This window comes from Peromyscus maniculatus, chromosome 20 (assembly GCF_049852395.1).
Source record: "Peromyscus maniculatus bairdii isolate BWxNUB_F1_BW_parent chromosome 20, HU_Pman_BW_mat_3.1, whole genome shotgun sequence".
NCBI lineage: Eukaryota > Metazoa > Chordata > Mammalia > Rodentia > Cricetidae > Peromyscus > Peromyscus maniculatus.
Window position 1 is genome coordinate 68,744,236 of NC_134871.1, and position 68,371 is coordinate 68,812,606.

General features: G+C 51.6%; 4 protein-coding genes across 14 annotated transcripts; 3 read left to right on the forward strand and 1 right to left on the reverse strand.

The window, feature by feature from the left end:
* The first annotated feature begins 14,131 nt into the window (after positions 1-14,131).
* On the forward strand, positions 14,132-18,852 carry Prph (peripherin). 4 transcript variants are annotated; one of them, XM_006974393.3, is made up of 9 exons: positions 14,132-15,584; positions 15,931-15,991; positions 16,169-16,264; positions 16,733-16,900; positions 16,994-17,119; positions 17,248-17,468; positions 17,564-17,613; positions 17,797-17,876; positions 18,486-18,852. In XM_006974393.3, exons 1-9 carry the CDS (start codon positions 15,028-15,030, stop codon positions 18,552-18,554), a joined length of 1,428 nt encoding a protein of 475 aa, XP_006974455.1. In that variant the 5' UTR covers positions 14,132-15,027; the 3' UTR covers positions 18,555-18,852. The 4 variants fall into 4 exon arrangements, with proteins under 4 accessions (XP_006974455.1, XP_006974454.1, XP_006974453.1 ...); XM_006974394.4 differs by having other exon boundaries at positions 14,919-15,584; positions 18,489-18,671; XM_006974392.3 differs by having other exon boundaries at positions 14,910-15,584; positions 16,733-17,119; positions 18,489-18,671.
* Positions 18,853-30,810: 11,958 nt separating this feature from the next.
* Troap (trophinin associated protein) lies at positions 30,811-39,180 on the forward strand. Of its 6 annotated transcripts, none has more exons than XM_076556735.1 (14): positions 30,811-30,962; positions 31,207-31,355; positions 31,455-31,647; positions 32,812-32,969; positions 33,056-33,193; positions 33,353-33,435; positions 33,815-33,867; positions 34,343-34,446; positions 36,350-36,436; positions 36,856-36,927; positions 37,360-37,482; positions 37,628-38,276; positions 38,688-38,881; positions 39,004-39,180. In XM_076556735.1, exons 2-14 carry the CDS (start codon positions 31,212-31,214, stop codon positions 39,049-39,051), a joined length of 2,046 nt encoding a protein of 681 aa, XP_076412850.1. In that variant the 5' UTR covers positions 30,811-30,962; positions 31,207-31,211; the 3' UTR covers positions 39,052-39,180. The 6 variants fall into 6 exon arrangements, with proteins under 6 accessions (XP_076412850.1, XP_076412854.1, XP_076412849.1 ...); XM_076556739.1 differs by having other exon boundaries at positions 34,346-34,446; XM_076556734.1 differs by having other exon boundaries at positions 30,829-30,936; positions 33,812-33,867.
* Positions 39,181-39,811: 631 nt separating this feature from the next.
* On the reverse strand, positions 39,812-43,996 carry C1ql4 (complement C1q like 4). The gene is made up of 2 exons (XM_006974396.4): positions 42,801-43,996; positions 39,812-40,621 (listed from the first exon to the last, which is right to left on the reverse strand). Exons 1-2 carry the CDS (start codon positions 43,335-43,337, stop codon positions 40,442-40,444), a joined length of 717 nt encoding a protein of 238 aa, XP_006974458.1. The 5' UTR covers positions 43,338-43,996; the 3' UTR covers positions 39,812-40,441.
* A 10,381-nt stretch (positions 43,997-54,377) lies between these two features.
* Positions 54,378-59,722, forward strand: Dnajc22 (DnaJ heat shock protein family (Hsp40) member C22). Of its 3 annotated transcripts, XM_015993130.3 has the most exons (4): positions 54,378-54,540; positions 55,045-55,131; positions 55,589-56,541; positions 58,572-59,722. In XM_015993130.3, the coding sequence occupies exons 3-4, from the start codon at positions 55,702-55,704 to the stop codon at positions 58,755-58,757; spliced, it is 1,026 nt and encodes a 341-aa protein (XP_015848616.1). In that variant the 5' UTR covers positions 54,378-54,540; positions 55,045-55,131; positions 55,589-55,701; the 3' UTR covers positions 58,758-59,722. The 3 variants fall into 3 exon arrangements, with proteins under 3 accessions (XP_015848616.1, XP_006974459.1, XP_042120863.1); XM_006974397.4 differs by lacking the exon at positions 55,045-55,131; XM_042264929.2 differs by lacking the exon at positions 55,045-55,131 and having other exon boundaries at positions 54,390-54,511.
* The last annotated feature ends 8,649 nt before the right edge of the window (positions 59,723-68,371 follow it).

Genomic DNA, 68,371 nt, shown 5'->3' on the forward strand with positions numbered 1-68,371 from the left:
CTAAGTGAGGTTTACCCATTATTGACTGGTCAACATGGTCTCAGCTCCCATCTGCTACTAGGATGGTCCCATAAATTGTCTGCACTGTGAGACTGGAAGGTGCGTTCTGACACCAGAGCGTCAGGCTAGCCCTTTTCGTAGTGTGGCAGAAATGTAATTATTTGGGGTTCATTTGAATAGTCTGGTAGTCTAGAAACACATGTTCCTCTCTTTGTCTCTCTTGCCATCTGCGGAGAGGGTTTAGGTACTACAGCTGGCTGGCGAGCTCAGCCTGGTTAGAATTCAGGAACCAGTGGTGATGATAGGTTTTAAACTAAGCAATTGTAAGACAAAAGGAACTGGTTTTGGTGGGGCAGAGTTGCTGGCATGGCCACCTTTGCCCAGTGACCTACTCCAGTGGGACATGGTTACCAGACAGCTTTGTAGGACCATACCACGGCTTGCGTTAACTCCAGCCCTGTGAGGAAGCATGCCTTAAGAACATGCCAGGTCTGCTCATGTCTGCAGTCCTGCACTGGAGGCCGAATCCAAAGCCAACCCAGACTCCTGAGTTCAAAGCCACGTAAGTGGGATCCTAGCCTCACGGCCGCCACCCGCCCCCCAACATACACCCAAAGTATGACATATTGGCTTGTAACTCCAGCTCCAGGGAATCTGACTCCTTCTGGCCTCTGTGGGCACCTGCACACACACATAGAATCTTTAAAAATCCCTAACACGTTGTGCAAGGCATGTCTGTGGGCACAGCTTGGCAAGCTTGCTTTTTTTTTTTTTCCTTCAGCTCCAGCTCTCTCTCTGCCCGAGACATTTCTGCAGCATTCCTATGAGCTGCGTCTGTGGTGTGTGTGCTTGACAAAAGGCAAGACTGCTGAACCTCAGCTCTGAGGCTTGGGGGACAGGTGGGCGGGCTGGCTAGGATGACAACCAGATGTTTGCAATGGCCACAGTGTGGGCCTGGAGCAAATGGGAGAGTCGTGTGTGAGGAGCAGATCAATCAATTTCAGGCTAGCCTGACACCCCAGCCTACCTGAAAGGTTCAAGCCTGCATTTCCCATTAAAAGCACCCCAAGTGAGTACTCAAGGGCCCATAGTGGTCCCCTCAGCTTTCAGAAGGACCTGTTGGAACCTGCAGCCCCCACCCCCACCCCCCCCAGCAGCGACCCCTAGCCAGGAGTAGCCCTTGCAAATTCCCTCAGCAAGTTTTATCCATGAGCTGAGATGTGAGGAGCTGGGGAACTTCGAGCCGCCACTAGGCCGTGGGGTGAAGAAAGGTGAGGGAAAGATAGCTGAGGAAAAATATCTCCAAGGAGAGCCTGGGGAATTGAAGAGCAAAGTGTGCCAGGGGTCGGGGAGGAATCCGTCCTTGTAATGATAATTTCCCCCTCCTGGGTGGTGGGGGAGTGCATGGAAGCTAGCCTGCAGCAAGAACAAATATACCCCAAGGTCCGCCTGGCTGCTTTGTGGCTGACAGTCATATGATCTGCCCTTGAGCACAAACGGGAAGTCGGCTCTCAGAATCGCTTTGGAGGTCTGATGGGATAAATGGACAGAGCCGAAGAGGTGTGTGGGCTTCCGAGGTGGGCTGTGGCTCCCATCCTTGTCTGGACATGGGCTTTCATGCCTTCACCTGACCTGTGCCTGCTCTCTACTGCTTCCCCCTGAGGGGCAGGGGGGGCTGAAGCAAAGCTCCTCCAGTGTGAGGAGAAGCAGGAGGAAGGGTGGGCAGAGCCTGCCTGTGCACTCAAGTGTGCAGACGGCTGGTAATAAATGTCTGCGCACCAACAGAAATCTCTTAGAAAACTGAAAATCCAGCTCGGGGCCTGGAGAGAGGGCTCAGCAGTTAGGAGCACTGGCTGCTCCTGCAGAGGACCAGGGTGTGGTTCCCAGCACCCTCGTGGGTGGCAGCACACAATCGTCTGTAACTCCAGTGCCAGGGCTGTCTCCTGGCCACCATGGGTACCAGACACACACATGTAAGCCAACACTCATAATAAAATTAAATTCATAAATTCAGCCTGAAGAGACTAGTCTTCAGACCTCTGGCTTCTGGAATGTTCTGTGCGGCATCCTGAAGGGGTTGTGGGAAGAAAGGCTATATTCATAGCTTTAGCGGTTCCACATCTCAGTGTTCTTCACCTGAACTTCGAGGGGTTGTGACAGACAAAGCTTGGAGAGATTAAATAGTTAGCTTGAAGGCCGCAGAGCGACTGACACAACTTGAACTTGACCCCCAAATCCCAACTGATGTGGCTTCCGAGAAGCCCCTGGGAAAGTCATCCTTGTACCCAGTAGCTTTCCAGGTTCAGGGGGACAGTGCCACAGCCTGGAGTGCTGAATTGAACTTGGGTCATTGGTTGTCACCATACATCCCAGGAGTCCCAGGGAGCAGTACAGAGATCAAGATTAGCAAATCCAGGGCGTTTGGCACCCAGGGTGAATCCTCACCACTGAGCAGGATTTTTTTGATCTAGGTCTCTGAATCTCTGTGAGGAAATTCTCAGATTACAGGGAGATACGGTGTCCTTGTAGGGGCTGCTGACAGCCTCTTGGACTCCTGCGGATGGAATGACCCCTGTGCGCTGATGGGACACTCACGTCTGGAATATCGCCCCCTTAAGCATTGGCCCAGGCTGGCCAGTGCCTGTCAGCCAGGGTCACAAGGTGGGGCATCCTGGGATGACCTTGGCAGATGGTGTTTGGGAAATGTCCAGGAGACCTGGCGGCAGAAACTGAAGGCAAAGCCCTGTGTGCTTGTGGGGAGAAGGTCGGTCCCTTTTGCTGACATCTCAGCCTGTCATGAACCCTGTTCATTCTGAGAACCTTGTGTTCAGAGTTAGTCAACCCCGGTGCAGGCTTGGGGAAAATGGTTCACTCCTCCCCCACTGCTCAGAAGTCTGCAGCAGGAGAGAAATATTACAAGTCAACATTTGGCAGAACGGGTCATGTCTCCTTTGGGTGAGGCAGGAAATCTCCCACCTTACAGAACAGGATGCATCTCTTTAAAAATTATTTATGTGTAGGTGTGGGGGGTTGTGGGTCACCCTGCAGGGGTGCTGGGAACTGAACTTGGGTCCTCTAGGAGATCTTGGATGAGTCATAACCACTGTGCTATCCCTCTGGCCCTAGACGAAAGACTGATCCCACCACCGGTTTCTGTCTCCTTCCTTTCTCCCCACCCCCCACTGCCTCTCTCTCTCCCCCTTTTTCCTCGTTTACAGTGCTGGTTGTAAAACTCCGGGCCTCACATATGCAACGAGACAATAACTCTATCACTAGCTCCACCCCCTAGTCCTGGAATGTTTTTTTTTTTTCCTTTTTAACTTTAATTATGTGTACGTATGCGTTGCGTAAGTGTGTGGGCATGTGTGCCAACGACACAGGTGTGGCAGGTGGGGTCAGAGGGCAACCTGGCGGAGCTGACTCTCTCCTTCTGCCTTGCTGTAGGTTCCGGGAGCCACCTCACAGGCCTCCGGAAGATTCCTTTTTAAAACTGGTACAGACAACAAGCAGGGCGGCTAACAAACTTGGGTGACTGAAGCAGGAGGATTGCTGTGAACTTCAGGCCAGCCTGGACTAGAATAAAATCCTATCTAAAAGGAACTAAATAAACTTGAGGGCCAGAAGTGGTGCCACGAGGACTGGAGAGGTGGATCAGTGGTTAAGAGCAGTGGCTGCCCTTCCAGAGGTCCTGAGTTCAATTCCCAGCACCTACACGGTGACTCACAACCATCTGTAATGAGATCTGGTGCCCTCCTTCTGGCATTTTGGCATACATGAAGATAGAGCACCCATATCTAAAAATAAATAAAATTAATAAAAAAATTAAAAAAAGAAAAAAGAAGTGGTGCCATATCCCTGTAATCCAAGCACTCTGAAAACAGGGCAGGGAACTGCTGTACACAGCAAAGTCCAGGGCAGCAGGCCTGGTGGCGCACGCCTTTAATCCCAGCACTCAGGAGGCAGAGGCAGGTGGATCTCTGTGAGTTCCAGGCCAGCCTAGTCTAGAGAATGAGTTCCAAGGCAGCCAGGGCTACACAGAAATACTGTCTCGAAAAACAAAGAAAACCAAAACAGAACCCCAAACATTCTGCACTCTATAGTGGAATCCATTACAGAAGCGTTGTGTGTGAGGGAGAGTACACACTTGAGTGTGCATGCGTATAGTTCAGTATCACACTAGCCTAGGCTGGCCTTGAATTCATAGCAATCCTCCTGCCTCAGCCTCTGGAGTGCCTGGATTATAGGCCTGAGCCAACTGGCCTGGCTCCAGGGCATTGTTGACTACCAACACAACTGGTTCTGTTAAGGTCCCAGGCATTCTGAGCCAGAGGCTCGGCCCACTACCCACCGGGGTAAACCTTTGTTTAAACTAATCAAGGTAATTTTAGTCCCCTCGCCAGGGATTGTTTAGGGAACCAGCAAGTGATGTCATTATGGAAATGAGAGATGAGGTAACGTCTGCGGGTGTGGGGGGAGGGGCCGAGGGAAAGATTCCTGCGCTTGGAGAGGAGTCAGGCTAAGAAGAGTTCTCTTTCTCACAACCTTTGGACAGTGTGTGAGTGTAAGGTACTTGTGCAAGCCGGCTGCTGCTGCTGCTGCTGCTGCTGCTGCTGCTGCTGCAACTATCTTGTGACCACGGGGAACAAACGGAAGCCCACATCTTAAACATGACACAGCAGAAAAATAAAAAGGAAATTGGTTCCTCATTGAACCTCTGACTTAGCTCGTCCTTACACTCTGCCTCTGGTTTCTTGTTGAGGGAGACGGGGGATGTTTGAGTTTGCCCTTCTCTTTCCGGCCAAAGGCATTCTAGCATAAAAACCCCACACAACTATTCATAGAAATTTTCACCTAGGTTTTTTTTTTTTTTTAAACATTTATATATTTGTTTATGTGTGGTTGGTGTGAAGGTCAGAGGTCAACTTGTGGGAACTGGTTTTGCTTCCATCAAATAGGTCTCAGAGACTAAACTCAGGTCAGATTATCTGACCAGTCTCTGTGTGTGTGTGTGTCTGTGTGTGTGTGTCTGTCTGTCTGTCTGTGTTTGGAGACTGTAGCTGGGGCATGTACCAACCACTCCCTAACACCCCCCCCCCACTCCAGGGGCTTAAGGCCCTTGTGAACATGTAAAACCTGTCTCACTTCTAACAGGAGAATACTGATCCCATTGTCCGCCTCCGTCCCTCACATTTGGCTGCCTTTGACCATGGTTCTGGTCAGGCGGACTGACCTGTTCCTTCCAGTCTTCCTGGGAGTCTTGGCCCAACTCAAACTGTAAATCAAAAGAACACAGAACATCAACAGGCCTCTGGAATGTGCCGCCTGCTTCCTCTCCCCTGGTACCAATGTACACACACACACACACACACACACACACACACACACACACACACACACACACGCCAGCTCTACCTACAAAGGTGCGCAGTAAACCAAGAAGACCTGGTCCAAAGGAACTGCCTCCTCCTCCCAAAGTGAGCCCCAGCCCAGGGTGCTCCCAAATCTTCCTGAGCTTCCCATTTCACTTCAGGTCTGACCCCACTGAGTTCTCCTTTAGACTAGAGGCGATGCAGGGGGATTGCAGGCCAGGTTCTGAGGGCCTAAGATAAGAACCGTCGGAGGCGTGTGCCTTGGTGTGGGGACTGTGGGCCTCAGGAGGGACAGGCTGATGGCTTCTTTGCATGTACATCTGTTTCCTCTATTCTGTCTTACCATCTCCCCTTCCCGTCCATGTCTCCACTTACTCCCGTTCCAACTCCATTTCTCTCTTCCCTCTCTTCCTCATCCACCTCTCCCTTTCCCATCTCCACCTTCTTCCCCTGAGGCCGAGGGCCAGCTCGTGTGCAGGACAGAGTGAATTCACCCTGCGAGAGAACACTGTACTCCGCTGACGTCAGCTGTCCGCTGCTGAGACCTCCCTGAGAAAATCAGCCTTGGCTCCTGGCTTCAGCAGTTTTGGCCAGCTGGCTCCGAGGCTTTTAGGCCTGAGACAAGGTAGATCTTCTTGTGGAAGGGTGTGGAAGTGGGCGAAGAGGTCTAGCTACTCACCTCATGGCAACCAGAAGCAAACCAAGAGAGAAGGGAAGCCAGGGACAAGATCTCCCCTCAAGGTACAAGTTCAGGAACCTACTTCCTGTAGATGCTCCGCTCCCTCCTCCCTTCTTAAGGATTTCCAAATTATGTGCATACGTGTGCCGGATGTGCATGTGAGTGCAGCTGTCCTTGGAGGCCAGAGGGAGCTTTACAGACAGCTGCAAGCTCCTCATCATGGCTGCTGGGCATCAAACTTAAGTTTTCTGCAAGATCTGTAAGTGCCCTGAATCATCTCTCTAGCCCCTAGGCCTTGCCTCCTAAAGTTTCAACTGCCTCCAGCTAGAGGCTAAAAGTTCCACACCGGAGACTCTGGGGAACATTCTGGATCCAAACTCTAACACACTGACAGTCAGACCCCTCTGCCTGGGAGATGTCTAGATTCCAGAATGGCCTCCAGCTGCCGGCAGAGACCTGCGACAGGCAGGAGCAGGTGAGGCGGTGTGGGGGGCCGCAGACCCTCAAAGCTGTCTGCTAAGCTCTACCTACAAAAACTGCTACAAACTGCTGACCACTGCAAATGCAGAAGAATCTCTGGAAACTGGCCCGGGGGCACAAGCCCCAAGCCCTGCCTCTTCTCAGGCACAGTCTGAGCTCTGCTTCCATTTCAACATCCCCACCAGGAAACAGGGCTGGGTGAGCTCCGAGTCCCCTCCCATTTCAGCCTGGAGTTGTAGGCAGAAGAGCTCAGAGGAGCTGTGTGAAGGGAGGGAGGGAGACTGCCAGGTGGACAGACCTACAGACAACCTGTACTTCTCTAGACAAGCCTACTGAATTCTTTTTCTTTCTTTTTGTTTTGTTTTTCGAGACAGGGTTTCTCTGTGTAACAGCCCAACAGCGCTGGCTGTCCTAGAACTCACTTTGTAGACAGGCTGGCCTCGAATTCACAGAGATCGGCCTGCCTCTGCCTCCTATGTGCTGGGATTAAAGGCGTGCACCACCACGCCCGGCTCCTACTGAAGTCTTAAGAGTTAAGAGTGTGGGGCAGTGCTGCACTCCTTGGAGTACTTAGCTGTGAGCTACTTTAAAAGCAGGGTAAGGGTAGTGGCAGAGTGAGTGCTCAGTCCGTACAAGACTCTAGGTTGGACAGCCAGCACCACACAACACTCAGAGACTGAGAGAGAAAGCTGTGGGGTAATGAAGAGAGGGAGGAAATGCATCAGAGGCCGGGTGTGCTGGTGCATGCCTATAATCCTAGCACTTCGGAGATGGAGAAAGGAGGATTATGAGTTCAAGATCAGCCTCAGCTACGTACTAACCTTGAGGCCAACCTGGGCTACATAAGATGGTGTCACACAAGAAAAAAGGCCTTTGGCTGGAAGCATAGCCTAGTGCTTTGCCTTAGGTTCTATCCTCAGTAACACAGACACACACACACATACACATACACAAACACACATACACACACATAAACACACTAACATACACACACATCACAAACACACACAGACAAACACACATACACACACATACACACAAACACACACACAAACACATACAAACACACACAAACACATACAAACAGACACACATACACACGCATAAACACACAAACACACACACCTCAAACACACACACATACACACACACACACACACACACAAACTTAACAATAATTTCCCAAGCCCGATAGCCTCTAAATCTTTCCTATCCATCTGTCTTAGGGTTTCTGGTGCTGAAACACCATGACCAAAAAACAAGTTAGGAGGAAAGGGTTTTATTTGGCTTACACTTCAGCATCATAGCCCATCAGTGAAGAAAGTCAGGACAGGAACTCACACAGGGCAGGAACCTGGAGGCAGGAGCTGCTGCAGAGTCTGTGGAGGGGGGCTGCTTACTGGCTTGCTTCCCTTGGCTTGCTCAGCCTGCTTTCTTGTAGAACCCAGGACCACCTGCCTGGGATGGCTCCACCCACCATGGGCTGGGCCCTCTCCCACTGGGCACTAATTGAGAAAATGCTTTTCAGCTGGATCTTAGGGAGACATTTTCTTAATGGAGGCTCCCTCCTTCCAGATAATTCTAGTTTGTGCCGGGTTGACATAAGATAGCCAGCACACACTCTAACATCACTGTTGCTCAGACCTCACCTGTGTTTCTCCAATCTCCTAACAGGTCAGGCACATCCTGACCTTAACCTTCAGGCTCTTCCCTCTGCCACGAGACAACTATTTTTTCTTTTTGGTTAATTTTGAGATCAGGTCTTGCTGTAACTCACTACATAGTCCAGGCTGGCCTGGAACTCATGGTCCTCCTGTCTTAGACTCCTGAGTACTGAGATTATATAGACACCAACATGTCTGGCTCAGTTTGGGATCACTGAATCCTGAACTGAATCCCAGGAAACAGCTGGGAAGAACATAGAGCATTATTGGATCAATTTGGTGAGTTTGAATATGAACTGCACAGATATATATATATATATATATATATATATATATATATATATATATATATATATATCATATACATACACATACACACATATATAATATATGTTATATAAATATATATTAATGCTAAATATCTTAAATGAAAGATGGGTATGGTAATGCACACATGTAATTTCAAAACTCGAGATACTTGCTCCAAGTGTGTAGGCAGTTTGAGCTATATACCAAGGCCTTTAAAAAAAGGTTTCACTGCCGGGCGGCGGTGATGCACATCTTTAATCCCAGCACTCAGGAGGCAGAGCCAGGCGGATCTCTGTGAGTTCGAGGCCAACCTGGTCTACAGAGCGAGATCCAGGACAGGCACCAAAACTACACAGAAAAGCTCTGTCTCAAAAAAACAAAACAAAACAAAAAAACAAAACAAACAAACAAAAAAAAAGGTTTCACTATGTAGCCCTGGTTGTCCCAGAGTTCTGAAACTTCCTATGTAGACCAGACTTGCCTTGAACCTTGAACTCATAGAGATCTACTTCCCAGATGCTGAGATTGAAGTTGTGTTTTAGTTCATCTACCCTGTCTTTGGTTTCTGGGGTAATAAGTAGTGGCTAGAGCCCAGGGAAGAACAGAGCCAGGGCTAAAAGCTCCTAAAACCAATACTGCTAAGACTCTTTTATACCTCCCTGGGTAATTCTCTTTTCTCTTCTGTGAAAGGGAGCACGAGGAATAATTTTGAAGCATCCTCAATCCCAGGATCCCAAAGGATCAACAACACTTACATACTCAGACCGTAGATGTGCCATTCTGCCTTCTGACCAGAAGGTGGCAGCAACACCTTTATTTTTCAGAACAGCTAAAAAGAAAAAAAAAAAAAAAAAAAAAAAGCCAGAGGAGAGGGAAGGAAAGAGGGGATGGGGGGGGGGGGAATTTCAAGTACCTTGTTTTGTTGGCCTAGGTCTGAAGGTAGACAACCCAAACACAAGGGGAAATCTGACATCTGCTCTCAGGATGAGAGTCTCGGGATGAGGGAGTCAGACCTAAACAACACTGGTTTCCTAGCTGCACTGGTTTCCTAGCTAGACGGCTTCGAGCAAGTCACTTCATCTGGTTATCTTCCTTTTATTTATTTGTTTGTTTGTTTGAGACAGGGTTTCTCTGTTTCTCTGTGTAGTGCCTGTCCTGGATCTCGCTCTGTAGCCAGGCTGGCCTCGAACTCACAGAGATCTGCCTGCCTCTGCCTCCAGAATGCTGGAATTAAAGGCGTGCACCACCACCACCACCACCCGGCTTTATTTAATTTTTTGAGATTTTTTAAATTTATTCTTTTTTAAAATGTATTTATTTGTATTTTATGTACATTGGTGTTTTGCCTATATGGATGTCTGGGTGAGGGTGCTGGATCCTCCAGAATAGGAGTTATAGACAGTTGTGAACTGCCATGATGTGGGTGCTGGGAATTGAACCTGAGTCCTCTGGAAGAGCATCCAGGGCTCCTAACCTCTGAGCCAGCTCTCCAGCCTCCTTTTTATTTATTCTTTATGTGTTAAGGTGTTTTGCCTGCATGTATGTCTGTGGACCACATGCATGTAGTGCCCACAGAAGCCAGAAGAGGGCGATGGATGCTCTGGAACCGGAGTTACATGTGCGCCTCTGTGTGGGTGCCGGGAATAGAACCCACTTTCTCCAGAAGAACAGCCAGTGCTCTTGACTGCTGAGCCATCCCATCAGCACCCGCCCTCCTTCCCCACACATTTTATTTTGTAAATAAAGTAAAGCTATCTGGGTAGGATACTGTGATAATGGGATGTGATCGAATGTGTCAAATGCTTGTCAAAAGCCAGGTGTGAGCCAAAAGCACACTAAGAGAAGCAGTGAGGTGGGCAGGATGACTTGGGATAGCCCCTAACTGGAGGGCTGGAGCCCTGGAGCAGAGATACCGGAGGGAAGAATTCAATCTCCGAGCAACTCTGTAGGTGAGAACCCTGTAGTCTGACTGGCGGAGACTCTCCCTTGGAAAGTGGGATCCTGGACCCCATTTCTACTCCAGGGCTCCTTGGTCCCAGATGCCAGAGCCCAGAACACCATCAGGACCTTCTAAGTCCTGCCTGTGCCCACCCACACAGACAAGACTACATCTGCGGACACATTGCCCCCCTGAGCTTAGGTCCTACCTAAGTGATGCGGGGAGGAGACCATGGGAGTCCTGGGACTTTCGTGACAGTTGATGGCACACTAACCCAAATGTAAAGAGAAGCAAACGCCTGGGGACTTGTGGAGAGGAAGCATGGGGTGGGTGGGGGTAACCACATTTCTAAGTTGACTTTGAATCTCTAAGCTCAACTATTCCACCCTTTTCAGCTGCTGCTGGGTCCTTAGATGTGAACCAAGGGCCTGACTAGTGAAGGATCATTGAGGACACTGGCCTATCTTGGGGACGTGGAATGAAGGTGTGCCCCAACCCTGGATCTGGACCAGAAAGGCCTCCAGCTAATACTCGGTTACAAGGAATTAGACGTATGCCATTGCTCCCCTGTCTGTCTGTCTGTCCTGTGGCAGAGGAAGGTGAGCAACATTGTTGAGCATCTACTGAGAGCCTCACCAGAGACTGTCACCAGCTCTGTTCTCCAGAGGAGAAAACGGAAGCTCTGAAGAGACAAGTAACTCACCTCGGGGCATGTGGTAAATATCCAAGTTGGTGGCTGATGCTCTTCTGCTGGGACCACTCCCTTCACCCTGCCTTAGCATCCCACATCCTCAGGACCACTCCCTTCACCCCACCTTAGCATCTCACATCCTCAGGACCACTCCCTTCACCCCACCTTAGCATCCCACATCCTCAGGACCACTCCCTTCACCCTGCCTTAGCATCCCACATCCTCAGGACCATTCCCTTCACCCCACCTTAGCATCCCACATCCTCAGGACCACTCCCTTCACCCCACCTTAGCATCCCACATCCTCAGGACCACTCCCTTCACCCTGCCTTAGCATCCCACATCCTCAGAAATATTTTGCAAGTCTGGCCATCCATGAAGACTGAGCTCCCAAATCACAGATCCGTGTATTCCGCTCCCAAATCACAGATCCGTGTATTCCGCTGTCCGGAGACAGCTCAGCACCCACAGCTCCACCAGCTCCTCTGTGCCCCTCCACTGTTTGGCCTTGCCAGGGTCCAGCCGGGGACCCCTTCGCTCATCTACTTCCCACCTTGCTTACACACTACCTCTCCTCACCTAAGAGAGGGTCCACAGCACATAACTGACTGACACTCTTGCTGGTAACCTACGCCTCAATACTCTTTTTTTTTTTTTTTGAAACTCCCTGCATGCATGTGGCCATTTCTCAATAATCCTGCAGGCCAACCTCGGAAGCAAAAGGAGCAGTAATAAAAACCCTGGCCAAGCACTAAGTGCTTTACATTTTATAGCTCATCGAATCCTCCCGATGATATGAACTAGATGCTATTATTAGCATTCCCGTTTATGGATAAAGAAATTAGGGTGACCCCCTCAAGAAACCCGAAAGCGTACTGCTCATTAGGTTGAACAGCCATGTCCTGAGCCCCAACACACAAAGGAAGGACAAGGCTGCCTTCCTCTCCAGCCATCAGTGAAGTGGTACTTGGCTCCGTCTACTTGGGGTCCAGCACTGCTCTTAGCCACCAGTGAGGCCAATCCAAAGGAAACCCAGATCCTCCTGGCCCCGGAGACGGGCAGCAAGACAGTAGTAAAAACAATGGAACCAACTTACTTTTTCGGCTTTCACAGTGTATGTGATAAGCACACACATATAGTTATTCATTTAGTCCAGTGGTTCTCAACCGGTGGGTCGTGACCCAACAGGGTCGTGTATCAGATATTTATGTTATGATCATAACAGGAGCAAAGTTAACAGTTATGACGTAGCCACGAAATAACTTTATGGTTGGGGGGGGGGGGTCACCACAACACGAGGAACCATATTAAAGGGTGGCAGCGTTAGGAAGGTTGATAAGCACTGGTTTTAGCTTCGAGGCTATCACCCCCGCTTTACCGAGAGGGAAGGAAGGCCAACACTGAGGCTGAATCTCCGTGGAATGGGTGGAAGGGACGCGGCTAGACTAATCGTACCTGTGACGTTTTATCAGCTGTCTTTCCCCTCCAAGAGCTCCCAGGCCTGGCGGCTTGCCAGTAGGCACGAAACCGTCTCCCCCCTTTTCTTTGCTGTGTCCCTCACACGGGCTGGCCCTTCCTCACTCCACCCTAGCAGAGCCCTCCTGAGAGGTTTTTCCTGAGCTGGGGGCTTAAGCAAGGGGCAGAGGTGGACAGAAACTTCACCCTGAGCTCCCGGGGTCAGGACCTCCCCTGTTCTGTCCAGCCCCTACCTCAGTTCTTCTGGTCTCCAAGGCACAGGCCTGCCACCAGCTCCCAATGCTGGTGCTGGTCCTCCGGTGGCCTTCCTCGCCCTCTCCATGTCTCCAGGGTTCATCATTTGCTCTTGGAGTCTGGGTTGGACGGAGCTCTGGACCAATGGCAACGATTGCTCAGAGCCCGGGACTGCAGCAAGAAGGGCCATGGTACCCAGGCTTCCAAACCTCACCTCTGACCTGCCGACCCCTTATCCCAGCCCAGATGGAACCTTACCCCTCTCCACCCCAGGAACTGGGGTGGGGCAGCCCCTGGTTTATTCACCCTGTCCTCTCTTCTTTCCAACATCCTTTTCTCATCCCCTTAGCAACCAAGCTAGATCCATCAAGGAGCAGGGCCTGGCAGCTGAGCTGGGAGAGACTAATAGCCCGGAAGGAAGGAGGGGCCTGGAGAGAAGAGGAAGGCAAGGCATGTAAGCCAGCGCTCAGGCTGGGCGTTGGCTCTGGCCCATCTCAGAGGACACACAGAGGGTGGGGGAGCTCTGCCCTGCAGTATGGAGGAGCTGGCCAGCAGGGAGCCGCCCTCCCTCTTTATCCCAGTCAGGTGTCCAGCCTAGAACCCCAAAACTGCTTCTCTCACACCCGTTTTGTCCTCATGACCCATCTGAGGTAGACCTGTCCTGCTGGAGAGTCCCAGAGTCCCCAGTGGCAGCAGACACATGGCTCCCAACAGACCTAAAAGGCCTCAGCATCCTTTCTCCTTCAGAGCATCCGAACTGCCTCTGTCCACTCCTGGACAGCCTGTGTCTGCATTCTGCAAGCCGCGTGACACACAAAGACCGACACCAGCCCTCCTGCTAACTGGTGTGTGTGTGTGTGTGTGTGTGTGTGTGTGTGTGTGTGTGTGTGTGTGTGTGAAGGGGTGCAGTTGTGTATTTGTGTAATGTCTATACACGCAGGCATCTGGGGCAGGCTGCACACATACATGTTTGTAGGATCTACAAGGTGGCTCAGTGGTTAAAAGGCATCTGAGTGTGGACTTGTCCAAGGAGATCTCTCTCTGTCTCTCTGTTTCTCTCTGTCTCTCTGTCTCTCTCTCTCTCTCTCTCTGTCTCTCAGGGCATAGTGGGTGAGTATCCTTCCCATCTCACCTCCCTTTATCCACACCATTTCTGGGTACCTGAACTTCCTCCGCACTGGAGACTGGTGCCTGCCAGTCTCTTTGTCTCTCAGCCCTGGCAGCTGCTCCCCCTCTCCCCCTCCCCTCCCTACTTCAGGAATTCCTCTGGTTCCCGTAAGACCTGTGACTGAGCAGCAGTGGGAGCGGAGGGGGACAGAATCCGGTCAAGGCAGACAGACAGACGGACGGACAGCACACCACAGGTGCACTCCCCTCAGCCTCGGAGCTCACCCTCAAGCCCCTGTGAGGTGGCCACCTTGTGGAGGCAGGTGTTCAATCTAAGTTTGGGGGCTGTGTCTTTAAGGTGGAAACAGCAGCAGGCAACTTCTGCTGGACAAGGGCAGGGGGAGGGGAGCTGGTCAGTCCATTAGCTGCAGAGCTGGCGCCAACCACAGCCTTTACCGTGCCCTGGGGAGCAGGCGGAGAGAAGCCCTTCCCCAGGCCCCTCTGCCTCAGCCCTCCTGTCCCCTATTTCTCTTAGCTGTGGTCAAGGAGCAGGCGGGGAGGGGGGCAGCTGACAACAGGTGAAAAAGAACCCCAGTTTCAGGAGACGGGAGGAGGTACAAACTCCCCGGTTTAGGCCAGGCTAGCTCTCCCTCCACCTACCTCCTTCTCATAGCCAAAAGCTTGCCTTTAACCTCAGTTCCCTCCTATTCCCTAATTCTTACCTCCTCTTCTGAGGGGCCACCCCGGGTCAAGTCATGTCCTCCCACCCTAGGCTCCAGCGTTGGAGTCACGCTGGGACCTCTAGGCCACCTCCATCCTGCTTGTCACATCCCTGATCTCTGCCAGCAACAAGGGGGAATCAAGGAGGCAGGGTGCCAGCAACCGGGAGAGGGAAGGGGTGGTGTCGCCGCTCTGCAGGGTGGGGCATCCCCCTCCCCACACGGTCCGTCTGTAGTCAGGCCAGTGGGAGGAGCTGTCGTGCCCCCCCCAACACACCCCCCTGAGACCGCAGGGCTATAAAGCTGCCCCGCATCGGTCTGCGGCTCCTTCCCGCCCGGCCTAGCTCTGCCAAGCGCCGAATGCCATCCTCCGCCACCATGAGCCATCATCACTCGTCCGGCCTCCGGTCCAGCATCAGCTCCACCTCGTACCGCCGGACCTTCGGGCCGCCGCCCTCGCTGTCCCCCGGGGCTTACTCCTACTCCTCCAGCTCTCGCTTCTCCAGCAGCCGCCTGCTGGGCTCGGGGTCCCCGAGCTCCTCGGCGCGCCTGGGCAGCTTCCGTGCCCCTCGGGCGGGGGCCCTGCGCTTGCCCTCGGAGCGCCTCGACTTCTCCATGGCCGAGGCCCTCAACCAGGAGTTCCTGGCCACGCGGAGCAACGAGAAGCAGGAGCTCCAGGAGCTCAACGACCGCTTCGCCAACTTCATCGAGAAGGTGCGCTTCCTGGAGCAGCAGAACGCAGCCCTGCGCGGCGAGCTGAGCCAAGCCCGGGGCCAGGAGCCGGCGCGCGCCGACCAGCTGTGCCAGCAGGAGCTGCGGGAGCTGCGGCGCGAACTGGAGCTGCTGGGCCGGGAGCGCGACCGGGTGCAGGTGGAGCGCGACGCGCTGGCGGAGGACCTGGCGGCGCTCAAGCAGAGGTCAGAGGGCAGGGCTGGGCCCGCCAGGCGCCCCCTCCGCTCCTCCCTTTCTTCCCCAGGGAGCCGACAGCCCTAGGGCGTGGCCCGGCTGGCCAACCCCAGCCGGTGCCGCAGCATCCTGGCCGGCCCCCCTCCCGGCACTGCGCTCCCGAGCGCCTAGGAGAAGTGGCCAAGTATTAAGGGGACTTTTTTTTTTTTCCTGTTCCCAGCCCGTTAGACGGGCGGGCTGAATCCCTCGCTTTAGATCCAGGGCAGCTGCAGGAGCAGATGGGGGCGGGGTGCTGGATGGGACCCGAGGGCTGGGAGGTGATCCGGCAGTTCAGTGTCTCCCCACTCCGCCTGCCAGGTTAGAAGAAGAAGCCCGCAAGCGGGAGGACGCGGAACACAACCTGGTGCTCTTCCGTAAGGTGAGTGGGGGCCACGTCGAGTCCCACCACCCCATCTGCACCCCCAGCAGCGATTCTAGGGGGGGTGGCATCAGTGGGTTAGGGGAGGCATCTCCGTGTCTCCGAGGCAGGCTGGCCTTTCCTCTGCCTGAAGAACCCTCCTTTCTCTTGAACCCCCTCCCCTTCCCACGCACAAAGGATGTGGACGACGCCACCCTGTCCCGCCTAGAACTAGAGCGCAAGATTGAGTCTCTGATGGATGAAATTGAGTTCCTCAAGAAGCTACACGAAGAGGTGGGTGATGGGGGTGTCTGGGAAGGCTTGGGAGAGGCCTCGCTGCAGCGGCGGCGACAACCGGGATGCGGTGTGATGACAACCCCGCCCTTTGCCCGGGCTACAGGTGGGTTGACTCCCACCCATGCGCCACCTGTTGGCGGTCGGGGTAGCTACACCCTGAACCTGACGACGGGCCTCAGGGCATCCCCGGCTCAGGTCTCAGAATCCTGTGCGCGCTGCACTCCCTAGCGCCCCCTTCTGTTTATGCCAGTGCCTCCCCGCCCCACACACTTCAAAAAAAATTTTTTTTTTTTAAATTTTATTTATTTAATTATTTTGAGACACGGTCTCAAAGGCCAGACTGGTCTTGAACTAGTGAGTTTTCTGCCTCGGCCTCTCGAAAGCTGGGAGTGCGTGCGTGTACCTCCATGCCCGGCTAGGCATTCTTCTTTTCTATTCACAACCTCCACCCTTCCTGGCCGGTAGGAGCTTCGGGACCTGCAGGTGAGCATGGAGAGCCAGCAGGTGCAGCAGGTGGAGGTGGAGGCGACGGTGAAGCCGGAGCTGACGGCTGCGCTGAGGGACATCCGTATGCAGTATGAGAACATTGCCGCCAAGAATCTGCAGGAGGCAGAGGAGTGGTATAAGTCCAAAGTGCGAGAGCAGGGGAGGACTCTGGGGGGCCCTGGGGGTGGGAGGCACTGGGAAAGGCGCGCATCCCAGCCGGACCTGTCTACCACGCCGCAGTATGCCGACCTATCGGACGCCGCCAACCGCAACCACGAGGCCCTACGCCAGGCCAAGCAGGAGATGAACGAGTCCCGACGTCAGATCCAGAGCCTGACGTGCGAGGTGGACGGGCTGCGTGGCACGGTGAGCACTCTGCTGCTGCTGCTGCTGCTGCTGCTGCTGCTGCTGCTGCTGCTGCTGCTGCTGCCTGGACCGGTGGGTGGATGCTGAAGGACTTTCCGACGGGCCCCCTTCTTCTTCCCTTACCCCAGAACGAGGCGCTGCTCAGACAGCTGCGGGAGCTGGAGGAGCAGTTCGCCCTGGAGGCTGGAGGGTACCAAGCGGGCGCTGCGCGGCTGGAGGAAGAGCTTCGACAGCTGAAGGAAGAGATGGCCCGGCACCTGCGGGAGTACCAGGAGCTCCTCAATGTCAAGATGGCCCTGGATATCGAGATCGCCACCTACAGGAAGCTGCTGGAAGGGGAGGAGAGCCGGTGAGTGGCGCGGCTGCTGGGACAGGGCAGGCATGGTAGGGCACTGGGTCTAGCGAAGGGAATAACCAGGCTGTGTGTGTGTGCTTTGCCCGCAGGATCTCAGTGCCGGTGCATTCCTTTGCGTCCCTAAGTTTAAAGACGACTGGTGAGTCCTCTACACCTGGCTTCTAGCCTGCATCTCCTTTGTGCCTTCTGCTGATTGCTCTGCCCACTCTCATCCGGGATTGACTCCTATTCCTCGAGTAGTGAGGTTCCTGGCCTTCAGGGGTGGGAGTCTGAAAGGAGAGAATCCCAAACCTTCCCCTGTCCTCTCTCCTGCCTTGTCCAGTGCCTGAGGTGGAAGCTCCCCAGGACAGCCACAGCCGGAAGATGGTTCTGATCAGGACTATTGAGACCCGGGATGGGGAGGTAAGACAAATCCCTTCATCTGGGACCCACCATTTCTAATGTTTCTGAGCCCTGATCTGGCCTGACTGCATATCTTAGGGTGTTGAGGGTACATGGTTCCTGGGAGGGACGCCAGATAGGTGTGTGTGTGTGTGTGTATGTGTGTGTGTGTGTGTAGGCACACCTGTGCCATGTGCTCATGTGGCGATCAGAGGACATTTTCAGGAGTCATCTCTCCCTTTACTGTGAGTTTCAGGGATCAAACTCAGGTTATAAAGTTTGTGTGACAAGTTCCTGTATCTGCGGATCCAGGGAGGGACACCAGACAGAAGAGGAATGGATAGCCAGGTAGTGGTTGCACACACACACACACACACACACACACACACACACACACACACCTTTAGTCCCAGCCCTCAGGATGCCGAGGCAGCCCTGAGTTTGAGGCCAGCTTAGTCTACAGAGTGAGTTCCAGGACAGCCAGGGCTACACAGAGAAACCGTGACTTAAAAAAACCAAGAAAAAGTGAAGGAGGGGATAAACTGTAGCCCCATCGAGCTGTGACAGCGGGGGCACTAGATGATCCCAAGGAGGGTGGTGCTGAGTTATCCTTGTGTGCCTTGCCCCCAGCAGGTGGTGACAGAGTCCCAGAAGGAACAGCACAGTGAACTGGACAAGTCTTCTATTCACAGCTACTGAGCCTCATCGGATCTCGGACCCTGACCCCGGCCTCCTCTATAGCTCCAGGCCTAACACTAGTGCTCATCCAGCCCCTCTCCGCATGCAGCATGATCCCCTCCCAGCCAAGCTGCAGCCTGACAGCGTGGCTGGGCCTCTCCCTGCCCTGACACATAGATGTGACCCATAGCTTTCCTGTCCTTGTAAGAGGCAGATGAAGAAACCCAGGACAACAGGTCTGTTCAAGGATGCCCCCATGGCCAGTGGGGTGGGCCAGTGAGTCTCACTCTGAATCAAATAAAACTGCTACTGAGAGAAACTCTTGTATTTGTCTGGGGTCCTTTCTTCTCTGATTCATTTTCTTGGCGCTCATGACTCAGTGGGTCCTGTTGCGTTTTCTCAAACCTCCCTGTTCCTTCTCAACTTAAACAAACAAACAAAAATCTTTGTATGTAGCCCAGGCTAGCCTTGAACTAACTTTCAATCCTACCTCAATGTCTCAAGTGTTGAGATTAAAGATATGTGTGACTATGTCCATCTTATTGGATGTTTTAATTCTCTCTGTGTGTGTGTGTGGGGGGGGTGGCATTGTACAGTTTTGGCTTCTTTGTCAAAAATCAGGTGTTCATATGTGTGTGGATTAATGTCAGGGTCTTCAATTCGATTCCATTGGTCCACATGTCAGTTTTTATGCCAATACCAAGCTGTTTTTATTACTATAGCTCTATAGTAGAGCTTGAGGTCAGGAATGGTGATGCCTCCAGAGGTTGCTTTATTGTACAGGATTGTTTTAGCTATCCTGGGTCTTTTGTTTTTCCACATGAAGTTGAGTAGTGTGCTTTGCAGGTCTGAGAAGAATTGTGTTGGGATTTTGATGGGGATTGCATTGAATCTGTAGATTGCTTTTGGTAAGATTGCCATTTTTACTATGTTGATTCTACCTATCCATGAGCATGGGAGATCTTTCCATTTTCTGATATCTTCTTCAATTTGTTTCTTTAAGGACTTAAAGTTCTTGTCATACAGACCTTTCACTTGCTTGGTTAAAGTTACTCCAAGGTATTTTATATTATTTGTGGCTATTGTAAAGGGTGATATTTCTCTGATTTCTTTCTTGGCTCATTTATTATTTGTATATAAGAGGGCTACTGATTTATTTGAGTTAATGTTGTATCCTGCCACATTACTGAAGGTGTTTATCAGCTGTAGGAGTTCCCTGGTAGAATTTTTGGGGTGCTTTTAATTCCATCACTTGGGAAGCAGAGATAGATGGATATCTTTGAGTTCAAGACCAGACTGGTCTACAGAGTGAGTTCCAGGACAGCCAGGACTACACAGAGAAACCCTGTCTTGAAAAACCAATAATAAGGCCAGGTGGTGGTGGCACATGCCTTTAATCCCAGCACATGGGAGGCAGAGGCAGGTGGGTCTCTGTGAGTTTGAGGCCAGCCTGGTCTACATAGTGAGATCCAGGACAGGCACCAAAACTACACAGAGAAACCCTGTCTTGAAACAAACAAACAAACAAAAAACCAACATGATCAAGTCACATTCAAAAGTGGAAGACAACTTCTTGTAGGTTCTCTAACCAGATCAAAGAACTATGAGTGTGGGAACAGGCAATGTGAGCCAGGTGTGACAGTGCACACTTGTAACCCCGGCCCCAGGTGACTGAGGCAAGAGACTCACTAACGGGTTCAAGGCATTTGATATGCTACACAGATTAGCCTGGGAGGCATAGTGACAATTTATCTCAAATAATGATAATAATAATAATAATAATAATAATAATAATAGTAATAATAATAATAATGACTGGTTAGTAGTCCACAGTTTAGATAGCAATTCTTGGCTTCATTCTGATAAGAGGTAAGTTTGATGAGTAATGTAGTATTTACATAATCTCAATGTTCCCCAGTCCCCTATTCTTACTAATTAACAAAGTAAAGAGTAATTTACAGGGTGGGGGAGGGGCTGAGATGGCTGGAAGGCTAAGAGCAATGACTGCTTTTCTGGAGGAACTTGGTTTGGTTCCCAGTACCCACATGGTAGCTCATAGCCTTCTTCTGGCCTCCGAGGTAACCAGGCACACAGATATTCATGCACATAAAATAAAAATAAATAAATAAATCTGCTGGGCAGTGGTGGTGCATTCGGAGGCAGGTGGATCTCTGTGAGTCTGAGGCCAGCCTGATTTACTGTTGGTGTTTTTGCTCTTTTGGTGGGCCTGCCACCCTGCTCCCAAATAAGTCACATACAGAGGCTTAATTATAAATGCCAGGCCTTAGCTTGGCTTGTTTCTTGCCAGGTTTTCTTAAATTAATCTCTCTGTCTTTTGCCTCTGGATTTTTACATTTCTCTATTTTTGTATACCTTTCTTTCTTACTCTGTTGCTGGCTGTGTATCTGGGTGGCTGGACCCTGGTGTCCTCCTCCTTCTCTCACTCCTAGATCTCACCTCTCCCAAGTTTCTCCTTCTATTAATTCTCTCTGCCTGCCAGCTCTGACTGTCCTTTCTCCTGCCTCACTATCGACGACTGTTCAACTCTTTATTAGACCATCAGGTGTTTTAGACAGGCACAGTAACACAGCTTCACAGAGATAAACAAAAGCAACATAAAAGAATGCAACACATCTTTACATCATTGAATAAATGTTTCACAGCGTACACAAAAGTAACACATCTTAAAATAATATCCCCTAACAATCTATAGAGTGAATTCCAGGACAGCCAAGACTCTTATATAGAGAAACCTTGTCTTGGAAAACCGAAAACAACAACAAAAAATATTTAGAAAGAGAGCAATTTATAGGACAGAAATCTGGCAGACAATGTTTCAATCAGGTCAAGTTAGAATGGGAACCACCTAACAGGAGGCATCAGGAAGAAGTCATGTGGGCCACCACTGCCTGGCCGGTGTTTGTTCTTAATGTTAATAAAGTAAACAATTCTGTATAATAATAGAAAGTCAGGTGGTAGTGGTGCATACCTTTAATCCCAGCAGGTGGATCTCTGTGAGTTTGAGGCCAGCCTGGGCTACACAGAGAAATCCTGTCTCAAAAAACCATAATAATAATAATAATAATAATAATAATAATAATAATAATAATATAAGAAAAAAGTCAGGTGGTGGGAGCACACACCTTTAATCCTAGCACTTGGAAGGCAGAGGCAGGTAGATCTCTGAGATGAAGAGCAGTCTGGTCTACAGAGTAAGTTCCAGAACAACCCGGTCTACACAGAGAAACCCTGTCTTAAAGCCTTCCCCTCTAAAAAAAATAGTAAGAAAAACAACTCAACAAAATTAAGTAAAAATATTGGCGGCAATGTTACCATCAGAGAGGAAGAACAGATTTTGGTGACTAGAGTTAACAAAGTATGTGTTTCTTTTTGTTGTTGTTAAGACAGAGTCTGCTAGGTAGAGTCTGGCTGGCCGGAAACTCACAGAGATCTGCCTATGCTTCCAGAGTGCTGAGCTTCAAGGTGGGCACTGCCATGCCTACTCTTCAAAAACTTTTTAATGATGTCTTTATTTGCCTGCTTGCTTATGCACTATGTACATGCCTGATGCCTGGAAAGCGAGAAGAGGACATCAGAGTCCCTGGAACCAGACTGTTGCACAAATCCTAAATGTTCTTATAATAAAAACCCGGAGCCAGATAGTGGGGTAAATGATGAAAGATCAGAGGAAATAAGCCACAGCCACTTCTCACCTCGCCAACTCCACAGCCGATCTCCATCCTCAGACTGAATGCCTAGTCCTCAACTGAAAGGGCCTAGTTCCCGTCTTCTTGTGCCTTTTATGCCTATGTCCGCCCAGCCATTTCACTTCCTGTCTCAACCTTCCTAGTGCTGGGATTAATGGGGCGTGTGCTTCCCAGATACTGGGATTGAAGGTGTGTGCCACCACTGCCTGGCTCTGCTTCTCTCCTGCACTAGATCAATCTCAAGTAATCCAGGGTGGCCTTGAACTCACAGAGATCCAGAGGATCTCTGCCTTCTGAGTGCTAGGATTAAAGGCGTGCGCCACCGCCGCCACTCTTCTTATATATATGTTTTTACATTTATGTTTTGGAGGTCAAGGTGCCTGATATTGAGCATGACTACCTGAGTTCCATCGCAAAGACACACAATGGAAACAGAGAACTGATGCCTGAAAATTGTCCCCTGACCTCCAAACTTGTGACTTGCACACACACACACACACACACACACACACACACACACGCACGCACGCACGCACGCGCGCGCGCGCGCACACACACACACACACACACACACACGTAATAAGAAAAAAAGTTTAAAAATCCCAAAAGGGGCCTGATGAAGTGACTCAGCAGATAGAGGTGTTTCCAAGCCTGATGACCTAAGTTTGATCCCACACAGCTCCTCTGAGTTGTGCTCCATGTGTGGACACACCACACACTCATATGCACACACAATAATAAACCAATGTTTAGAAACAGTAACGGGAACCAGGCACAATGTTGCAATGGTGCATGCCTCTGCTTCCCCGGCCCCCCCCCCACACCCCGCCCGGGAGGCTGAGGCAGGGAGCTTTATTTCTAATAATTCATGTATGTTTTACATTTTTTATTACTTTAGTGTGTGCCTGTGTGACATCATGCACATCTCATGGTACATGCGCAGAAGTCAGAGGACAACTTCTAGGGTCTGTTCTCTCTTTACACTATATGGGATCCTAGGGCTCAAACTCAGGTCATCAGGCTTGGTGACAGGGGCCTTTACCTGATGTGTTAGTTTTCTACATACATTAGTTTGAAGGGACACTGGCCAGCTCGAACATGGCAAACAGCTTTGGCAGGCCCTGTCCTTCTCCCCATTCCCTCTGCCTTGCTAAAAACCATTAGATGACATTCCTGAAGCTGGCCACCAAGGTCTAGTCCCTTATTTGGCCACTTCCTCCTCCTGAGGCTATTACCAAGGTCCAGCTATCAAAGTATTGAAGTCCAGCAATCAAAAGCCCTCTTTTTACAGAGAAACCCTGTCTCGGGGGTGGGGGGGGGGAGCCCTCTTTGGCTGGGCGGTGCTGGCGCACGCCTTTAATCTCAGACTCAGGAGGCAGAGGCAGGTGGATCTCTGTGAGTTCCAGGCCAGCCTGGTCTACAGAGTGAATTCCAGGACAGGCTCCAAAAGCTACACAGAGAAACCCTGTCTTGGGGGGGGGGGGAAAGCCCTCTTTGGCTCACCTAATTAACATGCCCAACTTAAATTAAATAACTCATTCTAACATGAGGTTTCCCTTTTTCCCTTTATAAACCGCCATTTTCCTATGGGCTACGCTGGTCTCCTCTCTCTCCAGAGGCAGTCCTTTGTCCTCTGGGACAAATATCCCTGCCTCCTCTCCCTGTTCCTTTTCCCTAGTTCCTCATCCTCTGTCTCCTGTCTTTGTCTCTTATTCCTGCCCTCTGTCCCTCTGGGGCAAATAAATCTCCTTTGGGCTGAGAGCTTGGTCTTGGGGGTCCTGGGCCGATATGATCTCTTGGTTGGTGGTGTGGTAAAGTACAATGACCACAAGCAACTTAAGGAACAATTTATTTAGGCTGATGGTTCCTGAGGGCTGGATCTCCATCATGGCAGGGAAGGTATGGTGAGCAGAGCAGGAAGCTGAAAGATCACATCTCAATCACACACAGGAAGCAGAGAGAGAGAAAGGGAGCCATCTGTGAAGTGTGACTCTATGTAGTCTTAACAATAAAAACCTGGAGTCAGATATCAGGGTGAAACCTGAAATATCAGGGAAGCAGAGCAGCAGCCACTAGAGACTTCTTACCTCTAAGAAATCTTGGACTGAATGGGGTGCTCCTGTCTCTACAAATTCTCAGACTGAGTTTGGGAGATCCTGTCTCTATGAATCCTCAGACAGAATAGGGGGTGATCTTGTCCATCTTGTCTCTACCTGCTTTTTATATTCCTCTCTCTACCTCCTTAGTGCTGGGATCAAAGGTTTGAGCCTCCCAAATGCTGGGAATAAAGGTGTGTGCCACCACCACTGCCTGACCTCTATGGTTAACTAGTGGCTAGTTCCGCCTTCTGATCTCCAGGCAAGCTTATTTGTCAGAACACAAAACAAAACATCACACAACACATCTGTAAGGGGAGCAAGGCTACAGTTCTCAAAGCCCACTCCAGTGACATGCTTCCTCCAGCAAGGCTCCTGTCCTACAAGTTCCATAATCTCCCAAACAGCGCCACCAACTGGGGACCAAGTACTCAGATGCATAAGTTTATGGAAGACATTTCTCTTTCAAACTCCCATGTCCACTGAGCTAACTCACAGGCCTCAGGATGATCTTTAGTTCTAAGGCAGCCTTAGCTACAAAATTAGACTAAGTCTCAAAAAAATAAAAAATCCAAGAGGAAGGCTGGGCATGGTGGTGCCTGCCCTTTAATCCCAGCATTCAGGAGGCAGAGGCAGGAGGATCTCTGTGAGTGCCAGGTCTATATATAATGAGACTCTGTCTCAAACACACACACACACACACACACACACACACACACACACACACACACACTAAACTAAACTAAACTAAAACAGGACTACAGGACTTTGCCTTCTGTAAATTGAAAAGAGAGATTTTTACCAAGTGGGATGGTGTGTGTTATAGTCCTAGTGCCTGGGAGATGGAGGGAGGGAGATCAGTTTGAAATTATCCTTGGCTACATAGCAAGATCAACAAGTCTAGGATTTGTGAGATTTTTCTGTCTCCACATAAAACAAAAAAAGAGAGAAAAAAGAAAAAAAGGCTGGGGGTACAACTCAGTTGTCGGGGCGCTGCTTGCTTAGCATGTCAGCAGCCTTGGGTTTTGACCCTCAGCACCTGGCAGAATGGGGCGTGGTAGTCCATTTAGCAGTGCTTGGGAGGGAGAAGCAGGAAGATCAGAAGTTCCAGGTCATCTTGACTACTTAAAGATCAACACACAATGCTCAGTGCTCACATGGACTATAAGACATTCTACTCAAAAAAAGGGGGAGGGGGCTGGAGAGATGGCTCAGTGGTTAAGAGTACTGGCTGCTCTTCCAGAGGCCCTGAGTTCAATTCCCAGCAACCATATGGTGGCTCACAACCATCTGTAATGAGATCTGGTGCCCTCTTCTGGCCTTCAGGATACATGCAGGCAGAACACTGTAATAATAAATCTTTTTTAAAAATCCTTTTTAAAAAAGTTATGTGTGTGGGCTGCCGGAGAGATGGCTCAGTGGTTAAAAAACACTGACTGCTCTTCCAGAGGACCTGGGTTCTGTGGACTGGACACCAGGCATCCATGTGGTGCACAGACATACATGCAGGTCAAATATTCACTCACATACAATAAAATTAAATAAATACAACAAATATTTAAGAAAGGTCGTTCTCAAAAGAAGAAAAGTAAAAGAGCCAGGGATATAGCTCAAAGGCAGAGCCATCCTTTAGCGCTCTGGAGGCCGTAGGTCCTATTCCCAGCACAGCAAACAAAAACAGAAAACTCAAGAGAATGAATAGGTAAACCAAGAGCTCAGTAATATCACTGAACAGGGCTGGGTGTGGTGGCGCATGCCTTTAATCCCAGCACTCGGGAGGTGGAGGAAGGTGGATCTCTGTGAGCTCAAGGCCAGCCTGGTCTACAGAGTGAGTTCCAGGAAAGGCTCAAAAGCTACACAGAGAAACCCTGTCTCCAAAAACCAAAACAAAAAAAGATTACTGGATAGAAAATCAATTACATTCCTTCACAAACAAATGAAATAGTTACATTGTTTACAGTTAAAGTTGATAATGGGTTGGCGCTGGGGTGCAGCTCAGCCGATAGAGCTCTTCCCGGGCATTCACAAGGCCCTGGCTTTGATCTACAGCATTGCAAGACAAAAAGTGGAAAGAAAACTGACTGCACGTTGATAGGCATGGTCCCTCTGTACAGGACCCACCTGAGCGCTGGCACCTCCTACATTGCTGTGTGTGTGTGTGTGGGTGGGTGGGTGTGTGCGCGTGCATGCGCGCGCAGGTGCACATGTGTATACAGGTACCCAAAAAAGCCAGAAGAGCATGAGATCCCATGCAGCTGGAGTGACAGGTGGATGTGAGCAGCGAATGTGGTACTCAGAACCAAATTCAGGTTCTTTGGAAGCATAGCAAGTGCTCATAATTTGTTGATCCATTTCTCTAATATATATATAAAGTCTCACTACAACTTAGGTCTCCATTATTAGGTTAAGCTGGCTGACCAGCAAGGCCTAGAGATCTCCCTTTCCATGCCTGCTCAGCACTGGGATCAGAACATGAGTCACCACACGCAGCTTTTTATGTGGGTCCTGGGGAGGGAACTCAGGTCCTCTTGCTCACACTACAAGTACGTCACTTGGAATGAAATAGGACAGCAGTTCTCAACCTGTGGGTTGTGACCCCTTGGGGTAGCACATCAGATCTCCTGTATATCAGATATTTATAGTACGATTCATAACAGTAGCAAAATTAGTTATAAAGTAGCAATGAAATAATTTTATGGTTGGGGGGTCACCACAACATGAAGAACTCTATTAAAGGGTCACAGCATTAGGAAGGCTGAGAACCTCTGAAACAGAGGTTCATCTCATCACCTTCTATCAGGAAAGGCAGAGTTTAATACTCATTGTATTCTCATTGATGAATATATAATTAGCAGCTGAGCTACATGCATGCTCTGAGTTAATGAACACCACCCGGAGAACACAAAGCCGGTTTGCCAGACAGCTCAGAGGGTACAGAGAGCTGGTAACCAAGGTATCTTTCCCAGACTGTGTGTGGGAGGGCTCCGGGAAGCCTCCCTGAAGATGTAACAACGGACATTAATTTGGAGGCATAACTAGGCAAAATGAGAGCAAGAAAGCATTCCAGAGGCACTAGGGGAAGTATGACAGACCTGAGGACTTAGACAAGGTCATGGAATTAGTGTCAATGCAAAAACACAGGTCTCAAGCTCAAAGACAGTAAGAGGTAGTTTATTCTGGTTCCAAATTCTAGTGACTATGCATTTAGGTTACCCCAAGTTCCACTATTCCAAGGTGAAAGCATGGTGTTTTTATGACAATAGAACAAAGTAAGTTATAAATCAAGGCATTTTTTTTAATGCATTTTATTTCACTTTTGAGACAGGGTATTACTACTTAGCCTTGGCTGGCCTGGAATTTGCTGTGTAGACAAAGTTGGCCTCAAACTCACAGGGACCTGTAGGCCTCTGCATCCAGATTAAAGGTGTGTATTACCACATCCTTCCCTTCAAGACATTTTAAGAATACACTAGAGAGACGGCTCAGTGGTTAAGAGCACTTCTTACTTGCAGAGGACCTGGGTTTGACTTCCAGAACCCACACGGTGGCTTATAATCATTCCTAACTCCAGTTCCAGGGGCTCTGGTGTCTTCTGATTTCTGTGGGCATCAGACATGCATGTGGTGCACATACATGCAGGCAAAACACACAAATAAAGTAAATCTTAAGTAAAATAAAAATACATTGGTAGGAATACCAGAAAGGTGTGTTAGCCATGTAAGGGAGTCTCAACTATAGGTCTCCAATGGCATCTATTAGCATTTTTAGCTCTTTGATGGGTGGAGAACTGGGTTTTGTTAAATACATCCCACAAGTTTAATACATTCCTCCTGTAGTTTGGATGGTAGGTGGGCAAGGAATGGCTCTTTGTGGGGGCTAAATACAGCCTAAGAGAAATTGTAGTTAGCTTTTTGTTGTTGTTGTTTGTTTTGTTTTTTTGAGACAGGGTTTCTCTGTGTAGCTTTGGAGCCTGTCCTGGAACTCGCTCTGTAGACCAGGCTGGCCTTGAACTCATAGAAATCCACCTGGCTCTGCCTCCTGAGTGCTGGTGTTAAAGGCGTGCGCCACCACCGCCAGGCTGTAGTTAGCTTCTGAGCTCCAATATTCCAATGACTCCAGTCATTGAAGTTTTAATTAGCTTTCATGGACACAGCTTCTTTTCAAGGATTCTCCTCACAGAAGGCAGAGCGTAACGGGGCAGAGTGGCATGGCACAAAAGGTTAGGCACGGGTGTGCTAGTCACTGAGGCACAGCAGTTACCAGGTTTGCATTTTGGAAAAATTTCTCTAGCTACCATAAGAACGGATTCACATGGACAGAATGACACCCCCCCACCCCCCCCCACCCCCCCCACCCAGGGCTCAAGGAACTATTCAGAAAAGCAGGCAGAAAGACTGTAAGGGCCAGAGGGGACTGAAAACTCCAAGGCAATGGCTTCTTCCTGACACACACAGGAACTCACAGAGGCTGAGCCTCATGCACAGGGCCTGCACAGGTTCCAGCCAGACTGGGTTCCATCACTGAGAAGTGGGAGAGGACATGGGCTCCAATCCCTAAGTAAGAAGCTATCTCCAACTGACAACTTGCAAAGGAAAAATTAGTTTTCCCAAATGGAGTCTCACTGGGTATATTAACCACACTTAGGGGTGGGCCCCATGCCAACCCAAAACTAACTCAATGATATTTATGTGGATTTTTTTGTTTCATATTGCTTTGTTTGGTCATTTTTTGTCTTAATGGTCTTTTGTTTGCATATTATGGTTTCCAATTTTGTGATTTTATGGGTGTTGTGTGTGTGTGTGTGTGCTTCTGAAGCTTCTTTTCTTTTTTATTCTGGTGTGTTTGTTTTGTTTGCCTGTTTGTTTTCTTTCTTTCTTTTTTTTTTTTCAAGACAGGGTTTCTCTGTGCAGCTCTGGCTGTCCTGGAACTGCCCTGTCTCTGTAGGCTACTTGCCTCTGTCTCCTGAGCCCACCACTACCAGCCTGTTTGTTTTCTAGAGAAAGAAAGGGCGTGGAGTTGGATGGGTGGAGGATCTGGGAAGATTTTGGGGAAAGGAAACCATTATCAGAATATATTGCATAAAAATTTATTTTCAATAAACATATATTAAAATAAACAAAGACTAGAGGGGTTGGGCAAAGAGACTATTTGGAAGATAATTGCAATTCCCTACATAAATGTGGTGGACTAAGGTGGTGATAATGAAATAGCTGATATATAAATCTATATATGATATATATCATCTATATCTCAACATATATGTGTATATATTAAGACAGTCTAAGTCACTCAGGAGGTAGAGGCAGGTGGATCTCTGTAAGTCCCGTCTGGTCTACAGAGCGAGTTCCAGGACAGCCAGGAGAAACCTTGCCTCAGGGAAGAAAAAAAATAGTTTTTTTAATTCAGGGTCTCATTATTTAATCCTGGCTGGCCTAATACTCGCTTTTTAGCGAGTATACTTCCAATCTGACTTGATGACCTAGGAACTCAGAGATCCGCCTGCCTCTGCACACACCACTTTATATGGCTAAACAGCTGAATTCTAAAAAAAAAAAAAAAATGCTTAAAGGCAAAGTCTGTAGGCATAAAAAGAAATGGGGTATGGAAGGCGCAGTCCAGAAGCAGTTAACGAATAACGCCTATTTATGTTCCTATACACGAATAACTTGTGTATCGGCGTCCTTTAAACTTCAAACTGTTGTCTATGCAGGGCGCGTGCAATCCTAGCACAGGGGAGGCTGAGGCAGGAGGCTGCGAGTTTGAGACCCGTCTGGGATAGAGTGAGATTTTGTGAGTGTGTGCGGTTGGGGGTGAGACACTGTCTGCTTCCCAATCTCCATCCAGCAGCCTCACACCTGCATGCCAATGAGCAGCAGGGGAGCCCTCAGGTTAGGGAGAGGCGACCTGGAGGTGCGGAGACCCCCAGGCATAAGGGGAGCCCTTCAATGATGCTCCACCGGGCTCCGGCCACACTGCGCCTACCCACACCCCCCAAGCTGTGGGGTCCGGGTGGACAAACGATCCCTTGGCCCCTCGTTCCCGTGGGGCTCAGCACAGTCACCTCCGGCCCTCTCGCCCACTGGGGCAGCTCCTCATCTCCCGCAAAAGCCGCGCCCATGCTCCCTGGAACAGTCCCGGGCCTGCACGACTGCGTTCCCAGGGTGGTCCAGGGCCCTCGAGGGCCAGCCCTTCCCACAATCCCGCGGTCCTCCTTGGGTGCCGGCCCTCGCCTGGCTCCGGATCTCGCGAGAGGACGAGAATGCCCGTTGCAGCCCAGCTTCGGCTTCCCGGGCCTCGGAACCGCATCCTCCCTGGCTTTCCTCCAATCCTGCCGCTCGCGCTCCGCTCTCGGATTGGCCGAGGGAGCTGGTCAGTTTTTTTCCCAGCCAGAGAGCAGGGCGACAACTTCTCCGTCCCCGGCCCCGCCCCCGGCCCCTGCGGATTGGACGGCCGGGCGTGACGTCACGCGGCTCCGCGTCAGCGGGGACTAGCCAATCACAAGCTTGGCGTATTTTACAAACCGGGGAAGCAGCGGCGGCCGCAGCAGCAGCAGCAGCAGCAGAAACCCAGAAAATCGGCGAAAAAGCTGAGAAAGTGGAGGTGACCCCCGAGGGGCTCTTGGAGAGGTGCGGCACGGGATGGTAGAGGGGACGAGTCCCGTCGAGGTTCTCAGGGAGGACAGCAGTTTGGAGTCCTGGGGCGATCGCAGGCTGGGGGTGTCTGGAGGAGGCAGCCCCCAAGAGCGGCCTTGCTGCCGGTGCGGGCCTCCAGGCACATGGATTGGGACCAAGGTGGGAGAACCAGGGATAGCAGCCCCCACGCCTTGCTTTGGTCCTCAGTCCTGTCTGCCGTCTCCCGTCTCCATTACAGCCGCCATGACTACCCTCCACCCTAGGAAGGATCCCCTCCTCCGAGGTGTATCCCCCACCCCTAGCAAGATTCCAGTACTCTCTCAAAGATGCCCGGATTTTTCATCAGTCAAGTCGTGCTCTCTGGACCAGGAGAACCAAGATCCAAGGGTAAGAGGGGCTTGATGGGTGAAGGGAGTAATAACATGGAGGCAGCTCCCGTTAGCAATGCACCCCAGTGCTGAATCCCAGCTTCTTGTTTCCCCTCAGAGACTGGCTCAGAAGCCACCGCTCAGTACTCAACGTCCGCTCATCGACTCGGCAGGCCTCAGACCGAAAACCTCGCACCAGACAGAGAAATCACAAAGATTGGGGCGGACCACCCAACTCCGGAACCCTTTGGAAGAACTCAAGCCTAGCTCTGGGGAACCAAATGTGGGGCTTGTGCCTCACCCCCAGACAGGTACCTGTTGGCGGCCTGGGAATAGCCGACTTGGTTGAGTGAGAATGGGAAAGGCAGCGTGGGATTTTGGGGGGTTTGCACACCCTCTGGTTTCTTGCATACTGTAAGAGTCCTAGGCCCTGCCCTGAAAGCTCTTTGCTCTAAGAAGCCATCCCGTTACTTCAGCAAAATGTCATCTCTTGCCTGTCATGGTGGCATATGCCTTTAATCCCAGCACTTTAGGAGGCGGATGCAGGTGGTCTCCGTGAATTCCAGGCCAGCCTGGTCTACATAGTGAGTTTCAGGCCAGCTAGGGCTACACAGTGAAGCCTTTTCAGCAACCCAGTCACAGTCATTTGCTCAGTGTTGTGCTGATTCTTTATAATCTGTCCATATTTCAGCTTGAACGCCTTCCTTTTCAATAGCAGGTATGTTTTTAAAAGATTTATTTTCATTTTCTGTGAGTCAATGTGAGTGCAGCATCCGTGGAGATCAGAAGAGGGCATTAGATACCCTAGAGCTGAAGTTCTAGCCAGCTGTGATCTACCGTGTGGGTGCCAAAAACAGAACCCACGTCTCCCAGAAGAGCAGCCAGTACTCTTAACTGCTGAGCCACCTCTCCAGCCCCTAAAACAGGATTATTTTGAATTATGTATATGTGTGTGAGTATGTGTGAGAACAGGTGCCTGCAGAGGCTGGAGGCATTGGATTGCCCTGGAACTGGAGTTACAGGCCACCTGACGTAGGTGTTGGGAACCTATGCAAGAAGGGTGTGTGTGTGTGTGTGTGTGCTCCTAATCACAAGGCCATCTATCTCTCCAGCCCCCAGTGATATCTTCTATAAGACAAAAACTTGGTTCATCTTTTGCTCCAATGGTTAGAGTAATAGATTACATGAAATTCTTCAGACATTTGATGAGCTAGGTTCAATCGAAAGATCTCCTCCCCATCTCTCCCTCTCCCATCTCTCAAGGTCTTACATAGCCCAGGCTGGCTTTGAGCTCTGTGTGCTGGGGAGGCTGGCCTTGAACACCTGGTTCTCCTGCCTTGGTTCCCTAGATTCTGGAATTACAGGTGTGCGCCATGAGGCCTGGCTTGGATATGTTTTGCTCAGGGTTGCTAGGGTCCCCTGCCCCTCAGCCTCCCCTGCTCCTGTTCCTTCTAACCCTGTCTCTTCCCTTTCAGAGGCTACAGGGGCTATAGATTTTGTCGCTGACCCTGCAGCCCTGGCCACCATCCTGTCAGGTGAGGGGGTGAAGAGCTGTCCCCTGGGGCGCCAGTCCAGTCTGGCTCAGAGAGTACTAGTTCGAGGGAGCAAGGGAGGCACCACCCGGAGGGGCCAGGTAATGAGAAGGATGTGAGGCCAGGCTGGGGTGGACTTCGGTGGGGGATTCTGAGCTCTTGCTGATGGCCTCTCTTGGCACCCCAGATTGCTCGGTCTTCAGCATACCTGGCCCCCAGGACCCCCATCCATCAGCCAGATCCTGCCAGGGCCTCCTGCTTCTCAAGACTGGAGGGATCAGGACCCCGAGGCCGCACTTTGTGCCCACAGAGATTAGAGGCTCTGGTGAGTACCCTTGCGGGGCTGACACTTAGTCTTTCTAGAAACTTCTTCCTGGGACAGTACCTCAAGATGAAAATGGGTTCTGTGGGAGAGGTGGGATGGGGTTCGTGTCTAGTTCGATGCCCACTTTTCACTCTGCTTTCCTGTCTTGCTCTGGATCAGAATCCACCTTCAGGATCTTCCTTTCATTCCTCAACTCGCCCCAGTTTACAGGAACTAAGAAGAGAGACATGTGGTAACAGCAGGTAAGGAGAGGGTCTAGATTCCCTTTCAGCCCAGGAGGGGATGTGCAAGACATGTCAGGTCAGGCCCTGGAACAGGGGTCAGGCTTTCATAGCCAGGCCTTAATACGAAGGCACAGAGGGATAGGCATGTGAGATGCTGTTTCTTTTGGCTACAGCATGAACTGACAATAAATGGGTTTGAGTTGAACTCCTGACCCTTACCATGGCTAGTCGTCCAAGCTTGTCTGGGTATCCGAGTTCTGTAACGGCCGAGCCAGGGTGACATTGGTACCCCTAGAGGCTGTTGTGAGGATGCAGTGAGATGGTGTTTGTAAAGCACTTAGCCAAGGCCCAGCCTTGCTTGACTCTCAGGGATGGCTGTTGTACTTACCGTCAGCAGGACTTCAGCAAGCCAGCCCTCCAGACCGCTCCCGAAGACCCCCGTCCAGCCTGGTGAGTGTGTCTGGATCTAGAACAAAAAGGCAAGGGTGAGCCACTGGCTGCCCCAGCCACGAGACAATAAAAAGGTCGGCAGGCCTTAGGGAGCGAAAGCAGGGTGAGGCAGTGGAGAGGCGGGGAGACTGGGTCAGAGGAGGTGGGGGTTAGTGGTGGAGCGCTTGCCTGGCTGTCACACCCCAGAAACACACGCTCATGCACACAGAACAGGGGCCGAGACCGCCTGCATAGGTCAGAGGCGGGCCTAGCTGCCCCTGTCTCCGTTCCTGCCCTGTCCCTGCAAAGCGGAATTCCCGGTGTGTTCTGTCCCAGTCCCTTAGGAGCCATGGTCACTTCCAGCAACTCAGGGCATTTGGATTGATTGGTGTTTGCCAGGATATTGCTGGGCTCTGAGAGGGTGCTGAGTGGGTAGACTTTGATGTTCCAAACGCTACAGCAGATGTCCCGTCTCCTCCTCCTTTACCCCTCACAGCAGAACCTGAGGCTGCCCCTCGTTCCAGTGAAGGAGGAAGAGCCCTACTGGGTCTGGCCCAACGGGTGCCATTAAGAGAGACTGGAGAAAGGACGCACACCAGGGTGCGATGGGACCCTCCCGGGGTGGGGCTGGGCGTTCAGGAGATGCCCTGGACCGTGGGTAGAGTGGGCAGACCCGGGACTCAGGATGTTATCAGGTCTTCGTTTGCTGGGGTTGGGGCCTGGGGAGAGAGGTGACAGCCTGGCATGCATGTGTCACCATGGAGTCAATGCTGAGGCCTAGACACGTCCAGTTCTTACCAATCAAAAATATTAATTCCTGCCAGGTGGCGCACGCCCTTAATCCCAGCACTCGGGTGGCCGAGGCAGGCAGATCTCTGTGAGTTCGAGGCCAGCCTGGTCTATAGAGTGAGTTCCAGGAAAGCCAGGGCTACACAGAGAAACCTGTCTCGAAAAAACCCACAAAAGCAATTTCCTTCAATTATTTACTAACTGGCTTTTGAAGCAGCCATGGTTCTAGGTTCAGAATATACATATTCTGAAGAGGGAAGCAAAAAAATAAATAAACACAAATATAAAATATATAGGATGTCAGGAGGTGGTACCTCTCTCTAAAATTAAACACTTCAGTCACTGGAAGGATTTGGGAGGAGGAATTGGTGTCATAAATTGGTAGTTTAGAGCCGTACATGGTGGTACATGACTGTAACCCAGCTCTCTGGAGCCAGGAGCATTGCAAGTGAGAGGCCAGCCTGGGCTGCTCCACAGGGAATTCCAGGACAGCCTGGGCTATGCAGCAAGACCCTGTCTTTAAACTAAAAGATGGTGCCGGGCGGTGGTGGCGCACCCCTTTAGTCCCAGCACTTGGGAGGCAGAGCCAGGCGGATCTCTGAATTTAAGGCCAGCCTGGTCTGCAGAGTGAGTTCCAGGACAGGCACCAAAGCTACACAGAGAAACCCTGTCTCGAAAAACAAAAAACAAGAAAACAAAACTAAAAGGTGGGTTTTAATAATAGATTAATATTTAGGACCGATAGCTTAGCTCACATTGGCCAACTTATAACTGCCTATGATTCCCATCTCAGGGGATCTACTGCCTTCTGGCTTTCATGGGCACCCAAATTTAAATACACATAAATTTTAAAAAAAAATATTTTTTTAATGTTTTTAAAAGGGATGCTAATCACTCTGTTTTTACAAAATGTATTTTGGCTAGGGCACGGTTGCTGAGAAGATGAGGTTTAAGTGAAGACCAGGAGTTGAGGACGTGAACCATACAGATAAAAAGGGGAGGCTATGGAGTTATTGAACCAAGAGGGCTGCAGATGCGAAGGCCCCGGGGAGAGGACGCATCTAGTGCTTGAGAGCTGGCCAAACAGGCCAGTGCAATGGGGGCCTAGGAAAGAGGGAGAGGTGATGAGTTACAGTGACCGCGGGTGAGAGCAGCTAAGGGACACACCAGTGTGACTCCTCGGCTCCTTCGTGGGCTGAATGGAAAGCCCAGGGGAGAGAGAGTGTGAATGGGGAGAGATACTTGGTTTCTCTTAAAAGCACTATGCAAGCACTGCAGGTGGTGGCACACACCTGTAATCCCAGCCTTGGGAGGTAGAGGCAGGAGGATCCCAAGGTCCAAGCCGGCCTCTTGGCTACTTGAGAATACACACACACATGCACACACACACACACACACACACACACACACACACACACACACACACACACATTCTGCTGCTGTGGGGAGGGCAAGACATAGGAAGGTGAATTCAGAAAGGCCACTCTTTTGCCTCTCTCCGCCACGGGGCGACGGCGACACCCACGCAACCCCTTCTCCTGGCCATGTAGTGTCACCCTTTGTCACCAACCCCTCACCTTTAGACGGGCTCGCTCGAGGTGTTCTCTCCCCAGGCCTCTCAGCTGTGGTTTGTATCGACAACTAACTCTTGGGCTGGGCAGGAGCAGAAGAATCTGGCTAGAGAGCCCCGCTCACCCCCCACGTCTCTCCCCAGACCCCATATTCATCCTTGAAAAAGATCAACATTTGGTCAAAAACCCACTTCACACCGCTCCGATCATTACCCAGAGTTCAGCAGCACGTAAGAGAACAGAGGAGGCCACTGGTGTGGGCCAAGACGAGGGAGGGAGGGGGCAGGCGCTGGGGGGGTGGGGGTGTTAAGACGAGGGAGGGAGGGGGGCAGGCACTGGGGGGGTGGGGGTGTTAAGATGAGGGAGGGAGGGGGGCAGGCACTGGGGGGGTGGGGGTGTTAAGACGAGGGAGAGAGGGAGGGGGCAGGCGCTGGGGGGGTGGGGGTGTTAAGACGAGGGAGGGAGGGGGCAGGCGCTGGGGGGGTGGGGGTGTTAAGACGAGGGAGGGAGGGGGCAGGCGCTGGGGGGGTGGGGGTGTTAAGACGAGGGAGGGAGGGGGCAGGCGCTGGGGGAGGATGAGGGGTTGGTAGTTAGACAGGTGAGAGGAGACTATGTCCCACCCGTGGGTGACCTGTCCTGTCTGATGCAGGCCCAGTGGCCGAGTGGTCTCTCCCCCCATCTCTCTCCTCATCACTCCCCTGAAGAGCCTGCCCTGCCCTGGGTAAGTGTCCAACGCCTTCCTGTCCTGAGGTCTTGATGCTGTCCCGCTGGCCTGGAGGGCTGGCAGCCTTGTGATTTGAGGTAGGTGTAACCGTCTAAAGAATCTGCCTTCCTCTTGCCTCTCCATCTGCCTTTCCTATCCTATGTTTAGAATGTCTGTCTGTCTGTCTCTGTCTCTTGTCTTCTGCTAGTCCGAAACTTTGAAGAAATTACTTGTATGTATGTATGTATGAACATCTCACCAACCTGGGCCTCAAACTTTTGATTCTCCTGCCTCAGCTTCTTGATCAGCTCTGTTATAGGCCTGGACTACCAAACCTGGTTTTTAGAGCCACCAGAGAGCTCTGACTCACTCATTCCTGAAGAGGGTGTGGGCAGTCTCCCCATCCTAACTCTGGTTTTCTCACCCGCCCCCTCCCGCTCTGTGTGGCAGGAGCAGATCGCTGTCAGGTTGTTTGACCAGGAGAGTCGTAGCATGTTACAGAAGGGATCCGCGGCCAGCACTTCTGGGCCTCACCCCGATAAAACCCCCAACCTCCAGGAGCTAAAGATGCAGGTGGGCCTGTAGTGACGGCACCTCTGGCTTCTGCACCATGAGAAGACTGGCCGGGGGGAGCCGGGAGGACAGGTGGGGGAGACGACCGTGTGGGGAGACCCCGTGGACACAGCGGTGACCCCTGGGGTGCTCTCTCCCACCGCAGCGCATCAGTGTTCTCCAGCAGCTCCTGCGACAGGAGATAGAGGAGCTGGCCGTGGGCAAAGGTGCCCCTCCGAATGGAGGCTCTGCTCTAGAGATGCCCGAACTCCAGCCCCCGCTGGCTGAAATTTCTAGAACTCTGACTGCTCCAGAACACAGTTCTGGAACTTCCCTTCTCGGACTGTCGAAACCCTCTGGTGTGACAGGGTCATTCCTTGCCGAAGAACGTGAGGAGCCACAGGCTTGCCCCGGGGAGGAGACGAAGGTGGTTCAGCCCAGCTCTGCCACAGAACCAGAGCCCCCAGAGCCATGCCGGATAGCTGGGCCGGAGCCCCCAGAGCCCCCAGTGCCATGCCAGATAGCTGGGCCGGAGCCCCCAGAGCCCCCAGAGTCCTGCCTTCCGGCACTGCCTGGACCCCTTCTGCCTCGTTCCCAAGGACAGGCTGGACCCCTTGGGGCCTGCCCCAGGACAGAGCTGAGACCGTCGGCAGCCTGCTCTCTGGAAGCTAGAAATCCAGAGTCTGGCTCACAGTCCTGTTGCGGTCAGGGGTCTCCAGCAACCACCAGCTTGACCTTCTCTTCACAAAGCCCACTCTGTGCCAGCCCCCCTCTCCACTCACTCCAGTCCTCTCGGTCCCCAGCAGGCCAGTCAGGTAAGGAATTGGCTGGGAAAGGGTATGGAGCAAAGCTTCCATGACCTTGGGAGTGGGCCCTGCCTTGCACTGGGCAATGCTATGCTTTCTTTCTTTTTTTTTTCTTTTCTGTTTTGGTTTTTCAAGACAGGGTTTCTCTGTGTAGTTTGGTGCCTGTCCTGGATCTCACTCTGTGTAGATCAGGCTGGCCTCAAACTCACAGAGATCCGCCTGGCTCTGCCTCCCGAGTGCTGGGATTAAAGGCGTGCGCCACCACCGCCCGGGGAATGCTACGCTTTCTTTCCTCTGGCTCCCATTGAAGAGTTCTCCTGCCCTTTGCTTCTAACTGGCTGTGCTCTTGGGGGAGGGGAAGAGTCAGCACCCGGAGAGACGGTAACTGCAGAGGGTCTCTACATTCCCCATGGCCTTCAGGCCCCAGCAGTCTAGCCCCTCGAACTCTGGCTCTGAGGCAGCGCCTCAAAGCCTGTCTCGCCGCCATCCACTGCTTCCACGAGGCTCGCCTGGATGATGAGTGTGCCTTCTACACTAGCCGAATCCCGCCTCCTGGGCCCACCCGGCTCTGCACCAACCCTGTGGCCACGCTGCTTGAACGGCAGGATGCCCTGGTGAGTCTTCAGTTACAGCCAGACCATACTGCCCGGCAAACCCACGGGACAGAGCCGGGGGCCAGCCTTGCCTCCTTTACCAAGAAGTAAGGGGACGTGACAGAGTCTCTCTCTCTCTCTAGCGTTTCATTCCAGTGGGTTCTGTGGTCCCACAGGACTCTCCATCGTGACTCCAGCCTCCACGGAGCTTCTGTTCTGCTTCGGCCATCCCTTCCTTTTTAGTCTTATTTATTGTTGCTCTGCCCATTGGACTGAGAGCCAACACCCTTTTACCCTTTAATAAAGTTTCTGTAAACTGAGTGAGTGTTCCAATAGGGCCGCTGCTGCTGCTCCTCTCCAGTGGTCCATGTGGTGGCAGTGTGCTCCAGTGAGGGGACAAAGTGAGGGGAAGCTGTCCTGTCTTCCCACGCCCGCCCAGCCACCTTCTCAGCAAACTCCTGAGTGCCTTCGCGGAAATTGTGGAGCCTGTTCTGAGATCAGTCTCACTCCAGGGCCCACCAGCTCTTTCCTCCTCTCGAGTACCTCTGTCAGAATTCTTAGTTGGGCACCTGTGGCCCTAAGCTACTTGGAAGCTGAGGCAGGAGGATCACTTGAACCTAAGAGTTGGAGGCCACCCCGGGCCAAAAACTATGACCCATCTCAAAAAGAAAACCCACAAAGAGACCAGTAACAAAGGCGAGGGAACTGCTAGAATTCTCTTCCTGTGCAGGCCCACTGAACCCAACTTTAGAATCTCTTCTACATCAAAGCTGAAATCTGCATCCCTCCCCCTCTGGAGAGGCATGCCTGGCCAGGCTTAACTGTATATAGATCAATCTCTTAGTTGAGGTTGAAAGCGGGGGTGGGGTGGGGAGTCCTTTAAGGGCCTCAGGCAAAAAGGGTCAGCCACTGTCCTTCCCACTCTGTGCCAAGGTAGGCAGCCACACACAATCCCCAGCCTCACTTTATTGAAGAAGTAACAGTATCTGTAGCTCCAGGACCTAGCCTGGAGAGGGGTGGGACAGGGACTGTACAAAATGGGTTCTGAATGCTAGGAAGGAAGTCGTTGGGTCCTCCCGTTCACGGGAAGGCTGCCCAGGCTAGAGCCTGAGAAATGGAGATGGAGGGGAAGGGACAGAGTGGCTACTGAGGTCCGGTACCTAACCTGTGTCAGAGTCTCCTCTCACCTAGACAGGCTCCCGCGGCAGACCTCTCCCTCCCAAGCTGCCAGCGCGTCCCTTTTCCCTGTGAGTCTTTGATCTCCATTAGTGAAACTGTTCCCCAGCTTCAGGCAGAAGGGAAGGCCGTGACCTCGTCCGTCCGTCCGTCCGTCAGTCCGTCTCAGCGGCAGGGTTTCATTGGAGCACAAGTGAAGCGGTCCTTCCCTAAGCGGCTCTCCTCTTCCCACCTCTCCCGGCCGGCGGCTTAAAACCCTTGAGCCCCAAGAATCCGCCCATTTAGGTAGCCTGGGGAACAGGAGAGTCCGATGGGGCCTTGGGTAGAGCTAGCTGGAGGTGAATGTGGATTGGAGCAAGGGGGCCAAGGGGCGGGCGAATGAGAGAGTGCGGGAAGGTGCTGGGCTCAGTCGGGGTAGATGATGAAGCCTGAGAAGGTGCTGTACTTGTTGGTGTTGCCGCCGTGAACTTTCCCACCGTCCAGCTTGATGAAGACCTCGTCACCCACATCTAGGTGTAGGATGACGCTGTTGCTGGCGTAGTCGTAGTTCTGATCCGCATCCTGAGCAATGGCGCTGGCCCGGACCTGGGGGGGAGGACGAAAAAAACAGACCCACATCCTGTGCAGAGCTCAGTTAACTGGGGCGTTGAGTCCTGTGCCTGCTGGAGCGAGCTCGGCTTAGGTATGGGCGGTGGGGGCCACACGAGCGTTTCTCAACCTATGGGCGTCCAATGACTCTTTCGCGGGAGTTGCGTATTAGATATTTACCTTACAACTCACAACAGTAGCAAAATTAGTTATGAAGTAGCAACAAAATTATTTTATGGTTGGGGTCACAGCATTAGGAAGGTTGAGACCCACTAAGGTAGGAGACTGCAGGGCTTCTCAGACATGACTTGGGGGCACACATGTACCTTCTCTGGGCCTCTGTTAGAGCAATGGGGGTAATAATAATGGAACCTACCCCACGAGGTGGTTAGGATTAAATGAGCAATTACCCCTGGAGTGAGTTCAGAACCATATTCTGTATACAGAAAATGTTACGTAGAATTGCTATTCTCATGCTAAAAAAAATAAAAATAGCTTTCAGGATTCTTCCAGGAGGCCATGCTCAATTGGAATTCCTAAACTAGCTTTTCTGTGGGACTGGGGGATACGTGTATCCACACCTGTGTCAGGCCGGTAGGAAAGTGAACTGTGTCGCTCTGGCCTCCTGGGCCCCGGTTTCCCTGGGGAGTGTTCAGCGGGTCCCCCACCTTGTGGAGGGCTGCCTCTGGTCGGGCTCTCTGGTCTGCAGCAGCCACACCGCCGGCCCCTTCCCTCAGTTCCCATCCCACCGGGACCGGTTATTAAATCATTAATTATTCATCATTATTCTAATCATTATTTACCATTCCCAGGGCCGCAGTGTCGGCTCCGTGGAATACAGAGTGGGAGCTGTGCCACCCCACCCCCTCCAAAACCAACACACCCCAGCCTCCTGCCGGATTCCTGGCACAGACCAAATCTACCTACTCGGTGCCACAAGAAGAAAGACACCAGGCTTTCCTTAGGCTTTGCCATTCCCCGGTCACAGGTGCACTGGATCATGTGGCCATTCACCATCAACCCCAGGAAGATGCTCAGAGCCTAACAGCTCCCTTCCCTCAGGCTCTGGAGGGAGGGACTTGCTAGGAACAGACCCCAAAGATGAGGTTGGTCTAGGGGTGACGTTCTCTTGGAACCCAGGAGCTTTTCAGCTCCTATAGAGCAGGGCTCAAGGCTTAGGGAGCCCCGAGGAGTAGACCTGATGCACCAGGGCCCCACCCCCTCCGTGGAACATTCAGAGGTCACTGCTCGGTCCAAACCTTCCTCTTCCTGCACAGTATAGGCAGCCCCCTCCACCCCAGCCTATGGCATCTTGCTAGTTCAAATGCCGGAGTCTTTTGGGGAGCTGGTCCCTCAAACCTAGGTGGCAACGATTTTGACTCCCCCCTGAAGCAGAACGTAGCGGCATCGGAGAGGTTCCCAGGGAGGGTGTAAGGCCTGTAGACCAGGCCTCCTCTCTTCCTGATCATCACCTCCTAGCTTTTCCAAACCAACATTCAATGGGTCCATCCTTCCACCTATGTGGCCCCTGGGCCGGTTTCCCACAGCCGCCTACAGAGTCAGTGTTAGCGGAGGGCAAGACTTGGTCTAGGTTTGCCCCGGCCCAGGGGATGAACAAATAGGACCGCTACCTAGCAAATGGGCAAAAGAGTGTTTTTTTTCCTTTTTTCGCCTTTTCTTTGAAAATCCAAGCTGAATGACTCCGCCTGGGGGGAGATGGCCACTACCCAAAACAAGATTCCATTCTGATTCCTTGAATCCAGAGTCCCTCATAGCTAGTTCCATGCCAGGGCTGGGAAAGCACTGACTGAGAAGACAGCAGGCAGCCCCCAGACAGGCAGAGAAAAGGCCCTGAGGGGTAAGGCAAGCACCAAAGACATGATGTGGCAGGCTGCGGCTGGAGGTTGGTGAGTTGATACAGAGGCATGCTTTGAGTCCTGAGTTCCAGCTCTGACATCACTCTAACGCTCCGGGAGACTTCGGACAGGTGACTTTCTTTCCCAGGCCCCCCCCCCCATTCCTCCTCTTTTGATTAAATTAAGTGACCAATTTTTGGTGGCCTAGCATTCTTGGATACCTGATAGTGTTTCAGGGGAGGAGCTGGGTTGCGACTGAGTGCAGGGAATTTTAGGAGGTCCCTAGTGAGATCTGGGGCTAAGGAGAGGGGTAATCTCACCTGTCCGTTCTTCATCAAATCGGCCCACATGCTGGTGCCGTCGCCACCGCGCATGAGCACATGGTAAGCGAAGAAGTAGACGCCTGGCATGGGACAGGTGAACTTGCCGCTGGCTGCCTCGTAAGCGTTGCCCACGTTGGTCACCACGTCGTCAAAGCGCAACACTTCATAGCCCTCGTGAGGCCGCCGGAGACCCGCGTAGAAAGCAATTCGGGGTATATAGCCTGCAGGGGGCGCTGCCCCTCCAGGGCCTGGGCCAGGAGGACCTGGGGGACCTGGCCTGCCTGGCTCGCCGGGGGGCCCTCTGGGACCTGGAGGCCCTGGGGGTCCCCGCAGGCCTGCCTTCCCTCGGCGACCCACCTCTCCCTTGGCACCTGGAGGGAAGGGAGGCGCCGAGGCGGGAGCGCCGTCGGGGCCTTGGCCTCGGGGTGCGTGGGGGTCGCACACCATGCGACATCGACCCAGCATCTCGTAGTGTGTTGGTCCGCGGGAGCTGTGCACCAGGAGCGGGATGGCTACCAGCAGCAGCAGCACCATGGCCACCCCGACGGCCGCGCCCGCCACCCGCTTGCGGCGGCTCAGCCGTGACGCGGCCAGGGCCAGCAAATCCTCCTCACTTTTGGGCGCAATGGCGGCGGAGGCCCGGGGCTCTCCGCGGGCTCGGGCCCCGGTGCGGATCTCCCGACGGCTGTGCCCGACCACCTTGCCCCGGCGGATGCCTCCTGTCACCGTGGAGCTGTTCCCCAAACCGCCGGTCAGAGTGGAGGTCTCCCCCGTGGGTTGGGCCAAGGACAGCCCTTGAGGGTGCAGAACCTGGAGTCTGGTGTCACCCTCGGGTGCAGTTCGAACGATCCAGGGCGCCTGAGAGCCACAGCTTCTTGGACGGCTGGTTTCCCACAGGTCTAGGATGCCTGCTCTCCAGACAGTTGCTTTCTTGCGGATGGCGGTGTCTGGGTCCCGGGCGCCCTTCGCCGATTTCTCCCGGCTAGACCGGGAGACCTCTCCCCGCTCTCCCGACGTCCCAGTCTGTGAGCTGCAGGGGGGCTCTCACTGGACGCGACCTCGTCGATTTTGCACTTTAGCTCTTGGAAAGCACAACCTGCCTCCCTCAGCAGCCTTGGCCTCAGCCCTCGCCAGAGCCCTAGCCAGGCGTCCCTCTCCCGCAAGCGCTCTCCCTCTCTGCGTCCCTAACCTTCCTCCCTGGCAGCAGTGCGGGTGGTGTGAGTCGCCGCGCGGCAGGAGCCACTATAAGCGGCCGCAGGCGGAGCGACCCCTGGCGCCCAGAGCGGGAAACGCGGGGGCGGGGCAGGCCGCGCCACCTCCCCCCACCTCCCCGCCGAGCCCCCCAGCCTCCAGGTTCCCTGCCTGCACCCGGGGCTTTGCAGCGATTCTCAGCCCCCACCGTATCCTCACTTTCCACCCTGTACCTGGAGTTTGGCATTCTCGGAGCTTAGAGGAAGATGGGCTACTCAGTGATGGGGTAAACAGGGATCAGGCTACAACACACATAGAAGACCTCAGAGGGGACCGCGGAGCTAAACAAGGGGGCGCGGGGTGGGGTGGGGGGGCTCACATACAACAAACAGAAAACAGAAATAAAATGCGATTCGCCACCACGCGTCCCTCGGTGCCCCCCCAACCAAATACCGAATATGGCCAAAGGGTTCAACCGTGACTTGTTGACCAGAATGGGAACCTGGCCTCTAAGATAGCATAGCAGCAGAAGAAGAAGAAGAAGGAAGAGAAATAGAAGAAGGAGAAGGAGAGAGAGAGAGAGAGAGAGAGAGAGAGAGAGAGAGAGAGAGAGAGAGAGAGAGAGAGAGAGAGAGAGAGAGAGAGAAACACTAGGGAACAAGCAGGAAACGGACATCCGAAAAATCAGAGACAGAAAGAGACACGAAGAGACAAAGCTTCTAAAAGAGACTGACTGACAGCCCCAGAGCGGGAGAGGAAGAGACAGAGACAGAGAGAGAGAGAAGGGAGCCTAGACAGGTTGACAGATCTAGAGAGAAATGTAAATGGCGCGCTGCGGAGAGACACCCAGGTCCGTGTTCGGACTCCAATGTGACATATCAACTGTGAGGAAGACGCGGGGGCGGGGCAGTTCTGCAAGCAGAGTGCTGGGCTGTGGGTCTGCGCGTTGTGACAGTGCTGGATACTGTGTGTGGGGTGGGGTGGCCCTAAGACCCTGGCCTTGCCGTCCCTGGGTGAGCAGGGCTGTGAATTGTGGGCTTTGTGTACACATGCGTGAGGCTGCTTGAAGAGGGAATTCGTATGTCTGTCTTAGTCCTAAAATCTGAGACCCATAGAGGCCAGCTCTGTCTCAGGACTGAAGCCCTTGGCACCTCCTGGTGAGAAAGAGCCATCCTCACTTGCCCTGTCCAGACTGGCACCACCCGAATCTTGCCCTGATACCAGCTTTCATCAGCCTCCCTCCCCAGTTGTTTATTATCAGAGAAAATCTAGAGAAATTAGGCTCCCAATAATGGATGTTTGACTGATTATGCATAGTAACACAATTCAAATTTGGAGTAGGTATTAGCCGCCAGCCTATACTGCCTATAACGGTGACAATGTCTGCTTTCAGAGTGGCCAAGAAGGAACACTGGCTTTCATCAGAGTGCAGAGGAAAAGCCAGGAGCTGTATCTTCCAGGGAATAGAAGGTCAGAGGCTGGCAGAGTGGGTTCAGGGCTGAAGGATCTGGGGGTGTTTGGAGACCTAGCAGTAGACAGCAAGAGAGGCCTCTTGGAGAGAAGGGTGAAAACCAAGAGGGTGGTGTGTGGACTATGTTGTGTAAAGCAGAGGGTACAAGGTACACCAGGTCACAGTTGTCTAGAAGGTGATTCTTCGACTCTCCTTTCCTGGACCCCCTGCAAAACCTTTTGCAATCGTGAGAAGAAGTGACTGGAGCTGGGCTTGGCCCCGCTGGGGGTGGGGTAAGGTCCCGACCTGCCTGAAAGGATTGGGAGAGAAAGGATTGGCAGCCAGTGGGGGAAGGGCTCCTCCTCCAACCATAAATACAAATTTTATTCAAGGTCTTTGTCACCATTTGTCTTCCTCGGGGGGCTGAGGGCCATGTCGGCCCTGTGCATGTCTAATTCCTGATCTGCTCCCCCAGGCTGCATGATGGATGGATCAGAGAAAGCAGGTCTCCTGTTCACACCAGCCTCCCCTGCAGAGCCTCGGGCCTCATCCACCCCAAGTCCCAACACCCCTCGTCTTTCCTCCCCACCCTCTTCTCCCTCCCCTCAGCAGAGGCCCTCTCTGCCCAGCTCTTCACCCACCCCACTGATCCTAGTTCCCACCACTCCCCTTTCGATCCCCTCACCTTAGCCCCTTTCAGATGCCAGGCTTCTTCACTGGAGCATCATCTGCGCGCCTACCGTCAGCCCAAGCTGTGAGCAGCAGTGACCAGGCAGGCTGCAGGAGGCAGCGGTTGTGTTTGGTGTGTGTGTGGGGTGGGGTGGGGTGGGGGGGAGCAGGCTTGGCTCACAGGGAGCCAAGGGGCCAGCTCTATGAATTTATTCATGTTCTGTTGCTCTTTCCCCACGCTCTGGAATGAAGCTGCCAGCTCACCAGGTTCTCATAGCTCCCCTGCAGCTGTCACATTAGTCCAAGCGGGGACCTAGTTAGGGCTAAGACCAGTAGGTCTTCCTGGGGCCAAAAAAATAAAATAAAATAAAAAAATCTATGAGAGAATGCTAGGGACTGGGGAGAGGTCAGGGGCATTGTACCCAGAGCCTCTCTGGTGATTGAACTAGGAAGTCCCAGTGAAGTGGTGAGCCCAAGAATGGGGGATAGGTAGCCAGGGGTGCAGCAAGACAACCAAAGCCTGGTGCAGGGGTGATGGGAAGAAGGTGAGGAGCGGAAGACCTCCGCAATCTCCTAATCAAAGCCTAGCCCAGTCGGAATCCTGCAGTAAGCTCTGCCGATGACTCTGCACTTCCGCTGTTCCTAATCCCAAATTACACAGGTAACTCCTACAACCAACGTAAATTCCATAACAAGACCCTACAGGGAATCCTGCCTTTCCTAGAGCCCAGGGGTTTCCCCAGAATTTCCCCCAAGGCCATAGCCAGGTGTGTGTCGGAGAGCTAAGGGCCAGACTTTAGATTAGCATGTGATTAGCATATGATTTGCATGTGTTGTGCGCCTTCTACTCTGCAGAAGTTTTCGTGTTAAATTTTTATGAAGTCTAGCGGAAAGGTCCTGGCTCCTTGAAGATTCTTTCTTTTTGTTCTTTCTCTCATACTTATTGTCACTGACCCGGACGCCCTCTAGGGAAGAAAAGGGGTGAGGAGGTCAGAAATAGAGAGGGTAGGAAGACGCCTGGCAACATGGGCTTCCATCACTTTACAATCCTCCGTTTCCTCATCTATTAAGAGAGAGACAGAGACAGAGACAGAGAGACACAGAGAGAGACCTCCTGGCTGGTGTCCTGTCGTCAAAATCTGAGAACCCCCGTTCCCTTCCTCCTCTTCAGGGCCGGTGATAGTCTCCCTAAACCTTCCATGCTTTGCTTTCCTTTCCACTTTGGAGGAGGCACAAGCCAGACACAGCATGGGTTGTCTGACACTAGACGCCTTGTATAAAAAGGAGAGAACCCTGTCCACCTTAGAGCACAGGGCGTTGCATGGGACTGGAGAGAACATGAGCAAGTGCTTGTTTAATTTGAGGGCTTTTAGCATGTGAGTTCTCTTTGCATCCTTCTAGCGTCCCTAAGAGATGGGTGCATTGTCCCTATCTGTAAGAGATGAGGAAACTGGGGTCCAGAAGTGGGGGGGGGTTGTCCAGTTACCACCCTGTAAGGAGATATTCCTAGAATGGGAGGGGGATGTTCTTAGAACAGGAGTTCTGATGTCTCAGCTTCCTTCCCAGTGCTTGGAAAAGGGACAATGGCACTAGAGGCATGCAAAGGCCAGAGAAGCTGGACAGGACTAGGTAGCAAGATTTTTACAGGGACCCAGCAACCTACTACATGTTGACCCCAACAGGCCACGGTCTTCACTTCACATGTTCCCAACCTCTGATCTGGCTGTCAACTCTGACACCATCAAGTTTCAAATATTGGCTAACAGAAGGCCAAAGTTAGCTACAGAGAACGGTCCAGAGAGAGAGAAGGGGGCCCAGAAAAAGGAGGGGATGGAAAACGAAGTAAGTGAGGGGAATTTTGCTTCCTGAGCCAAAGGGAAAACCAAAGTCTCCCTGTGATCAGCGGGGAAAAGCTGTTGGCTTGACCTGCACACACACACACACACACACACACACACACACACACACACACACACAGAGTCTGCCTTCTTTTGGAGATTATGTGCCCACCCTGAAGACTCAGAGGACCCCTGCAGCAGCCAGGCCAGGGTTTCCCACATCAGCTGGTCAGTCCCCTTAGCCTAGAGGCCCATACAGCCTTGCCCTGCTGGTTCCCCAGCGAGTTCTGTAGAGTGCTCCCAAAATGTTTATTAGACCCGAGTACCGATTTTCTTCCTTGCGCAGCCCAGCACATCTATCCAGATGAGGCTTCTGCTCGGCACCCTTTCCTCCTCCCTTTGTGCTGGCACCCCCACCCCTTGGCCCCCGTCACCACCTCTGGCCCTCTCCAGTGTCTGATTAATGAAATGTGGCAATTGGCTGCACAGACAGCTGTCATACCCCTCATTTCTCCGCTGGGATATTGAATCCCTCGCCGGGAGACCGACAGGTTAAAGGAGGTGGATGGGGTGCAGAGAGCTGAAGGAGGGGCGCGGGCTGCTGAGAGCTGACAGCCCAGGAGGAAGCGCCAAGCTCGAAGTCTCCAGGGCTCAGCTAAGTGATGTAGGCCCTAGGATACTCCTTCTGTCTGGGGCCCCTAGATTTTTTTTTTTTTTCATTCTTTGACAAGCAGCAGACTTAACCAGCTCCACACCCAACGCCTCCCGACAATAGCCGACCTCACACTTCTTGGCTTCACCCAGGGCCAACCGTGGCTTCAGTGAGCTCAGCCGGCAACGCCTGAGAGCCCGCGGCGGCAGCCCAGTGCTTCCTGCCATCTTCCATCCCTTCCCTCTCGCTCCCCCTCCTTCCTGCGCTCCCTCCCCCGCGGCCGCGGCCTTTATTAGGGATTCCGCGGCTGTCGGTCCCGCCATCCATCCTGTCCGCCAGCAATTAGGCGGCCAGACAAAGAGCAGCTTCGGATGGATGAGGGTCCCGGCGGATCGGAAATGTGAAGGGTCAGCGCTGCCGCCCGCGGCGCACCCCGCTCCCCCTTCCGCATAATCACCCGCTGCCCGTCACTCAGCCGGCCGCCCGGGAGCTCCGGGGCCCGGGAGAGGGCGGGGCTGGGACTGCAACCTAGGCACCCGGGCCGGGGCGGAGCAGACTCCTGCAGGTGCGGCTCCTGCTGGGGAGTGAACGGTCCTCCGGGGCACCAGCAGAGGAAGAGGAAGGAATCTGGGCATCCCCTAAGGCGAACTTGGTACCCGTGGCCCGAGGCCTTCCTGAGGGGAAGCGGAGACTAACTAGTTGCCAGAGAGAGGCAGATCAAAGTCCTGGGTGTCCCCTGCTGGGAGACTGGAGGACTAAGCCTTTAGGGTCTCCATTCCCCCGCAAATGCAACTAAACCCGAGGCCACCCCTTTCGGGGGAAACGCCCGGCCTCTAGCCCATGGCGCCTCCTATCGGACTAGAATGACACTGCGTTTCTTATCCCGCTCTCCTGAGTTAAAACCATCCATGTCAAATCAAGAAATGCTCCAAATCCGGGCGAACCCAAGTGGAGCCAAGAGGAAGTTCAAGGAGTCCAGGTTTTACTGCGGATTCTTTGGCGCTGGCTCCCAGCTGCCAAATCAACATCTCAATCTGACAATTAGTGGTCCCGGGTTGGGGTGGGAGGGGTGGGGGGAGAAGGGCCCTTGACGCCGGGGCCGCCCAGCCCTCCCGGCGGGAGGCAGAGGTGGGCGGTGCTGGCAGTGATGAACGACTCAGGGGGGGCCCAGGGCCCCGAGCGCGCATTCATTACTCCACTGACAGGCGGACAGGGGCCGGGTGGGCGGCGAGTGGACGTGCCGGGAAAGAGGCCAGTGGCAGACGCGGGAGCAAGGGAGCGTTTAACAGTCCCATCGCTGCCTCTATTCCTGGCTTTTCACTCCGACCCTGGCCTTGACTACCTTGAACTTGACCTCCTGGTTGTTGGCCATCTCCTTAATTAAAGAATTGGAGAAGGGAATCGGAGATGGAGACAAACTCTGCCCTTGGATTGGGCGATTTAAGGTCAAATACCGAGAAAGGATGTAGATAGGCTTTAAGACTAGGTGGCTTGGGTGCCTGACCTCAGAAGGACTGTGCGCGATTGCTCACTCAGACAAAGGTGTGTGCGTGGCAGTGATTGATAGAGTAGATGGTGCATCAGCGCCAGTACTATGAGTGCCAGTGCCAGGGATGTGTCCCCTGGATTTCATCAGCGGAGGATGAGCCAACCACACCCCTCCCTGCCTGCGAGTGCCCCCCTTCGGCTCGCTGTCAGTTCTGTCTGCAGTTCTGGGGGAGATGGCGGTGCCCAGGGTGACAGCTGAGGTGTGCTCCTGAGGGTGTGTGTCATGTTAACTGTGAGAGTGCTGTGACAACCGATCCCTTCTAGCACCTTCCCAGAGCGAGCCTTGAAAGCAGTGGACACGCTCCCCTCCCCAAAGTCCAGATACCTAATTGCTTGGTCTTGGAGAAGGGATCACTGCCAGCGTTCTGTCTAAGCTACAGCCCGACGTATAGAAAGCACAGACAGTCTCCAGCATAAGATGTGGTCTCCAACCCAGCTGGTCTTCCCTAGCTGGTAGTGATCTGGGAGGAAGGAGTGGCTCCTGAGCTGACACCTGTGTGATGTGCTGGGTGAGAAAACCCACATCTTTGACTCTCCAAGAGAATCCGTTTCTTAGGGCCCAGGGAAACAGTAGTTGCTGGAGCCTCCAGTGTTTGGACTCCGAGCCTAGTTCACACCTTGGGAAGATAATACTAATCACACTACAATCATCTCTTTTCACCTGGCTTTGTCTCCAACCTTCCACTCCCTTCTCAAACCATCATGAAGTTGAGCCTGGCCTCTCCAGGGCTGAATCTCCTTGACCTAGAGCGCAGGGGATTCTGGGTCTCTGGAACATTGCTTTATACAGGGCACCTTGAAGGCAGGTTCCATTTGCCTTGGTCTTTCCAGGGCTGGATTGTTCTTGGGGGGCCTCTAGAGTTTTGTCTCTTTCCCCTATGACCTCTTCTGAATTTGTCTCCCCAGGTTTGGGGTGATCTTGTTCCTCTTTGGGCTCCTGCCTCTGGGAATAACCCGGTACAATAGGGTAGTGCTGTGAAGATCAAAGCCGTAGGGTAGAGCTCCTTGTTGTCACCACTGAGAACACAAGAATGACCAGGCCATGCCAGGGCACGGCCGCCTTCGCTTCTCATTCCGGGCACAGGCGCCTGGTCGATGCCTTGCTGTCCACCCCCCTTGCAAACGGCCCTCCTCCTGGCCCCCGCCCCCTCCGCCCGCCTGGAAAAGGCAAATTTGACATTTTTAAATCCCGAGCCTTAGAGGGATCGATGCGGCCCGAGGGCCCCGCCCGGGGTCGATATTCCTGATTGGGAAGCGGCCGCTGAGCGGAGCCCGCGTGTAAATCACCCGGACTGGGGGGTGGGTGGATGGGGGGGGGGGCGGTGGGTATCGGGGAACCTACTGAATCTCAGGCGCGCTCAGCGGGAAGGGTCCGGGTCCAGGCAGGACGGAGGGCGACGGAATGAGAAAGACAGGCTTTAAAAGAACGGGAGAGGAGCCCTCCCAGGGCCTCTCCCCTCCCTCGTCTGGCCCTGCCAACTCCAGCGGCCGACTCCGGTCTCGCTTCAGCGGCCGCCATCCTCCGTTGCCCCTGGAGCCGCGAGGGAGGCCGGTGTCGGAGCCAGCCATGCAGCGTCTCCTCTTCGGCCGCTCCCGCGGGGCCCGGGCTTCGGCGGCGGCTGTCACGGAGCCGACAGGCTGGGCTGGCGGGGAAGAGGCGGGTGGCGGGTGCTGGGGGCGCGGGCGGCTCCGGGGGGGGGGTAGCTGGGAAGCTCGCGCAGTTCTCGCTCAGTGGGCGCAACAGATGTTTGCAGAATCGAGGGGCAGCAAGGTGGTCCAGGGTAGCGAGGGGGCGTGGGGGCGAGGGGGACGTGGGCACACTTAGGGATGAGCGTGGCAGACCTGTGAGGTGAGCAGGCACTCGAGGGCGCCCTGGCACCAGAGAACCGGCGAAAGGTTAAGAATAACTCTTGGCCGCACCAGGTTAATCGCCTCGGCCTTCAGCCCTGGCCGCGTTCGGGTGGGGGAAACAGAGGCAGCTGAGATCGAGGGGGCGGGCCGGGACGGTGGAAAGCGGAATCAGTGATGAAGGTTGGGGTGGCAATCAGTTTCCCCATGGGTTTCTGTAGTAACCAAGGCCAAGCCTGGGCCAGGAGCGGGTAAATATGTTACCATGCCCTCGACAGCTGCTCACTCTCCCCTCCCGCGTCAGCTTGTCAGATCCCACCCCCACCCCCACCCCGCGCCAGTTTATAGAACAACAATTTGGGGAAAACAATCCCGGCCGAGTGACGGCCCCGTAATTGTGACAAAGTGAGTGCGGGCGGCTGGAGAGAGCGCTCGGGCGGGAGCGCGGCGGGGTGAGGCGCTGGCAGGGGCGCCTGGCGCCCACCCCGTCACCCCCTTGTTCTCATTCCGGTCGCCTCATCCCTCTCCTTGACTCTTCTCCAATTCCTCTTCCCTAGGCCCCTTGTGCCTCCCTTCTCGCGTTTCTCCATCGCTCTGCCCTTTCCTCGCAGTGACAGCTCTTCTCTCGCCCCTCCACCGACCCTCCCCCAGACGCGCCTTTTCCTCGCTCATTTCTCACTCTCTCCTCCACCCTCCACTCTCTTCTCCATCTTTTCCTCGCGCTTCCATTGCCCTCGGGCCCCAGGCTCCACCGCAAAATCTGCTTGGTTCCCCTTGCTGGTCCTTCCTTCCAGGGCTGGGCCCTGCGCCTCCATCCATCCATCCATCCATCCACCCATCCATCCATCCATCCATCCCTCCCTCCGTCTCGGGCACTTCTGGGTTCCTGCTGCTCCCGGGAGGCCTGGCTGCCCGCCGGTCCCCCCCCCACACACACCGGGGCGGGCGGTCCGCACCAGGGCTCCCGGCAGGCACCCTGAGCGACTTTGTTTGTCCAGCGGCGGCGGCGGCGGCGGCCCGCGTGTTTGCCCAGCTTAGCGCGCCCGCCGCACAGTGCGGGCCCAATTAAGTCTCATTCATTATTCAGTGGCCCTGTCGCTGCCCCCACCCCCGGTCCCACTCCACCCCCAGTCCCCAGCCATGGCTGGGCTGTCGTTTCGCTGCCTCTCCTCGGCCCTAAAAGGGCCCTATCTCGAGCTGCCTTCTCATCCCCAACTAGGGGTAGAGGGTGTTGGGGGGAGCTAGAACATTCTGCCTCCTGTTGGCATGTGACCCTAAGTGAGGCCCACTGGCTCCATCCCTACCTCTAGTCAAGACCGGAAGATCTTGTAGATCCAAGCTTCTTTATTAAAAAAAGAAAAGAAACTGAAGCTCAGGAGAGGGTGTGACTTGGCCAAGGTCACTGAACCGCACCAGGGATTGGAGCCTGGAATACTGAAGGTATTGTGTGTGCCGCAGCTCCATTCCAGCTGCGAAGGAAGAAGGCGGATTCCTCTCCCCCTGAGTCTGCCTGTGGTCCCACTCTTCCGAAGAAGACGCGCTCCTGTATCCCTTGCTAGCTAGTGTGCTTTCCCTTTGCTTCAGGCTGCAGGGTCTGCAGAACAGCTTCGAGGCTCTCTGGATCTGGGGCTCTGCAGGGGTCAGGCTCACATTTGGGTGTGGAGTCCCCTAAAACTGGAAGGCCTAGAAGTAAGACAGTGAGGCAAAACAGAGGGTGTTGATGTCTCTCCCTTAAGAAATTAGAAGTAGCCAGGTGGTAATGGCACGCGCCTTTAATCCCAGCATTTGGGAGGCAGAGGCAGGTGGATCTCTGTGAGTTCGAGGCCAGCCTGGGCTACAGAGTGAGTGAGTTCCAGGAAAGGCGCAAAGCTACACAGAGAAACCCTGTCTCGAAAAACCAAAAAAGAAAAAAGAAAAGAAAAAGAAAAAAGAAATTAGAATATTATAATGGCCATCTTGGAGCATGGAGAGAAGCATGCAGCCCGAAGTGGGAGAGGGAGAAGAGGTAATCAAGAATTTAATTTTATTGATGGGATCGCCTTTTTTTCTCCCTCAGGTAGTCGCACAGTCGGGACAGCTTTGGCCTGGGGTGTCCCAACCTTGCGGAAAAGGTGATCAGGGACTTTTTGGGGGAACCTCCCTTCCCTAAGCGGCAGCGCCACCTGGCGGTTGTCGTGACGTTCTGCAAGAGGTGCGCTCCGCCGGGAGCGGGGCGCGGTTCCAGGCCCCATAATGGAAAAGTGGGCGAGCCTGGGGAGAGCTTCCAAAGAGTTATCCCAGAGGGCGGGTAGAGGAAGGTAGGACCGGAAGGTGACTCCGAAGGGGCTGACGAGGGCTGCGGGGAGGGGCCTGGCGGAGGTGGCCTGACTTCAGACACACAGTCAGCAGCACTGGGAGGCAAAGTCCAACTTGGGTGGAAGTGGGACCAGAGAGAGAAAGAGAGAGAGGAGAGGGGCCATTTTGATTCCATGGTCAAAAGAAAGAACTAGTCTGAAGCGGCCTGAGCAGCCAGGTACTGCTGTCTACCGGGACTGCCTGAGGGTGAGTTCGCTTGAAGTAGCGAGGGCATGTTGGCAGGCACTCTGCTTCGGCACTGGATGTGATATTCTGAGGATTTTTGCAGCCTCTCTGCAGAGGCTCTTCAGTCTTGTTGGGGAACAGGATGGTGGAGCTGTGGGGTGCTAAGGTCTAGGTCAAAATGCTTTCCAGAATGTTTAAGTGGAAGGAATTCAGGATCCCTTTCAAGTTTGACTTGTGGGAAATTTTCATGGCCTGGGGAGATGGGAAGGCTGGAGAGAGGCTCAAACCTTGGGCCACACACACACACACACATTTAGTTAAAGGGGTGGGCGTTTAGATAAGGCACTGGCTTTCAGAAGGGTTTGAAATTTTGAAAAAGTATTCTGTTACCCCACCGCCACCCCACTCCCCACCCCCGTGAACCATTAAGGGGAGGTCTGAAATGTAAGTTGCTGCTGCTTCTTTTAAAAATTTACTTCCTGTGTATGAGTGTATTCCTTGTATCTACGTGTGTGCACTGCATAGTGCTGGATGCCCTCGGAGACCGGAAGAGGGCATCTATGAACTGCCATGTGGGCGCTGGGAACTGAACCTGGGTCCTTTGGAAAAGCAGTAAGTAACCCCCGGGCCATCTTTCTAGTCCTAAGCTTCTAATTTGTTTGTTTGTTTTGGTTCAGGACCCTAGTTCTCAGTGTCTCCACTGAAAACATTTCAAGCATTCTCATTGCTGAGCATGGTGGCAGATGCCTTGAGCCCACTACCTGGGGCGATGGGGGCGGGGAGAGCAGGGGCTCACGGGCCCTCAGCTATGGCCGCGTAAGGCCAGCTTGGCTACATCAGACTGTGTCTCCAAAATAAATAAATAATAATAAATTTTAAAACGAAGCACTCTCCTCCCCTAAATTTCGAGCCACTGTATCAGGCCTGGGGTGCTAACACAAGAGACAGTTAACACCCAAGAGCCCCTCAGGGAGGAGCGGACTTGACTTGCATTATGGAGAAATGGTCTACTGTGTTGGGGGTTGGATGTAGTCTGATGAGTCTGCTTTCCCCCCACTCTGTCTCTTAGGGTCTAAGGAAACTCTCGGGACTATGGTGATTCTCACAGAGGATCTTGAGATTTCTGCATTCTGATCAATGTCAAATGCCACTGGATTTGTTCTGAGACTCTTGCCATAGAGGATGGCAAAAGGCCTCCTGGTGACCTATACCCTTTGGGCTTTCGGGGGTCCTGTCGGGCTCCACCACCTGTATCTGGGGAGGGACAGCCATGCCCTGCTCTGGATGCTTACCCTGGGAGGTGGTGGGTTGGGCTGGCTCTGGGAGTTCTGGAAACTCCCAAGCTTTGTGGCTCAAGCCAACAGAGCCCAGGGTCGGAAACAGAGGCCAGCAGAGGGGAGACCACCTCTGAGTCTCCTTCGCTTTGTGGCCCAGATGATAGTGGGTATCTATTTCGGTCTCGTGGCTCTGATCAGCCTTTCTTCCATGGACAACTTCTACATTGTGGGCCTTCCATTGGCAGTTGGCTTGGGGGTCTTGCTGGTGGCCGCTGTTGGCAACGAGACGTCAGACTTTAAGAACACGTTAGGAGCAGCTTTCCTCACTTCTCCTGTGTTCTATGGCCGCCCCATAGCCATCCTGCCCATCAGCCTGGCTGCCAGCGTCACAGCCCAGAAGCATCGCCAATACAAAGCTTCCGCGGAGTCAGAGACCATTAGCGTGCGGCTCTACCGCCTGGGCTTGGCTTACCTCGCCTTCACAGGCCCACTGGCCTATAGTGTCCTGTGCAACACAGCTGCCACCCTTAGCTACGTGGCAGAAACCCTGGGTTCCTTCTTGAGTTGGTTCAGCTTTTTCCCGCTTCTTGGCCGCCTCGTGGAGTCTGTCTTCCTTCTGCCTTGCCGGATCTGGTGGCTACTGGTCGGGGATCCTGGCTTCAACAGCACCCAGTTCCAGGAGTGGGAACGGCTCTATGAATTTGTTGACAGTTTTCAGGATGAGAAACGTCAGCTGGCTTACCAGGTGAGTCTTTCTTTTTCGGTAAGTCCCCCGGAATGGGGATGCGTTCTGAGGTCTGCTGGCTGAGCTCTGAAAGAGTACCCTGGGGTCTTTGGGCTTCTGTGTGCACTGCTTGAAGATACATTACTGATGAGAAATACATATGAATAATAGTTTTTTTAAAAAAGATTTATTTATTTATTATGTATACAGTGTTCGGTTTGCATGTACACCTGCAGGCCAGAAGAGGGCACCAGATCTCAGTACAGATGGTTGTGAGCCACCCTGTGGTTGCTGGGAATTGAACTCAGGACCTCTTAAGAGCAGCCAGTGCTCCTAACCTCTGAACCATCTCTCCAGTCCTTTTTTTTTTTTTCTTTTTAGAGACAGTTTTTCTGTGTAGCCATGGCTGTCCTGGAACTCAGAGACCCACCTGCCTCTGTCTCCCAAGTGCTGGGATTAAAGGCGTGCGCCACCACCGCCTGGCTGAGTAATACTTTTTATTGAAGTTTAGCATATAAAGTGTACATGCCCCTCAGGTTAAGGAATGGAACACCACCAGCTCCAGGAAGATTCCTTCCTAGCCCTTCCCATTCTATACTCTTGCCTTGGTGGTTACCTCCTTTCTGCCTTCTATTACTGTGGACTAGGGGTTTGGTTTCGGGGTGTCGGAGATTAGATCCAGAACCCCTGGGTATGCTACATGAGCACTGTAACACTGAGCCACCTCCCGAGTCCTATCACGATATATTAGGTTAAAAAATTTATTATTGCCGGGGTGGGGGGGGTGGGGGGTGGCGCATGCCTTTAATCCCAGGACTCGGGAGGCAGAGGCAGGCGGATCTCTGTGAGTTCAAGGCCAGCCTGGTCTACATAGCGAGATCCAGTGGAGCCAGAGCTACACAGAGAAACCCTGTCTCATAAAACAAAAATTTATTACTGTGTATGTGTCCATGTGCCACAACATGAATCTACAGTAGGGGTCAGAGGACAGTCGGCAAGACCGAGTCTCTCTTTCCCACCAAGTGTGTTCCAGCGATCCGACTCAGGTCATCAGGCTTGTCCTAAATACCTTTATCTACTGACCCATCTTGTCAGCTCAATTTTTTTGTTTGTTTTTGAGACACACTTTCGCCATGTAGCCTTTGACCTGGAACCCAAAATGTAAACCAGGCTGGCCTCGAACTTGTGATCCTTCTGCTTCTACCTTGGCCTCCCAAGTGCTGGATGTTGTTGTTGTTGTTGTTATTATTATTATTATTATTATTTTGGTTTCTCAAGACAGGGTTTCTCTGTGTAACAGCCCTGGATGTCCTGCAACTTGCTTTGTAGACCAGGCTGGCTTCGAACTCACTGAGATCCACTTGTCTCTGCCTCCCAAGTGCTGGATATTAACAGCACATGCCACTGTATCAGCTAGGTGACTTTTGTTGTTGTTGTTTGTTTGTTTGCTACATTTATTTATTTATTTATTTATTTATTTATTTATTTATTTATTTATTTATTTATTTTTTGAGACATGGTTTCTCTGTGTAGCTTTGCGCCTTTCCTAGAACTCGCTCTGTAGACCAGGCTGACCTTGAACTCACAGAGATCCGCCTGGCTCTGCCTCCCCTGCTGGGATTAAAGGCGTGCGCCCCTGCCTCCCGGCTCTTTCCCGGTCTTTGGTGGATATGTGTATGCTCATTTCTCCTGTGGGGAGGAGATCTTGTTGAGGACGTGAAGTTCTCGGTTGGACATGCATTTGTGGTTAAAGGCTTCCTAGCTCTTACATGACACCCCGTGGTTGTTGTTGTTGTTTTTTTTTTGGGGGGGGTTGCTTTTATTTGTTTGAGTTGTTTTGTTTTTCTCTTACTGTTGTGGATCAAACCCAGGACCTTACTCTAGTTAGGGACATGCTCTGCTAAGGAATTTCCCCTTGGCCTGAAGGGCTGAAATTCTGAGGCTCTGGGCCATTTTAGATACCAAATAGCCTGGTTTAGCAAGAGGTAGGGAGAGAGCCTGGGGCTCCCAGCACTTATGAGATGCTAATTTGTGAGCTCTGTTTCCCCAAGGTTTTGGGCCTTCCAGAAGGGGCAACCAGTGAAGAAATACATCGGAGTTACCGCGACCTGGTGAAGGTCTGGCACCCGGACCATAACCGGCACCAGACGGAAGAGGCCCAGAGGCACTTCCTGGAGATCCAGGCTGCGTATGAAATCTTAAGTCAGCCCAGGAAACCCAGAGCATCCTGGGGGTGAAAAGCAACGTTGGACTCACTGTCGGCAGAGCTGGGCAGCATATTCACACCCCGGCATCCCAAAAGTGTTAGAGAGGCTGCTTTCAGCAGAGACGAAAACTTTAAAGGGACGAGAAAGTTAATGTAGAGAATGTATTTATGTTCTGAATTTCTAAGTTCTTGGCTACTGTTTTTTTTTCCGGTTTTTCAAGACAGGGTTTCTCTGTGTAGCTTTGCACCTTTCCTGGAACTCGCTTTGGAGACCAGGCTGGCCTCGAACTCACAGAGATCCGCCTGGCTCTGCCTCCCGAGTGCTGGGATTAAAGGCATGCGCCACCACGCCCGGCGGCTACTGTAATCTTGACTCTATTTTCTTAATACCATATAATGAAAGGTAGATTATAAAATCAATAAAAATATCTTCCAAAGAATAACCCACCGTATCCTATCCTAGTATATTGATGTATGATTATAATGTGTTTAGGAGACTGAAAAATATTCTAATATTTCGTATACTGTCATATGACAAAGGGATTCCAAGAGGTAACACAGGGGTTAGAGATGTCAAAGTCCCAGAAAAAATGTTTTTATTCCATTTATACTTTCCCCAAAAGGAACAAGTTGCTGTGGCATGGGGGAACCACTTCTAATTGGAACAGTGTGGTAGAGTCCCTCATGGGTTTGGAACAGGCAGAATTCTCAGGTCTGTTCAGGACTTGAAGTCTGATTGTGAGCATCATCCTACTCTCCAGGAGCATCTATTCCCAGAGAGGATCATAACATGGGAATAGAAATATCAGTCTGCCCTGTTCTCTGCTTTGAACTAAATGTCATAGGACTATAAATGACGTATTGGGGTATTGGAAGAGGAACAGATGATGTTATTTTATGGGTATCTGTAGACCAGGCTGGCCTGGAATTCACAGAGATAAACCTGCCTCTGCCTGCGGTCCTGGGAATAAAGGCCTGTGCCATCATGCTTCCAAAGTGGTGGTGGTGAGTTTTAATTGTCAACTTAACACTATCTTGAATTACCAGAGAGAGAGAGAGTCATCATTGAGGCATTATCTAGATGAGGTTGGCTTATGGGGAGGTCTGTGGAGGATTTTCTGAACTAGGATAACTGTGAAGTGGGAAAGCCCAGCTTGAAGCAGACAGTACCATTTTTATAGACTGGCCCGGGATTGAATGAAAAAGGAAAACAAGCTGCGTACCAGCGTGCACCCATTCAGGCTCTGTTCCTGATTACAGAGTCCGTGTGACCAGAGCCCTGGAGCTCCTGCCTTGACTTCCCACATGATGGACTGTGCCTCGCCTGGAAGCCGAAAGGAATCCTCTTAAGTTACTTTTGTCAGGGTCTTTCATCACAGCAACAGGAGCCGAAACTAAGACAGGACTGACGGAAAGATTCATGATGCTATATCTCGTGTGTCTTTAAGGCAACTCCGGGAAGCCCCGGGGAACTACCACTTTGTGGATTTCAAGGAGGCCTTATTGAATTCCAGCTAGACGTGGAAAAAGAGGCCAGGATGTTTCCCTTTGCAGTGGAAGACTGAAGACCAGAAACATGTTAAAATTATATGCCTTTACTTGCTGTTTTCTTGTTTTTCCAGTGTGTTTTAGTCACACTTTTTTTTTCAAAATATTAAAATTTCAAAACCGTAAAAAAGGGCTGGGGGTGGTCACACACATCCTTGACCCCAGTACTCAGCGACAGAGGCAGGCAGATCTTGGTGAATTCAAGGGCAGCCTGGTCTACATAAAGAGTTCTAGACCGTCTGGGAAGATGGCTCAGTGGTTAAGAGCACTGACTGCTCTTCCAGAGGTCCTGAGTTCAATTCCCAGCAACCACATGGCAGTCACAGCTGTCTGTAACTCCAGGATCCAATACCTTCACACAGATATTCATTTAGCCAAAAACACCAATGCACACAAAATAAAAATAAATTATATATATGAGTTCTAGACCAGCCAGGGAAAGAGTAAGCACTGTCTCAAACAAACAAACAAACAAACAAGAAATAACAACAATAAAAGGAAGTTATTAAAAACAACAAATGAATTGTCCTCATTTTATTGCTTAGCTGAGTTAATAAAATCTAATGTTTTCACATTCCCTGACTTCTACAAAATTGGGACTCTGTATTGGAAGGGAGTCGAGAAAGCCCCAGCCTGAGTACCCTACGTCACAGAGTCTGGAGAATTACTCACGTCACGCATGACCGGTTTCACTTTTGCTTGAATTAGAAATCCCTTCTGGCCGGGCGGGGGTGGCTCACGCCTTTAATCCCAGCCCTTGGGAGGCAGAGCCAGGCACATCTCTGTGAGTTCGAGGCCAGCCTGGGCTACAGAGCCAGATCCAGGACAGGCACCAAAGCTACACAGAGAAACCCTGCCTCAAACAAACAACAACAAAAGAAATCCCTTCTGGGGCTGGAGAGGTGGCTCAGCAGTTAAGAGCACTGGCTGCTCTTCCAGAGGACCCGGGATCAATTCCCAGCATGGCAGCTCACAACTGTCTGTAACTCCAGTTTCAGAGAATATGACGCCTTCTCACCAATGCACATAAAAGATATATATATATATATATATATATATATATATATATATATATATATTTTAAGAAATCCTTTCTCACCAGGCAGTAGTGGCGTACACCTTTAGTCCCAGCACTCAGGAGGCAGAGTTAGGTGGATTTCTATCAGTTTGAGGCCAGCCTGGTCTACAGAGCGATACACAGAATAGGCAACAAAACTACACAGAGAGAGAAACCCTGTCTCAAAAAGAAAAAAAAGAAAAGAAAGAAATCCCTTCTCTTTGCCACTTTGGGACATTTGTGTGTGTGGTTTGGAAACAGAAGTAAACTTCAGGCCTCATGAATGCTAGACGAGAGCTGTATCTCAGAGCCGAACTCAGCCCTTTCTTACTTTTTATTTTGAGGCAAGGTCTTGCTAAGTTGCCTGGCTGCCTGTGATTCTCCTGTACCAGTTTCCGACGTAGGTGAGGTTAGAGGCCTGGACTAGCAAGCTTGGTGGACGTTAATGATTTTATGGAGCTAGGGTGTGGCCAAGAGGTGCAGCGCTCTCTCCCTACCTCCGCGGAGACATACTTAGACCAAGATGGCCTAGAACTCACCATGCAGACAAGCCCAGCCTTTACCTTGTAGCAATCCTCCTGCCTCAGACTCCCAAGTGCTGGGATTACAGGTGTCAGCCACCATACTTCCCCCTTAAGAGTGCTTCTGAGGTCCCAATTTGATCCCCAACCCTGAAAGAGAGGAGAGGCAGCAGTTACCTTTCTTTTGGAGGGGCTAAGATTTTCTTCTCTATAATTTCTTTCTAGACCTGCCACCTCTCACTAACAAAAAACAAGAACAACACCTCTTTCTTTCTTTCTTTTTTTTAAAGACTTATTTATTTATTATGTATACAGAAGAGGGCACCAGATCTCATTACAGATGGCTGTGAGCCACCATGTGGGTGCTGGGAATTGAACTCAGGACCTCTGGAAGAGCAGTCAGTGCTCTTAACCTCTGAGCCATCTCTCCAGCCCCCACCACCTCTTTCTTGATGAGAACTTGTCCTTTACATTAAGTCCCTCAATTTCCCCTTTTTCTTTTCTTTCTTTCTTTTTTCTTTTTCTTTTTTTTTTTTTTTTTTTTGCCCTTTTTCATATTAAATAAGGGTTTTCTGGCTGGGCGGTGGTGGTGCACGCCTTTAATCCCAGCCCTTGGGAGGCAGAGCCAGGCGGATCTCTGTGAGTTCGAGGCCTGCCTGGTCTACAAAGTGAGTTCCAGGAAAGATGCAAAGCTACACAGAGAAACCCTGTCTCGAAAAATCATTTAAAAAAAAAAAAAAGAGTTTTCTGAAAAAGTGCTGCAGTTTAGTAGACAAGAGCAAAGGGGTGAGGAGCTGGGCCTCTGCTCCTACCCGGTCAGTTAGGGTCTCGTGTAGCTCAGGGTAGACTCAAACTTGCTCTGTAGCTCGCAATCTTTTTCCGCCTCTCAAGCTCTGAGATTCCATTTGTGCATCACCAGACTCTGCTACTTCTGCCTTTTCTAGTGCCCAGGAGGGTGACTGAATGAGTCTTCACCATTGTCTTAGGGAGGGGTAGGCTTAGGTGACCTTTAAGATAATAATTAACATTGGGTCCTGTGGTTTCTTTCACTTGAGGTTGATGTTAAACAATTGACTTGGCATCTTCTGGCTGCCCTCTTGTGGACATTATTTTGGTAAGAAACTAAATTAGCAGAGAGTGGTGGTGCACACCTCTAATCCCAGCACTTGGGAGGCAGAGGCAGAGAGCTCTGTGCGTTGTGAGTTCAAGGCCAGCCTGGTCTACATTGTGAGTTCCAGGCCAGCCAAGGCTATCAGTGAGACCCTGTCTCTAAATAAATAAACAACTTATTTTTGAGTCGGGGTCTTGCAAGTGGAACTCCTCTGCCTTGGTTCCTAAGTGCTGGATAACAGGCAGATCTCACTCTATTGGTTGGGCTAAGGAAAACACAGGTTTTAAGTTAAAAACTTTAGTTTAATTGATTATTACTATCATTGTGTGTGCGCGCCCGTCTGTATGCCAGAGAGCATGTTTGGCCATCAGAGGAGGATTTTCACGATGGGTTTCTCCTTCCACGCTGCGGTCGGGACTTGCACACGGCCACCAGGTTTATACAGACGCTGCTTTTGCTCTCGAAGCTATTGGACTGGCCCTAAAAAAGATTCAGGGGAGGGGGTTGGGGAATGTAGCTTAGTGGTAGAGTACTCGTCAAGAATGCCCAAGGCCTTGATTTGATTGTCCCTAAAATAGTGGTTCCCAACCTATGGGATCTCGAGCCCTTTGAGGGGGTTGAATGGCCCTTTCACAGGGGCCACCCAAAGGTCATCAGAAAACACAGACGTTCACGTTACGATTCACAACAGTTGCAAAATTACAGTTATGAAATAGCAAGGAAAATAGATTTATGGTTGGGGTCACTACAACACCAGGAGCTGTATTAAAGGGCCGCAGCATTAGGAGGGTTGAGAACCACTGCCCTAAAAGGAAGAGAGAGACTCAATGAGGCATTGTCTAGGTGAGGTATAAAATGTATCCTTTTTAGCTTCATTTTCTTTTGTTAAGACAGGGCCTTATTCTTTTACAGCCCAGTCTGACCTCCACCTCACAGTCTTCCCATTTCTTCTGCCCAAGGATCGCAGGCATATGTCACCATGCCTACCAAGCCCCTTCGATTTGTTTTGTGTTGTTTTATGGCAGGACTCATGTGACCCTGGCTGGCCTTGAGCCCTCAGTGGCTGAGGAAGATCCACCTCCTGAGTCCTGACTACAGGCAGAGAGGAACACTTAGCTAAATTCATTCTCTTAAAGTATACAGTGTTAACCCCAACACTGGGGAGGTAGCCGTAGGCTGATCTCTGTGAGTTCAAGGCCAGCCTAGTCTACATAAAGAGTAATAGGACAGCCAGGGCTACATTAAAACACACTGTCTCAGCCTGGCGGCGGTGGCCCACACTTTTGATCCCAGCACTTGGGAGGCAGAGACAGGCAGATCTCTATGAGTTCAAGACCAGCCTGGTCTACGGAGCTAGTTCCAGGACAGCCAGGGCTACACAGAGAAACTCTGTTTTTTTTAAAAAAAGTTTACAATGTTATGGTGTTGTGCCTGTTCACAAGTATAACCATCAGGACTCCAATTCTACAATTTCATACACATTCCAAAAATGCCCCACACTCCCTGGCAGTCACTATTCCTTACAGTCTCCCAGGAGCCACTGGCAACCACACTCTGTATTCTTCTTCTGTCGCTGGCTTATTCCGATGTTTGCTTTCATTAACTAATTAATTAATTACCCCTAGCTCCGGTCCCCCTCCTCTACCCCTGCCATTGTCCTCATTCTCATTCTTGTCCACCTTCCAGGCCTATATCTATTTTTTTTTCCTTCAGACAAGGTCTCGTCTCATGTATCCCAGGCTGAGGCTGACCATGAACTCCTGATCTTCTAGAGTGTTGGTTTTTTGAGACCGGCTCTTACACTATAGCTCAGAAGGACGTGGAACTTACTTGTAGCAGGCTCTGGCCTCAAACTCCTGGCCATCTGCCACAGCCTCTCTGGTGCCAGGATTATAGCCATAAGCCACCACACCCAGCTCTATCCTGGATGTTTTGTATAAATGGAATCGGACAATATGTTGCCCGTTGTGTGTGTCAGGCTTCTTTCATGTAGCATGTAGCATGTTTCAAGGTTCGCCATGTTATTGCACGCATCATTATCATATTTATTTTATATTTAAATAATTCACATTTTAAAACTGTTCAGTCATCCCTTTTAGGAAACATTTATTTTTGTATACACACATAGATATGCATGTATAGTAAAGGATGTTGCATCGATACCTTCCATGCCTCTAATTCATCTATTCTCTTGAATTATTCCCTTAGACTAAATTCCCGTGAGTGAGATTATTAGGTCAAAGGGCATGAACATTTTTACAGCTCTTGTCAATATTGCTCTTAAATTGTGGTGCCCAGAACTAATGCAATTCTCAGTGTGCTCAGACAGAACAGGGTGCCGTGGGGCTATTAAGTTCTCAAGGTCTGGACAATATATCATCCTTTAAATCAAGCAGCCAAGAATTTATTAGTGGGTTTTTTTTTTTATCTTTCTTTCCTTTCTTCCTCTCTCTCTCCCTCTCTTTCCCTTTCTTTGTTTTTGGCTTGTCTGTCTGTTTCACTCTTCGAGCTACCAGCCGATGAAGGGCCTTGCATGTCTCCCCAGCATTCTATCTCTATTTATTTTTCCGTTTTGAGACAGGATCTCATGTCTGTAACTGAAGATGACTTTGAATTGCTGTCCCTGCCTCTGCCTCCCAAATGCTGAGATTACAGACACGAACCACCCAATCTTGGGTCATGAGGTGCTGGGGAATCAAACCCGGGCATGCTAATGGAGCTCTACCAATTAAGCCCCCACCCACCCCCCACTGCCGGTTAAAGATGAGTTTGCAGCTTTTCCAAGACCTAGGAGGCTTTTTGAGGATCTGGTGCTTGAATTTAGCATATCTCAGTGTAGCAGGCTTTTTCTTTTGGGCCACCAACCAGCTCCCAAATCATGACACGGAGACTTATTATTAGTTTTGAATGCTCGGCCTAGCTTAGGCTCGTTTCTGGCTGGCTCTTTTAACTTAACCTGTTCCTCTTTATCTACCTTTCCCCTCAGGGCTTTTTGCTTTTCTTTCCTTCTGCATATCTTATTTTCACTGCTTCTTCATGGCTGGCTCCCAGCTGACTGGCTTGTGGCTCCAGGCGCCTCCTCTTTCTCTCTCGCTCTCTTCATCTCCTTCTTTTCTCTAGTTCTTTTCTCCTATCTGTTCTCTCTGGCCAGCAGCCCCACCTATCCCTCTGCCTAGATATTGGTCATTCAGCTTTGTATTAGGCCAATTAGGTATCTTAGGCAGGCAAGGGAAAACAGATGCATCACATCTTTACATAATTAAACACACATCCTTACATTGTTAAACAAATGCAGCATAAACAAATGTAACACACCTTTACACAATTAAAATAATATTCCACAACATCCTGGTTTCCTTTTTTTTAAAGATATTTATTTATTTATTTATTCATTCATTCATTCATTCATTCATTCACTTACTAAGCATATAAATGTTCTGTCTGCTTGTATCCCTGCCCACCAGAAGAAGACACCAGATCTCATTGTAGATGGTTGTGAGCCACCATGTGGTTGTTGGGAATTGAACTCAGCACCTCTGGAAAGTAGTCAGTGCTCTTCATTGCTGAGCCATCTCTCCAGCCCATCCTAGTTTTCTTTAAAAATATATTAATTGTTTTTTTTTATGTGCACTGGTGTTTGGCTTGCATGTATGTCTGTGTGAGGGTGTCAGATCCCCTGGAACTGGAGTTACAGTTGTGAGCTGCCGTGTGGGTGCTGGGAATTGGACCTGCGTCCTCTGGAAAAGCAGTCAGTGCTCTTCACCGCTAAGCCATCTCTCCAGCTCCTCTTTAAACTTTTTTTTTTTTTACCTGTGTGTATGTGTGTGTGTGTGTGTGTGTGTTTGGGGGGGGTGTGCTTTGCTGGCATGTACATCAGCAAGAGGGCCTCGAATGCCCTGGACCTGAGTTACAAGATGGTGTTGAGCCACCACGTGGATGCTGGGAACCAAACCCAGGTCCTCTGGAAGAGAGGTCAGTGCTCTTCACCACTGAGGCATCTCTCCAGCCCCGCTTCCCCTTGTACTTTTTTTTTTTTTTAATTAATTAATTTTATTATATACACAGAAGAGGGCGCCAGATCTCATTACGGATGGCTGTGAGCCACCATGTGGGTGCTGGGAATTGAACTCAGGACCTCTGGAAGAGCAGCCAGTGCTCTTAACCTCTAAGCCATCTCTCCAGCCCCCCCCTTGTACTTTTTAAAAAGTCTGGTAGTGGCCCCTCCTGAGGAAGATAATTTCCAGCGTTCCGTTCTTCCCCTTCTTTGTGCAGAACAGACAACTGTGAGGCTGAGTCGGGGCGCTGTGGCAGGCAAGCTCCGGCTGCAGGGCTCTTAGTTGCCGTGAGATTTCCTGGGGAATCTGGAGCAGTCTATTTCATTTTGCTTGGGCACCGTGAGAAAGGCCCTTGTGTGCAGTTTGATGACTTGAGTTTAATCCCTGGATCCCACAGCGGGTCAGGAGAGAACCAGGTCTCCTGAGAGTGGTCCCCTGACCTCTCACCTCCAGTCCTGTGCCCTGAGAAGCTGGCCTTGCTTTTGCTTCAAGCATCTGTTATCTTTTCTTTTTTTTAAGGTTTATTTATTTTTTGTACGTTGGTGTTTGTCTACATGTATGTCTCTGTGAGGGTGTCAGTTATGTACAGTTGTGAGCTGCCCTATGGATGCTGGGAATTGAACCCGGGTCCTCTGGAAGAGAAGCCCGCGCTCTTCACCGCTGAGCCATGCCTCCAGCCCGTACTTGTTATCTTCAGCATTTTTAAGGCACCATAAGGGACTGAAACCTACTCAGCTGTTTTGCTGGTTGGATTTAGTTGGGCTTTGTTTTTGCTACAGTGAGTTTTAAACAATAAAATAAAAAAAAAATTATGCGGCATTCTGGCTGAATGAGATGTCATTTTAACAACTGTTTCCTTTCTCTTCTCCTCTTCCCTCCCGATTATTCTCTTCCTTTGTCCCACTGACCACCCAGACTTTGGTCTGTCCCTCTGCTTGTTTGCAAAGGATTATAACGCTAAGCAAGGACTTTGGACTTCAGCGGTTTAAATCTTTCTAACACATTTCAACAAAATAAAACACTGTCCTGTATGGGAAAGTTGAAAAGGAACAATTTTAACTCATAATGTTCCTGACCTCACTTCTGTGCTGAGAAAAACTGGGCCGCGAAACAGTTAGCTTGAAAACTTTTATTTGTTTGTTAGTTTTCAAGGTGTGTGTGTGTGGTGGGGACATGTGCATCATGTGAGTGCAAGTGTTCACGGAGGCCCGAGAGGGTGTTAGATCCTCTGGGGACGGAGCTCTCAGTGGTTTTCGAGTCACCTGACACAGACACAGGAAACCAAATCTGGGTTCTCTGCAAAGCAGCACAGACTCTTACCTGTCATCTCTCCAACCCTAAACTGGCCCTTAC

Coding starts and splice junctions, on each gene's coding strand:
- Prph (XM_006974391.3), top strand. CDS start 15,028: ATGCCATCCTCCGCCACCATGAGCCATCATCACTCGTCCGGCCTCCGG. Junction 15,992..16,168: donor ACCTGGTGCTCTTCCGTAAG/GTGAGTGGGGGC, acceptor CCACGCACAAAG/GATGTGGACGACGCCACCCT. Junction 17,614..17,796: donor CCTAAGTTTAAAGACGACTG/GTGAGTCCTCTA, acceptor TGCCTTGTCCAG/TGCCTGAGGTGGAAGCTCCC.
- Troap (XM_076556734.1), top strand. CDS start 31,212: ATGACTACCCTCCACCCTAGGAAGGATCCCCTCCTCCGAGGTGTATCC. Junction 34,447..36,349: donor GAGAAAGGACGCACACCAGG/GTGCGATGGGAC, acceptor GTCTCTCCCCAG/ACCCCATATTCATCCTTGAA. Junction 38,882..39,003: donor TTGAACGGCAGGATGCCCTG/GTGAGTCTTCAG, acceptor CTCTCTCTCTAG/CGTTTCATTCCAGTGGGTTC.
- C1ql4 (XM_006974396.4), bottom strand. CDS start 43,337: ATGGTGCTGCTGCTGCTGGTAGCCATCCCGCTCCTGGTGCACAGCTCC. Junction 40,622..42,800: donor ATTTGATGAAGAACGGACAG/GTGAGATTACCC, acceptor CCTCCCCCCCAG/GTCCGGGCCAGCGCCATTGC.
- Dnajc22 (XM_015993130.3), top strand. CDS start 55,702: ATGGCAAAAGGCCTCCTGGTGACCTATACCCTTTGGGCTTTCGGGGGT. Junction 56,542..58,571: donor AACGTCAGCTGGCTTACCAG/GTGAGTCTTTCT, acceptor TGTTTCCCCAAG/GTTTTGGGCCTTCCAGAAGG.